Genomic DNA, 72,089 nt, shown 5'->3' with positions numbered 1-72,089 from the left:
AGCTCCAGGACATGGCTTAAGGATATATTTATATTGCCGTTCTTCTAACCTTTTCAGGTACTTTCATGATAATAAAGAATATGTATAATGATTAAGTTTGACAAGTGTTGCTTTTTCAAATGCATGTTATAAACGACTCAAACTAAAAGTGATTTTAGATCGATCAAAAGCCGTAGTACATGAAATAGCTGTGAATAATATCGGCTGTGCGATTCAGAATAGTTATCGACCACGTATTATTAGCAGTGGCGGTTCCAAGGGAGGCCCATGCCTCTGTAGACATGTCCCTGGCCACCCTGTGCCACCCGCGAACGAGCGCCAAAAGCGAACTAATGCGACACAACGTTCTACACGGGCAAATTAGAGCGGCGCACCCAATCACTGTAGCTGCTTGCGGGAGCTGCTCGGCGAGTGTCTCAATTCGTTCCCAAGCTCCCGAGGTTGTGAATGTGTGAAGGTTCGGGCACTGATAAGGAATCTAGCTCACTTCACATTGGAGGTGTTTCTCAATGTCTAGGATACTTCCTTGGCAGGACTGGTCCTTTCAAGACACTTCCTTCAGAGGCTAGGCGAGGCTTACGTCAGTGAAAAGGTGTGCTTTCGGTGCTGCGCGCATAGGATTGTGGGTGATTTGAGAGCGTGAAACCTACACAAAGGCCCTGTCCCAAATAGTCCCATCTGTCATTTTTACGCTTCGAAGTGTGCTCATCAGCGCCCCCATTGAACCCTTGATGCGGTCTTTGGCGAAGCCCGCGCTGCTGCAGGCTTCACGCACTCTACCAACCCAGAAGTCCTTGCGAAAGAGAAATCAGAGAAATCTGACCAATCAGACGACGGAAGGGAGGAGTTCAGACTGATGGGCAACTTCTCTTCCTGTTTCCGGCATGACCCTCCAGTCTGTCCCAAAATACAACTTCGGTGCACCCTCTTGGACTCGCGTCAAGGGTCCCTAGGGTCTGCACTACATGATGTCATCAAAGTGTAGACTCTGAGAAGGTCCACAAGTCCGGAGTGTGCCATTTGGGACAGGGCCAATGACTTCCTGATCAAACGCCGTAGTACATAAAATAGGTGTAAATAATATCGGCTGTGTGATTCAGAATAGTTATCGGCCACATATTATTAGTGTATATCTGCATTTAATGGTGCACCCCTAATTTTAGCAAGCCTATAAAGGTACAATTGTCCTTTCTCGCAAGCAGTTTTGTGTTGTAAATACCCTCAATGATGTGCATGTAAATTTGTATAAATCTAACAGTCTTGCTCTTTTCCCCTGAGCATCACAGCTGGAAACCTTTTGGCTCTCTCTCTGGAGAGTCGAGTGTGCACTTGTTTAAAAAAAGCTTGTGTTTTTCTAAAGTGAAGACAAGCATTAGTGCTCATGTTCTGTCTCTCAGACGCTGTTTGCTTTCTGTTTGGATGTGGCTGGGCGGAGAGCAGTGGGCGTTGGGGACCGGGTGAGCTAATTGGCCCCGAGCATAGTGCTTAATCCCCATCTAACTCATTAGATGGAGAAACAAACAGGGCAGCTCGGAGAGAACCTATAATTAAGAGAGAAATCCTGCGTGGCATGCATCTGATCCAAACACGTCCGTCAAAACGATCCGCCTCTTATTGTTTGTTTAGCCTATTCTCCCTTTCACGTCCCTTATGTCTCTTCGGCTCACCCCACTCTAAGTTCTCTCTATTCCACAGCAGATGAGTGACATATTGACTAATGAATCCCCAAAGCACTTTCGCTAATGCCATCTCGAACGTGTAATTTAATGATCGCGCACGAACACTCGCACACTCTGTCACTCCTCTCCTCCGCCATCATAATCCCCTTTTCTTTCACAAATTCTCTTTCTTTCCTCAATTTCAATCGGGCGTGATAAGGCCTGACATTAATCCTGACTGTCGCTGAGTCACGGAGAGCCACGGGCACTCCCAGTCGACCCTCGGTGATGCAATGTGCAATATTTACACACGACAATCAGCGTGCACAGCCTCTGTTCTCCGCAGGGCTACAGATTGTATCATTACACTGCAAAATCCCACATCCATCAGTTTCTGATGCCAAATTACTGTTTGCAAACATCCGCCATGCCCTCTGGTCAAATCTGTACTCCAACAGTTACTGCTCGGGAAAGGGATTACGTACACACGCAGTGATAACAAACACGGGCACACATACAGTAGAGATGATCTGAACTGTTTGTGTTTTGCCTTTTTTGGCATTTTATATAAAATGTTTTATTATATAGTAAGCATAACAATTTGACTGAAACCTGTTTGTTTTTCGAAAATCCATAAACTATAATTATTTAAAGATGCATTTGCCTCTCTATCGCCATCTATCACCTCATCTTAGATTGTAAAATGGTGTGAAACAAAAGATGAGAGTTATAAAGCACACAGACAGTAGGTGGCGGTATTTGGTCTTGACACTGTATGCAAATAAAAATACTTCTGCTCAGGCATTTTAATATGAACCGGACAGTAACATAAATGATTCATTTCTCGTCGTGAATGTTGTATTGCATGTAAATCCCTCATTTTAAAAAGTTGAACCAACTTCATGTTGAAATGACACGCGCGTGTGCGCGTCATTGTTTATGCGTCTCATTTATCATTTCCTGATAACTGCTTCAATCTAGTTTGCGACATCTCTCGTTGTGAATGTTGATATACATGTAAATCTCTCGTTTTAAAGAGCTGAACCATAACTTTTGTTGTGATGATGCTCGCGTCCTCACTACGACACACCCATACGGCATTGTTTCAGCTTCTTGTTCACACAGAGGGTTTTCCGTGTATCTGACTAGGTCCTCTTTCCGGCAACAATCTCAGAAGATTTACGGGACGTGTTTGTGTTCACACAGAAGCTTGTCTGGCCATTTTACGGGGATTTTCTGGGACCAAAGGTCTGTGTGAATGGGGTTTTAGTCAACATGTTTATTTGGGTGGTTTTCACATGAAGACAGGGGGCTCAGATTGTTAGAAATGTCATTGGGAGTGCATGGAAAAGACTGTGAACGCTCTCTATAAGTTCTTTTAATGTCTGTTTATGCACAAATTTCTGTGACCTGTGCACTTTAGGGATGTCACAATTCTCCAATTCCTCTATTCAATTACATTTTCGATTCTAAGGTCACGATTCGATTTTTACTTTCCTTTTTTTTTTGAAAGCATATAAGGGGGAAACTAAAAAAAGACACAAATATCATCGCTCAGATGCACAGATTCTTTTATTTAGTCATATACATTATGAATGTGTGCACAACCAGCAAATCTTGTTCAGAGACAGTGCTGGCCTCAAGAAATGGTCAGATGGCATGAATTAACAGTGCATCTTTAGTCAGAGACTCTATTGCTGCCACAGGGCTGCAGTCCAGCACTCTCTGCATCTACTCTTGTATTATCCAGCAGAGCAGGGGTGGATGACACAGAGATCAAGGCTGAAGCACAATTATTAATTCAAAAGTACTGTAACCGCCCTGAGAAATGCACTCGACTTACTCTTGGTAAGGTTCAGACCGATATAGCACAATGTTTGTGTGCTTATAGTGCTTGTTCCAAATGCATTTGGGTCAATGACATTTTTGGCTGGATCAAGTTATTCAAAAGTACATTAAATGCAATTCACACATGAATTAACATGTACACCACACCACATAACACCACAGCAAAGACATTTCAGACTTTTATAAATAAATATGAAGCCAGATTTTATTTTATTTTATTATATATGATGCGTTGATGCAGATTAAATTATCCAACACTATATCAAATTTAATAACAACCACAAATATACAAACGTAAAATGCAGCATGCATACTATTGCAGGAATAAAATTAATTCACATCATTAAAACGTCATTTATAATACTAAAACAGTGACAAGGACATTAAATTGGCTAAATATATACTTTATTTAAGAATGTTTCTTTTAAAAGATCCAGACGTCACAGGCGTGCATTGAATCTTGGGATAGCGAAGGCTCTGATCCATCTATGGATGGTTGGTTTTAGGGAAGGCTGGCTGCATGTAAAGGAGCCTTGGAATTGGGACAACCTTCATCACTGACGTCATTGGCCTTCAAAGGATGCAGCCCCGGAATTGGGATGCACCCTACCCAGTCTCATGTAGATGCGTATAAAAAGCACAAAGTGTGAAAATCGTGCAATACATACGCCAAATTCCACTTTGGCGTGCATATGATACGCCAGTTTTTTAAACCATGTTTGCTTGGGTTTAGGGATAGATTTCATATAGGACATTATTTAATATAAAGGTTTTTGTCTATATTTAAGCCATGGTCGCTTGGAGTTGGGTTTAGAATTGGGGTTTGGGTTGGGATGTCATTTTTATTTAACAAAAAGTTGTTCTAACCCTAAACCCAAGCGAAAATGGTAAAAAAAGCAAAACAAATTGAGAAACCATTAAATAAAAAAACAAAAACTGAATGGGATGGACTGGAGTATTATATGCACGCCAAATTGGAATTTGGCATATGTATTGCACGATTTTCACACTTCATGCTATTTATACGCAACTCCGTGAGACTGGGTTCGATGCACCCTAAGGCCTAGTCCACACAGACACGGGTATTTTTATAACCTGAGTTTTTCCTCCCGTACACACATGCTCATTTTAAAAGAAATCTCCGTTCTCATGAAAAAGCAAAAACACGCTGTCAAGAGCATGCCATACCAGCAGGCAGCAATATAACCCAAATCGTAAAGCCACTTTGGCTAATGAGAAGCCTTACAAAAGTGATGTCGCAAGGCAAAAACCCTCGTTTTACTGTCTACACGACAACACTGAAACCGTCGTTTCTTAAAATCCTCACCCTGGCAGGGTTTTCAAAAATGATCGGTTTCAGTGCCCTGAAACTGCGTTTTCGTGCATGAAAGTAGGGATGCCCCGATACCGATACTGGTATCGGGTATCGGCCTCGATACCACATTTTCTAAAGTACTCGTACTCGTTAAAAGTCCCCTGATACCTGGAATCGATATCACGGTCTGAGAAATGTCTATGTTTGAGCGGCGTGTAAGGGGTTAATGCCTCTTGTGTTGTCCAAAGAGGCAGAGTTTACAACAAACTGGAAAACTAGTCCCTTGTTTTTTTTTTGTTAAATTATATGACTAAAGCTGTTACCTGTAAATTTAAATCATGTTTTTTTATTAAGTACTCGGTATCGGCAAGTACTGAATCCAAGTACTCGTACTCGTATTCCAAAAAAGTGGTATCGGTGCATCCCTATAAAAAAGTCATGGTTATAAAAATACCCGTGTCTGTGTGGACTAGGCCTAAGTTGTCTCAGGAGTTGGGGCGGACTGAGCCGTTGGTTGCAATTTGCTACCTCACCACTAGATGCCACTAAAATGTACACAGGACACCTGTGCATAAACATAGATGGTAAGATAATTATAATTCTTACCAACTAGCAAATAAATAGAGCTAATTTGTCTTTCCAGATTTAAATGAGATCAGTCAAAATTTTTATGTAACTGACTTAAAATTGTTATGATCAGTTATAAAGAAAATTTATGGTAAGACTGGTCTAAACAGTTTATGCAATCGGCCAATGTATTCACTTATATTTCTTTTTGGTGGTTTTGCTGACATTTTTATCCAAAACAACATAAAATGAGATTATAAAATATAAAACAGATTAGGCCTACATTAAAGCCAAGAATACTCATAAAAAGCAAAAAATTAAGATGTAAAATAGTAAATGAAATACTAAATGGAGTACAGAAAGATCTCAGCAGATGTATAAGTAAAGTATGACACTACTTGAAATTTTATGTCTTTCGATTGAGTTTGTTTAAAGTGTTTTAAATGTTTTCAAAAATGAAACACTTGTGATTGCAAAGATATTAAGAGCTTTGTACATCTTTTCCTCTCATTGACCCATTTGCAAATTATGTAAAGCACTTATATCAAATTTAAAAATGTCACCAATATCTTAATCCCAGAACAAGTCGCAGAATCTGAAGTCTTAGAGTGTCTAACAGGTAAGCGCTTTGGCACGGTTATAACCTTAATCAGCCTTAGGAATGAATAAATTACCAAACCACTTGCCTCCATTAGCCTATGCAGATGAGCCTGAGAGAAAAATAACACCTGACCTGCTCTGGGGAAGCAGCTGCCATTGATGGAGGACAATCCAGCCTCATTTAGCTTCAAATTACCCTGAGAACTATAACATCCACGGCCATCTTCAATATGGTCGATTCCACTCCCGCATTTGGCCAATCGCAAAAGACCTTATATTTCTGATATCATTTCTCTCTGGTTATTCTCTCAATTTTATGGTCAGTTGACTGGTAGTAATGGTATCTTATAAGACTGATTAAGTTCATTAGATTCAGCGCTTAGGAGACACAGTGCAGCGTGGAAAATTTCCGTCCAACCCTCTCAATCCTTTCTTCGGTACATTGCTCATGTCCTCTGCCCCGACCAGCATCTGCCAGCAATCACTGCGATATTGATAAAAATGAGACTTGCACTTTCAGGCTCTTTTAAATGGATCGTAAGTGAAGCCACTAAATTGAATGTTTTGTAGCAGTTCGTCTTACAGTTACAGAGAAAAATGGAGCAAACATTTTTAATTAGGGAAGAGCGGGGAATGCGTCACTGAGGAAGCGGTGCCACCTCTTTAATCTAGTAAACTGAACTCCATGTAGCCATATACAGTACTATATTAAGAAAGGGTCTTTTATATTAATCTCCTGTCTTTGAGATATAGAAATATTTATTATGCCTAACAGAAATTAATATAGTTATGTAATTTATTTGGTAAAAGATCAGATGTGCTTTAACTTAATGTAAACCAAAATAAAAGCTTTGGGATAAACTGTCAGAAAAAATGGTCAATAAATGATCCCTAGCTATCACTTGGAGGTAACCTTTCAAAAAGTACACCTTTCCACCTACAGAGTTCATAGTACCTAGGAGGAACACCATACTAATGCTGTGTTTGACCCCCTTTCGCCTGCCTTAATTCTATGTGGCATTGATTCAACAAGGTGCTGAAAGCATTCTTTAGAAATATTGGCACATATTGATAGGATAGCATCTTGCAGTTGGAGATTTGTGGGATGCACATCCAGGGCACGAAGCTCCCGTTCCACCACATCCCAAAGATGCTCTATTGGGTTAAGATCTGGTGACTGTGGGGGCCATTTTAGTACAGTGAACTCATTGTCATGTTCAAGAAACCAATCTGAAATGATTCGAGCTTTGTGGTGCATTATCCTGCTGGAAGTAGCCATCAGAGGATGGGTACATGGTGGTCATAAAGGGATGGACATGGTCAGAAACAATGCTCAGGTAGGCCGTGGCATTTAAACGATGCCCAGTTGGCACTAAGGGGCCTAAAGTGTGCCAAGAAAACATCCATTACACCACCACCACCAGCCCGCACAATGGTAACAAGGCATGATGAATCCATGTTTTCATTCTTGTTTTCTGTTTCATTCTGTCTCAACAGAAATCGAGACTCATCAGACCAGGCAACATTTTTCCAGTCTTCAACTGTCCAATTTTGGTGATATTGTGCAAATTGTAGCCTCTTTTTCCTATGTGTAGTGGAGATGAGTGGTACCCGGTGGGGTCTTCTGCTGTTGTAGCCTATCCGCCTCAAGGTTGTGCGTGTTGTGGCTTCACAAATGCTTTTGCTGCATACCTCGGTTGTAACGAGTGGTTATTTTTTAGTCAAAGTTGCTCTTTTATCAGACAAAAATATTGGCACCCTTGATAAATATGAGTAAAAAAGCTGTGAAAATAAATTCAAAATGTTTCTCCTTTTAAGTTTTAACTCTTTCCCTGCCATTGACGAGTTATCTCCCATCTTATGTGTTTCTGAAGAATTGTAATATTCATCTGCAATACCGCGATTATCACTTACCCAATTTATGAAACAACTGAAGCCAAAAGGTTATTTACTAATTTTAAATTCTATGTATGTTTTGATAATTGGTTGGATGAATCTGATTTCTAACAAAATTTCTTCACAAAATTCTTCACAGCTTTTTGCTGAAAATTTCAATTTTTACCGAAAAATACCCATATTTATGAGTTCATAAGCAGAGAAAATATATATATATAGGATGAAACGGTTTTGTTTGTTTGTTTGAAAGCAGAGAGTTTGTTCTTTCATTTGATATATTTGTATGTTTATATATTTTAGAAGAAAATTTTCCTGGAAGGCATTTTGTGAAACATTTGTCAAAATCACAAAAAAATGCTGGCAGGCAACTTAAAAAAAAGGCTGGTGGGCAATGAGTTAATTAAAAATTATTTTAAAAATAATACAATTGAAATTGAAGGGAAATTACACGATACATACTGGACACAAGTATGCATTTTTATGAGTAAAAAATCTCTGAAGTTTGTTTCCATTGTATTTTTGTCAACAACTGTATATTTTAAAGAATGTATCGAAAAAATTAAGCTTTTTTCTATTTCAGATATATTAGACAATACAAGCAAAAATATCAAAGGCTTTTGTAAATGTTCTTCTATAAAATCAAGGTCAGCTAAACCATATTGTATTGCAGACCTGAAGTATTGAAATAAAAACCTTTAAAACTGAGTTACAAGGCTCTTTAAATTTCCCATGCCACATTGCACAATATCAGTCATTTTATTCTGAATGTTTAAATGAATGGAGACACTTTCACCCTTCCTTTCATTTCCTTTATACACATGAGCAGTTTCATAGTCTTATCAAAAGACAGTAAAATCACTTTTCCCCTCTCTCTGCCCCCTCCCTCAAACCTTCTTTCTCAGACTAAGCTGTCTTTCAAGGTAACCTTTTCAGTAAAAATCCTCTGCCTCAAAGACTTATTGTACGAATCCACAGAAGTATTAAACCACATATTTGCTCATTTCAGCCCATTCTCATATCCCTCCGCATGCATTTTCATGAGCAGCCTGCATGCTTTCAGGAAGCCATTGCGTCTCAATTAAAAAATGGTTTCCAAGAAGACCTCAGGTAGCACAAAATCAGTATGGAAAAATGAGGTTTCCAATATTTTGTGGATGGGAAATCAGTAAGAATGACAATCAAGAAGCAAACTGATAAATGGGCTGTTGAAAAAATTTGCAATGAGGCAATAGACCATTGTTCAGCACGTGCTTAACTGTAATGGCAAGATCGGAGCCATTAGAAAGGGTGTAAAGTGCCTCCTAATCCATCCAAGCTGTAATTGCGTATTAACAAATTGGCCCTAAAATCTTAATGTGCGGTTGGCTAGCAGCTGTGGTTGTGTTGATTAACATGTTGTGCTTAATCTTCCAGGTCGCTGCGTTATGTTTCTGAGGTCTGGATTAGTTCCAGTTTGTCTTTTCTGGTCAGAGGTGGTCTTTAAAGTATACTTTCATCTCGTACCACATTAAAATAACTTTCATTGTTCATTTGATTATCATTGGGATGCATTCAGATTTTCTTAAGGATGAACTTGACCTTCAGCCTCCATATCCTGGTCCGATGACTCTTCAAGTACCAACAATGTTCCGGTAGGATCAAAACTCTTACTTTGGTCTGACTCGATTTTGGAATAAGATGACTGCTTTTCAATGTCCAGTAATTCTCAGTGGTCCTGTGCTATATTTAAACGATATGTTGTGAATTTGGGCTCCTTTTTCCTTTTTTTTTTTGCTTCTTATTGGTGGTCTGTGTCTTTTTATAAAAACCTTCTTTTTCAACGATAACCATTTTTGTTAATGGAAAACTGTGGCTTTTATTTTCTAAGCGAGTGTGGATGTAACACATCCGTGATCTGAATGGCAAGCAAATGTATCTGTGATGAGTAACACCTTTGATAATCCCCGAGTCGCCCTGTAAATCTTCAAATCACACAAATCTTTATCAAGTGGTGCTACCAGCACAGTAAACACATTTATTAGGCCATAATCTCCAACTGAATGCATGTGGGCTCCAATTTGTGCCTAATAACAATGTTGGCCATTCATTTTACCTGTACAGAAAAATCTACTATTGAATGGCTAAAAATATCAAATTTTTACACTTTATTTGTGGCTCCATTACAGGACTGCGAGAGCGTAAAACGAGAGGCCATCCAATTGAACTGTGCATCGCTTTTCATATCTCAAAGTCACTGAATAATGCAAAACTGGTTGAAGAGATTTTTGCTACTAAATAGGGATCAGATTCAGGCAAACTAATCCGGACCAGCAAACTTTTTGGATGCTATTCTGAGTTGCCATGGTAACCACAAGTATTTCCCATAGTATCACTTAACATTGCATCTGCTGACGCTATGGGGAACTCCTCCAATAGCACCAGCAGAAGCAATGTCTCATTCCTGTCTCTCAGGGAAGCGAGGTTACGATAGTAACCGCGACGTTATCCTACCTTGGGTCTGTGAACTGTCAAAAATAATGTTCAAAAAATTGTCCCAAGCTGTCACTAACGCAGTACTCTTTAAAACGGTCCTAATATGTTCTACAAAGATGCTACACTATGTACCTTTAAGATACTAATTTGACTCTTTAGGTGCAAAGGTGCACATGTTTGAAAGATTACTGCCCCAATGACAGCTAGGGACCATTTTCTGAAAGTGTGCGTCTTATCACATCTTGGGGTAAAAGGGATAGTAATAAAGGGATAGTTCAACCAAAAATTAAAATTTCCTCATGATTTACTCACTCTCAAGCCATCCTCGATTTATATGATTTGCTTTTTCAGACAAACACAATCAGAGTTGTACAGGGTTCCCACGCCTTAGTTAACTTCAAATTCAAAGACCTTTCAAGGTTTTTCCAGGTCCAATACCCTCAAATTCAAAGACTAAATATGGGGACACATTTCAAGTGAGAGCAAGGTTACATCGTGTTACCTTTTAAGATACATTGTTACAGTTCCCTTTCGATGGAACTCGCGCTGCGTCACTGCGGTGACACTTTGGGGACGCCTCCAGGGGTAAGTGAGTATGAATGTGTATATCAAATTCAACCAATTATGAGGCTTAACGACAAAGACAGGGTGACGCGGGAGCCAGAAAGTATATCGCTATCTAAAATATTGCCAAAGACGGCGTTACAGGGACGCAGGAAGTATGGCAAGGGAGATGCAGCGTCTCGTTCCCTTCTCAGGGAACAACAGTTACATACGTAACCAAAGACATTTTCATGTGTCAAACACAATTATGCAAAAAAGCATTTTGGTATGAATCAACATTCACATACATAAGATATAAGCATTTAAAGTGAACAGTTTAGCAGTATAATATTTTTATGATTACACTTACTACACAGGGAATAATATGGATTTTTCCAGAAAACGTCTTATATAAAATAGATTCAAGCACTTTCAGTGACCTGTATCTATGTGTATATTTTCAAAAACTTCCCAGGGCCTTGATTTTTTTTGCCCAGATTCACAATCTTTCAAGGATTTCAAGGACCTGTGGGAACCCTGGAAGATAAGCATGGCTGTAACAAGCTTTATAATGGTAGTAAATGGTGCTTTGAAGCCCAGAAAAAGTCTATCCATCCTTCACAGAAGTAATCCACACAGCTCCAGTGGGTCTTCTGAGAGCAATCGGTGCGATTTCGTAAGAAAAATATAATATACAACTTTATAAACTAAAATAACTACCTTCAAGTAACGACCAACATGCTTTCACAAGACTTTCACATGCGTTTTCAGATTATGACGTAGTGTCTCATCTCTCTCGTCTCATTTCTGCTATGTCTATGTTCTTCATCAAAAGCTGGAAACGCACTGTCTCGTAAATGCGCATTGCTAAAGGAACAATGGACTTTTTTGCACTTAAAATCAGAAGCACCATTTACCACCATTATAAAGCTTGAAACAGCAAGGACATTTTCTAATATAACTCCGATTGTGTTCATCTGAAAAAAGATAATCATATTACATCAAGGGTGAGTAATTTATGGGCTCATCTTCTTTTTTGGCTGGACTATCCCTTTAAGACATCCTTAAGCATTTTATGCATTGTTCTGTTTCCACTTCACACTCATCTTAAATTTACCATCAATTTATTTTAACTTTATTTTTTTACTACATTAATTTCTAGGATGGGGTACAAAGGGGAGTGGTGTGGAAGATGTGTGTCTCCCGTGAGACTATAAATGCAATTTCACAGTCAACTTACAACAGCTATGAAGAAAAAACGGAGGCTGAACACGATGGTCTGTTATCAGACACTAAAGAGGGCAGTCGTAGAGGAATAAAGTGATTGTTGAAGAGTGCTAAATCTTTTTAAACACTCCCAGTAAAGCCGCCTTGGAACGGATCTGGCCAAATGGGATAGGATCTGGCCCAATACGATAGCATACTGTCCTATGTTTAACTCTGTGTGTCCGTATATTCTTTTTAAAGGTTGTTTGAACATTCTCAATCACCCAAAATGAATCGAACCGCACTGTGCAGAGATAGAGATCGTAGCATGCTGAGATACCACACATCATGTTTACAACAAAAACAGAGCGAAAGAATCAGTTTGGGATAGTAAGCAGAATTTTATTCTCAACTTCACCCCAAAGAATAAATAAAATATCCGGCACAGGAACACATGAACATACAGACAGCCATTTCACAGTGAATCAGATAGGACTAATGCAGAAATCAAAACATCATTTATTACAGTGGCTTCATCTCACTCGCTCTCGCACGCTTTCTTAACGTGAAGACATGACAGGGTGTGCTAGACTTTCCATGCTTCATTACCTCCAGTCTTTCAAAGTGTAACACAAGTCCCCATCAAAATCAGCTACCAGCTAATCAAACGGAGACGTATCCAAGCGACAGAAGAAAAGGACTCGTTCAGACAATTATCCTTTCATAAAGAATATTTGGCACACGTTAGGTGAAAAACTCTTTATGACGTCACCGAATTGGTAGAAATTAGTCAGACTAACGTCAGGCTTTGTCTTTCAGAAAGTCACAATAAAGCTCTCCATCTCTGAACCAACCTAAAATTGTACTGAAATGATGACCTCAGGCTAATTCTGTGCTTAAACGCTCATCACAGCAGATCAACACATCTGTCCATTTGCGCAGCACAGTATAATCTCAGAGTTTGCTGTTCTTCTGGAACTGCGACACCAAGCCCAACACTTGCTCGGAAGCCTTAACGGCTTTATTTTGCAGGTAGGCGACGCTGTTTGTGCCAGTCTCGTGCAGGAAGTACCGGTAATTAACCATTATGCCGCAGGAGTTGGCAATTCCCCGAGGGCTGGTGTCCGCTTGCCAGTTTAGCCTCCACATGGTGGCGCCATTTTGAAGGTGAAAGTTAGCTACGGGGTTTAAGGCGTAACCCCGCCTTTTCTCTCCGTACAGGTACCAAGCACAAAGCCGCATCAGGACGGGTTCGAGAGTACGGACCAGGCGATCGGAACGAATCCACTCGCTGGTGCTGATGAGCCTGCGCAGCGCCTCCAAGGCCGGGGCTCCGGGTGCGGCTCCCGTCACATCCTGCACCTGTTTCCACTCCTGCTCGGAGAGGAGCTCCGTGGCACGTCCCTCTTTCTTGTGCTGGCCCAGAGCTCCATAAAGCCATGAGGAAAAGCCCGGTATGGGAGATAGACTGGAGAACTGGGCCATGTGGGGAAACTCGCTCTGCAGAGAAAAGTAAATAAAGACATTAGCTCTCTCATATAGTATACATATTTATCTATAGCTATATTGCACTGTTACGTTATAGGGTGTAAGAGGTATTCGTAACATTTTTATTTAAAAAAAATTATTTAATGTGTAAGGCAGGGTTCACACCAGACACTGTAGAGGTGGCAAGCGCAAGTGATTTACATGTTAAGTCAATGCAAAGATGCGATTAGGCATCCTGCGGCAGAACTTTGCCGGATTTCTGAGTCGCGTTAATCAATCAGGACCTTGCTGTAGTAGTGAAGTGATTACAGGAAGCGAGCGAAGTCTCAGCAGAGTAGCAGAAGCCCCTCCCATGACGCAATTTCTGCGCGAATATCTCGAATGACTAGAATTTCACACACGGCTTTCACGCACGAATGAAGCGAGAAAACTCAATTGTTCAAGAGTCGTTTTTGCCACCTGTTCCGCGGCTGGTGTGAATGCACCATTAGGCAATAAAACAGACAGTGGTGCAATGCAAAAATACAGTGCAAGGTTTTTTGATTACAGAGTGATGGTAATATATTTATATATTAAAAATGTTTAATTTTATATATATTTACAAATATTTACAATATGAAAAGTAACAAACAAACAAGCAAATTGAAATAGCGAATAGAAAATCCGCCCAATGCAAAACGGCAATGTCACATAATACATAGCAAAAACGTTTTTACGCTTGGTTGAGGTGGATTTCAGGCAATTAAAAAAAAGAATATGGTAATCGCAAAACTGCAATGAAATTTTTTTATGCATTTACATGTGTAAAAATAATTTTTTTTAAAGAACTGAGCCATGTGGGGAAACTCGCTCTGTAGAGTAAGGTAAAAAGACAGTTAGCGCTCTCATATAGTATACATATTTATCTATAGCTATATTGCAATGTTACGTTATAAGGTGTAAGGGGTATTCGTAACATTATTTATAAAAAAAATAATTTAATGTGCCATGCAGGGTTCACACCATATGCGGTAGAGATGGCAGGCGCAAGTGATTTACATGTTAAGTCAATGCAAAGACATTGTCAATGCATAGGCATCCTGCGGCGCATTCTGCGCGAATTAAGCGGTGCCGGGGGAAACGCGTGAATTGAAAAATCTGAACTTTGGCAGATTTCTGCGCTGCGTTAACCAATCAGGACCTTGCTGTAGTAGTGAAGTGATTACAGGAAGCGAGCGAAGTCTTAGCGGAGTCGCAGAAGCCCCTCCCATGATCTCGAATGACTAGAATTTTACACACGGCTTTCACTAACGAAGGAAGCGAGTAAACTCAATTGTTCAAGAGTCCAACTATGCGCGAATAGCACGTTTTTGCCGCCTGTACCGCGGCTGGTGTGAATGCACCATTAGGCAATAAAACAGACAGTGGTGCAATGCAAAAATCAGTGCAATGTGTTATTTACAGTGCAATGTGTTTGTTTTACAGAGTGATGGTAATATATTAAAAATATTTAATTTTTAATATATTTACAAATATTTACAATATGAAAAGTAACAAACAAACAAGCAAATTGAAATAGCGAATAGAAAATCGCAAAAACTTTTTATGCTTGGTTGATGTGGATTTCAGGCAATTAAAAAAAAAGAATATGGTAAATCGCAAAACTGCAATGGAATTTTTTTATGCATTTATGTGTGTAAAAATAAATAATTTTTTAATAATGCCGCTGTATGTTTGGTTGGAGGAAACAGAAGAAGAAAGAAGTGCTTTCGACTTCATGCGTTGTCACAAGAATCAACAAGCACATGACATCAAAATAGCACGAGAGCGATTCGGGAATCGACTGCCGTCATTTTACAAGTTTTTGTTGACATTTAAAAATTAAAGCTAAAGTTTTGCACAAATCTTTAATGGAAATGCAGGTTAAATCTTCATTTTTTTTTTATCTGTATATTTGTACACCACACAAATATACCCTCTGTTTCTCCTCATTCTTTCTTTCCTTCCCCTTATATTTCCAGTTGCACACAGTCCATTTGTACCAATTTAAAAGCCTTGTTGAACAAGTCCACCGTGTCTCTTTCTCTTCACCCACAAGGGCAAAGACACACTCATTTTGTCTCTCTTCTGTCCACATTCAACGAGGAAGAAGCACTGAGCAAACCAAACGTGTCAGACTGGCCCCAGAGGACAAGAGATTTTAAGTCTTTCACATCTCCAGTCCTCACGCCTTCCTCTCTCTCTCTCTCTCTTTCTCATTCTTTGCCATGCATCATTCCTTCAGATAGGCAGAAGTGAAGGAAGATAAGCATGTCCAAGGGTCACTTTTCATTCATCAAGTCAATTTACTGTAAAACATCGGTCAGCAACTTTGAAGTTGCGGAGAGGGAGAGAATAGAAAGTGCGGATGAGGACGGAGTGTGCGTAAGATAAAAAGCGAGTGCAGAAAAGGTCCCTCGAGTACTCGCTCAAAGACAACCTAACACTCCTTCTGTTCTCCTAAATCACAGTGTGACCTTTCTCCACCTCTTTTCCCCTCATCTATCATCCATCCATCACACCGAACGTTCCCCTGTGGCACGGCGAGTCACCTTCGTTCTTTCTTCAGCAGCAGGATAAGCTGGACTCTCACAGGTACTTAATACTTTCTTCCAATGTAACTTTGACACAAAATATCCACAAAACACTCCTAACCCTTTGCAAAGATGTATAACGTGAACCGCAGTTACGGATACTGTTACTAAAAAACATAAAAGGGTACACAATGGTTCTTCTATGGCCTGTATTGGTAACTATAGTGATGGTAAATTGACACAGATAGATTTGCAGACCAAACAAAAATCTCTGCACAATTTGCATGCAATAATATCTCTCAGCCCTCCATTTCCACCTCATACCCACATGCACTCATTCTCTCTCATCTGTGTGAAGCAGCGCACAGAGAGTCGCAGCCCTCGACTTAGAGCTCTTTACCGGGGTTAACCTCTATTACACAAGCAGCCATCCAGCACTTTGTTTCAGCAAAATTCCCACTGAAGCAAAACTCATCTGAATCTATAAACCTGAGAGCCTCTTGGGTTTTTTCTCGGTTTAATTCAGGCTTCATTTAGTAAAGAGGCGAGAGCACTGTGACACGCCATGTGTTCCTCTCACGTCATGTTATTGAGGGTGACAGTGGAAATTTTATTAGTTTGCCTGCTTTATTCCACCTTTAAGCTAGAAAGATTTGCAGAAGGACTATATTTGGCTGTAGGTGGCACTGTTGTGCAAAAGGATTATAAAGTAATAACAAGGATACCGGTACTTCACCCAAAAAATGAAAAATCTGTTGTTTTTTATTCTTCATTATGTTGTTCCTAACACATGTGACTTTCTGTCTCAATGTTATGCAGAATGTTATGTACAGTCAGTTTCATTGTATGGAGCAATGTGTGATGAAAGTGAAATGGAATTAATACTTTTTTCAACCGCAGAAGAAATTTGTGACCCTGGACCACAAAAACAGTCATAAGGGGCAATTTTTTAAACTTGAGATTTGAACATTATCTGAAAGCTGAATAAATAACATCCCATTGATGTATGGTTTGTTATGACAGGACAATATTTGGCTGAGATACAACTATTTGAAAATCTGGATTCTGAGGGTGCAAAAAAAAAAAACGAAATATTGAGAAATTTGCCTTTAAAGTTGTCCACTAATGAAAAATAATTTTGTGATATATTTACAGTAGGAAATTTACTAATTATCTTCATGGAACATGATCTTTACTTAAAGGAAAACCCACCGTTTTTCAATATTTTACTATGTTCTTACCTCAACTTAAATTAATACATACCTATCTTTAATCTTTGTACAGCGCCTTGTGAATGTGTTAGCATTTAGCCTAGCCCCATTAATTCCTTAGGATCCAAACAGGGATGAATTTAGAAGCCACCAAACACTTCCATGTTTTCCCTATTTAAAGACTGTTACATGAGTAGTAACACAAGTAAGTATGGTGGCACAAAATAAAACTTTTGTTTGGAGCCATAGGAATGAATGGGGCTAGGCTAAATGCTAAAACATTAAAGAAGCGCTGTACAAAGATTAAGTGCATGAATTGAAAAAAGATAGGTATGTATTAATTCATCTAAGTTGAGGTAAGAACATAGTAAAATATTGGAAAACTGTGGTGTTTTCCTTTAATATCCTAATGATTTTTGACCCATAAAACATATGGTTGGCTATTGCTACAAATAAACCCGTGCTACTTATGACTGGTTTTGTGGTCCAGGGTCACATTTGTATAAATGAATCCCATGATGTTTTTTTTTTTTAACTATGATAGAAAGTTGGTCTAATGTAAAAATCCCCCCATTTAACCCCACTTTTTTTAATTAAATATAAACGGTCAGATTAGCTTTGCAAAGTTTTCTGCATAATAAAATCTGCAATCATTTTTGCAGCTTTATTCAGCATAAACATATTGTGCAAACCAACAAAGAAGTAATTATTAAACTGCTCTTCATCTTAATCTAAGTGGGCGTTCCTACCTGCAGCTCACGGACCACCCTCTTGATGAGGTAATTTCCAAGCTCCACCCCCTGCAGCCCTGCTTGAGTGGATGAGATGGAATAGAAGATGGCCGTGTTGATTTTGTTCACATCCTCATCCGCATCTTGAGTGGCAAACTCTCTCACAATGCCCTGGGAAAATAAGAAGCACACAGTGAATAAATAAACTGACAGTGGAGAAGCCAAATAGACAATACTAACAAACTGCAGAAGTGCAGAACCATACGTCATGTGCGTCACATTTACATTGTTGTCACTAAAATAACAGAGATTGTGTTGTTTTAACACAACCATTTTTAAAATGTGTAACACCGCCACACTTTACAATTGATCTTGTTGTTCTTGCACCTGAATTTGCACAGTCTGAGTTTCAAGTCAAATGTTCAAGTCATCATCCATTCTTCTTAAAGGGACACTTCACCCATTTGCATGAAGCTTTGTATCGTTAAAACCCCAGTCATGTTTTTGAATGGTAATGCATCATTTTCTCAGTTGCCGCTGAGACAGGAGAAATACAGATTTCAGTGTTGCACTTCCTTCTTTCAATGATGTAAAAATCATAATTTTGCATCACTGAAAGAAGGAAGTCCAATATCTTTGTTGAGCGAGTGAGACTACAAACACCCCTTTTCTCGGTCAAATAGGCACCAAAATCTAAATATATTTTACATTTCGACTACAAATATGACACACTGTCAATAAAGATTAATGTTTCTACGGGTGAAATGCTCCTTTAATGAATATCATATGCAGTTTAAATTAGCGTTTTACCTGGATGTTATTTGCTATCTCCTCGGTGAGGGCGACATGCAGCACCACCAGAGGTTCGCCAGGCATGGATGCGTGAGTGAAGGCATAGCATCTCCTGTACGGCCCGACTCTACGTTTTAAATCAGTCCAGTTCCGCACAGGGTGGACCGCTTCATACCTGCAGGAACAGGTCGTGAAAAGCCGCCAAACACAGATGGTGAACAACACAGCATGTCAATGCAAAAAGAGAGCCCTTACTGGCTGATCTTCTGAAGGATTTCACACGGGGACTGCCACGTGATCCTTTCCAGACGGAGCAACCCAACTGAGAACCATTCGGACAGAAGACTCTTCAGGGTGCTGTTTAGATCCTATAACAAACAAAAAGAATGATGAACACAAAAATCACATCTACAGCATGACAAACTGAAGTTTTTAAAGCTGCAATTCATAACTTTTGCCTTTTCATAGGAAATACCCATTTATATAAAACTGCAGTTTATTGACATTATCCTCGAAATCCAACCGAATAGCTCAAATTATAAATAAATCTATTGGGGTAAAATAAGAAGACAGTTTTGAGCACTAATTGTTAACAGTAGTGAATATTTGCTTTTAATGCACCCTCAGGTTAGATTAAACCGTCAAAATATGAGGTATATGGTACAAAATGGACGAAACACTAAACTTTAAATTATTTATTAGACAAAATAATTTGGCAAAAAAAAAACAGTGTTTAAGTATTCTGGAATTTATTTCATTTCAAAAATGCATATTGGAAAAACCAAAAGCTCACAGGTAATAAAGGATTCTGTACATTGACTAAAATTTTATCTGCTATTAATTGTTGTTGATAATTCATAGTCACTGTCCAAGTTATGCCTTATTGTCTTTATAAACTTTGCACATTTTTGCACAAAAACACCAATGGAACATGCATACTGCTGATAGATAATAATATCGTCTATTGACAATAGTCAGACATATGGCTGATAGCGGGCCTTTATGACGATAGTTTTCATGCTTGCCAGTTATATTAAATTATTTTTCAATTAAAGTTTCACACTTTTTGCATGCGAGAGAGCTTGTTATCCGCGTGGCACATACTCCTCCTCGCACCTGAACTCATGCGGCATGGATTCATGAACACACGCGCCACGGATTCATTCTCACACCTGAACACATCCGGCACGGATTCATTCTCACACCTGAACACATCCGGCACGGGTTCATTCCCTCACCTGAACATATCCTGCACAGATTCATTCTCGCACCTGAACACATCCGGCATGGATTCATTCTCGCACCTGAACACATGCGGCACGGATTCATTCTCGCACCTGAACACACGTGGCACGGATTCATTCTCGCACCTGAACACACGTGGCACGGATTCATTCTCGCACCTGAACACATGCGTCACGGATTCATTCTCGCATCTAAACATGCCCGGCATGGATTCATTCCCGCACCTGAACATACGCAGCAAGGATTCGTTCTCGCACCTGAACACACGCAACACGGATTTATTCTCGCACCTGAACACATCCGGCACGGATTCATTCTCGCACCTGAACACATGCGGCACGGATTCATTCTCGCACCTGAACACATGCGGCACGGATTCATTCTCGCACCTGAACACACGTGGCACGGATTCATTCTCGCACCTGAACACATCCGGCACGGATTCATTCTCGCACCTGAACACACGTGGCACGGATTCATTCTCGCACCTGAACACATCCGGCACGGATTCATTCCCTCACCTGAACATATCCGGCACGGATTCATTCTCGCACCTGAACACATCCGGCATGGATTCATTCCCTCACCTGAACATATCCGGCACGGATTCATTCTCGCACCTGAACACATCCGGCACGGATTCATTCTCGCATCTAAACACGCCCGGCACGGATTCATTCTCGCACCTGAACACGTGGTAAAGATTCATTCTCGCACCTGAACTTGTAATACGCATGACTCTAACTTTTTCTCGCACCGGAGCTTGTAATAAGTGCAGCTCTGACATTTCTGTGCGCTAGAAAGGTTGTAAGGCACACAGGGGTTTAAAACCAGTAAATTGTTCCCACTCACTGACATGGAGGAAATTTTAGAGCATCTGGGCATCAATAACACGCTCTGATTAATGGCATAGGTTTAAGAAGGTAACAGTCATGAGTCATGACAGTGTTACCAGCTACCCTTAGACTAAATCAGCTTCTTTTTGTCCACCGATCAAGTGGCTTGTAATGAGTAAAAAATTAACAAATAAATAAACGAGTAAACTATTGCCCCCCCCATCGCGATCTCTCTGACTGCCAATAGGACGATCTCACTATGGGGCATATCACACAACACAATGTTTATGCCTCTTTGTTTAAAAAATATTAATAAAGAGTGAATATATCTGGGAACTGAATGGGACAGATAAGTCTTTCAGAAATTAGCAGATATTGACTGCACAGAGGCTAGCAATTTGCACATCCGTCCTAAAGGTACAATAGAAAAGGAGCCTGCAGTAATTCTAAAGGTCAGAAATTGGGTTTAAAAGGTCATGTTAACTAAATAATTATGTTATTTGGCACAAAAAATTTTAGACTAATTTTATAAGTGGCCTTCAGAGAAGAAACAAGAAATGCTAGAAGCGTGAAAATGCCTCCTTTGGTTTAATTTTTGTGCAAAACAACAATTTCCAAGAATACAGCTGGGATAATAATGCCGCCTTATTACGAAGTGTGCGACTATTGTCAATTTAATTAATACTGCGCCGGCACTTTCACAGAATCTGTAAACCAACACCACTATACTAACTACCAATTCATGCATTCAACTCATTTCCCTCTGCAGATCGTGTTTATGTACTCTCATTAGAGTTAGGGATCAGTATTAGCATCCATACGAGGATGTTGAAAGATGTTGGTGTAGTTCCAAGAACCGTTCCTTTCACATGAGATATGGTACTGGTCACCAGAGGGTCAGTTTTGTTTATAATAGTGATGAGCAACACAACATGCACTAGCAGCTTAAAAAAATCTACCCCTGTCCACTTTGCAGAAGCTTCTCTTAAATTAACTGCATGTGCAAATCTTCGCAAAAGCATCCGTGTATTTAGTCCATCTATAGGTTATGCATGTTAAGTCTAACCTCATAGCTTGGCTTTAGGCAAAAAGTTTATCTCGTATAAGCATTTCACGGGACCTTCGCCCTAAAATCCCATTCAGATCAGCAAACATAAATGCTTAAATATTGCCTGCCAAGTGATGTATGTAGAAAATAACCAATTTCATTGCGAGTCAGAGGTCTCGGCAGCCCAGGTCCGACAAAAAGGCGAAAAAGTTGCAAATGTAGTGTTTATTGTGAACAGGATAGTTGCGGAGAAAAGCGGTCCAGCCGGGACTGAAGTAAAGATGTAGTCTATAGCATTTTGGTTTTCTGTCTATCTCAGCTATACCAAGTGCAATTCACCGCCCGAGGCCGCCCAGAAGTCACAGTTCCACTTAACTTTAAACTCATCAAATCCTCTCTGGTCTGGAAAAATACTTTTTAAGCGTTTATCCGATGTTCTACTTTCAATTTCAGTGCAGCCAATAGCATTTATAAGTCTTTGCCCAGTAGAGTTATGTATTTGCTTACACGGCTAAATTTACTCTGAAGCAAAGCAAACTAAGTGGAATCTAACTTTGATATGTGCATTGCTGCTCCAGGCCATAACTTAACTCAAAGTGCTACACTTTGCTCTTTAATATTTTCTTGTGTGTACAAGAGAGGGGGAAATATCTAACTTGGACCAACATGAGCATCAAAGCAGATGGAGAGATCACAGATGATTTTTCCACAAAACCTGTACCGGCATGCTGAAACCTTTATAAAGGCCAGTGAATGGGCTCTCTGTGGCAGGAGTGCAAAATTTAATCGGATGAAGTAGCAAACATGTCAATGACCGCACCTGGACAGAGCCTAAAATTGGCTGACATTCACAGATTTTACTGATGTGACTGAAAATAAATGGGAGGGGCAAATGGAATAAATCTGACATTATTACGAAATAATATTAATAATAAAATGAGTACTTAGTAATGAAAGTCACTGTATAAAAGTCCACTTTGCTATGTACTGTACTTTAAAATAAACATATAATACATAAATGTCATGTGTCCAGGGTATACTTCAGCCAAAAATTAAAAACAAATTGGGTTTTGGATAAACAAATAATACCAATTATCTAAACATTATCTTTATTACAAATATGCACATTCACCCTCCCCTCATGCTCATTAATGTAATGCATCCAGATGTTTAACTTTGCAAAAGATTGTAAAAAAAAAAACGTTTCATTATTGTAAAACTGCATTGCCATGTATCCTCTCTCCAGACAATTATTTTTTCATTAAGAATCAAGAAACAATCAATACTTCCACAGTACACATTTTACCATTATATTTTCACATTACAGTAATGAGAATCGGATTACTGTGAAATATGACCCACGGCAGGTTTTATCAGATTAATCCACATAAAAAAAGAACTTAGGTCTATTAAAGCACCCGACAGTAACTTTAAATCTCTTTACTATTGCATTTACTGATGCATCAGTGCAGTTCTACTACATCGCTTTGCTGAAACCATTGAAAGGAGCTTGCTGACTGTCCAATACAATACAGACTTTGAGAAGTTATGCTGGACACCTGTTTAAGCCCAGACAGACTATGTCTGCTTATCGATTATATATCTAGAGATTCACCTGGCCAGGGATTCGAACTGACGTTTCTTTAGGGTCCTGATAAATCTTCTCAGGAGAACTCAGGACATGTGATTTAATTTTACTGCAGTGCTCTGCGTCTCAGTTGTTCTCTGTCTTGACCCATTATTGTCACTTTAATGCATTTTGCTTTGGCTGGTGGAAGGTGAGATAAACCATAGTTGGATAATAGATATAATATATTAGATATACACTAATGCAATTTATTATCTTGGTTAATTTTTAAATATACTATTGTTCTATGTAAATTCATGAAAGCATACTTTATATTTATTCGTAATACATTATAAGGTTATGTTGTACAATGCAAAATATGAAAATTGTGGAAAGTTTTATTACCAAAATTAAAGGGGCCATGTCACAAGACTTTAAAGATGTCAAATAAATCTTTGGTGTCCCCAGAGCACATATGTGAAGTTTTAGCTCAAAATACCATATCAATAATTTATTATAGCACGTTAAAATTGCCACTTTATAGGTATGTGCTGTTTTGGGTGTGCCCTTTAAAATGCAAATGAGCGGATGAAGTGCAAAACTGATCACAACCATGGTGGTTTGTTGTAATTGAAACTCAATTGTGCTGTGAATTTTTCTCTCTCTGCGCTAAATGGCAGTGCTGTGGTTGGATAGTGCAGATTAAGGGGTGGTATTATTATAATAAGAGCTCCTTATGACATCATAAGGAGAGCCAAATTTCAATTACCTATTTTTTCACATGCTTGCAGAGAATGGTTTACCAAAACTAAGTTACTGGGTTGATCTTTTTCACATTTTCTAGGTTGATAGAAGCACTGGGGACCCAATTATAACACCAAAACATGGAAAAAGTCAGATTTTCATGCCATGGTGCCTTTAAAGGGATACTCCAGCCAAATATCAAAATCACCCCATTATTTACTCACCCTCAAGCAATCCAAGATACATATGTCCATCATCTTTCAGACAAACACATTTGGAGTTATTTTAGTAAATTTCCTTGATTTTCCAAGCTTTATAAAAGTAGAAAACAGGGATTAGGTAACAACTTCTGACTTAACCTAAAAAAATGTGCATCCTGCACAGAGGTAACCACACGGCTCCAAGGAGTTAATAAAGGTTTTTGCAGCAAATCGATGCAATATTGTATGAAAAATATTCATATTTTAAACCTTATAAACTAAGCATGGGGTAAATTTGATATTTGGCTGGAGTTTCACTTTAATAAATGCTATAAAAAGATGTTTCATTGTTATGTCATTGCATTATGTCATGTTAACCAACTGAAACGTATTATAATGTATGTATAAATAAAGTTAAAGTTTGGCTTGTTGATCAATAGCTTGACAGTTCAGTGAATAACTAGAGTTATGTAATGCTAATAAAGGCATGGCTTCCACTTGTAAATAAGAGCTATATCCAGAAAGAATGAATGTTGAAACTGGTAACCAAAACCCCCACCATTTTGCACACCATCTAATTTTTAACACACAATGTCCTTTAGAGAGGAACTGAGATAAATATTTAACTCATGCTGAGCAAGCACTTCCTAATTATTAGACAGATTTTGGGAAACATCCTTACCAGAAATCTGGCTGTTTGACCTACTGTCAATAACTAGTAAGACATAAAGCACATAATGATTATGTTGATGAGGTCCTGTGTGCTGGAGATGTGCCAATGCGATCTTTTTAAAGCGTTCTTTAGGGACATATATAATATAATATAATATAATATATTATAGAGCGAGAGAAACATAAAAGCCACACAGGAAGCTGTTCAAACAATCACTATTAGGTAAAGAATCTTGCTTTGTTCGCCTACAGTTTTTTTTTTCAATTTATCTATTAAACTGCATCATTGTGTGTTATCAGTTACTTTGTGAAGTCTCTTAACTAAAACATCACATTAGCTCTGCTGCCATGAAGACCAAGAAACAGGCTTTAAAACTTAAAAGCTGGAGAAAGCTATATAGAAAGCTATATAAAAGGACTGGCAAGACTTTGAGGAGCACTTGGAAGTCATCTGTAACAAAACAGAAAAAACATTCCATCATCCAGGCATTGAGTCTGAAGTGCCTGCCGAATAAACATAAGGACAAGAGGTGGTGTGCAAGTGACCCATAGGTCAGCCACAACACAAAAAAGTTGCACATCTCTTTGGTTGATATGGAAAACAGTCCGGACTTAAATAATCTAGTTGCACTTCACAGATGGCATGTTTCTTGAAGTGTTAGAGATGCTAAAAATTTGAAAGCTCACTTTTGAGAAAGGTGTCACACCTGGAGTTTGCTAGGCAACACGTGATAAAATCTCAAATCAAGGCTAAAATAGAACAAGTGTTGCCATTAAGGGCAACACATATAAGGCCAAATACAGGACAGTCCCTGAGGAAAAACATGCAGTAAAACTGTGAAGGAATGGTATGGGGGCACTTAAAACTGTGATAACTGTTCTCTGAATAATAGCAATCTACTGTACACTATTACAATACTTATTTAAAAAAAAAGTTTTTAAAAAGTGTTTTATTAAAGTAGTTTCACTTGACTGTATTTGTGCATGTTGTGATAAAATAGAAGTCACAGGACCAAAATATGAGGCACAGTTGGCTTATAACATTTCAATATATCACATGTATCCATGACGTCATGATTTAAATCAAAATAACATCTCATAAATTCAAAAAGATTTATATTTGGCAGCAGTGCATCATGATTTGCGTCAGAGAACTAAAAACTGAAATGGGACAAAGGTCATTTGGATCCATGTACTAATAACTGATATGGGACAAAGGTCATTTGGCCCCATAAACTATAGACAAGTGAAGCCAGACATCCAAAGTAGAGGAAAGGTCAGATCACATGCTCACCACCTCATAACAAAAACCCATGGTAGGAATGCAGTATACACAGTGACACCATCCAAAAGCCAATTTAAGCTAATAACTGTGACACTCATAGATCATGGAGCAATGAAATTACGAGTATTTACCCTCATGTGTGGGCTGTCACTCATTTTTGAGGATGCAAACTCGATGAGATCTGCCCGGAGGTCCACCAGAAACTTCACACCGCCCTGAACCCTACTGATGTGCGTAAGCAAATGTCGGTACCGGGGTGTTAAACTGTACCGAAGCCTGTCCTCCGCCTGCAGGATGGTGGCGAGATCTCGCCCCTGAGTGTCCAGCAACTTCCCAGCCAGATCCGAGACCCATTTGTGGTCCACACCAAAATCACGAGACAGCTTCTCTAGAAACTCTAGTCTCTGCTCTTTGTCTAGACATTTGTAAAAGTGCATGAACTCCAGACTGTTGGATTCGGATGGAGGTGGAGATTTTTCTCTCATTTCATAGGTGGGCAACTGGATTACTGCCTTTCTTAAGATCTCTTCCATGTTAGTGCGCATTGCGATGGTGGTGCAAGGAAAAATGTTTCCTAACTTGAAAACCCTGAGACCCACAATCGTTTTTGAAACAGCCCCGTGTCGATAAGACTTTAGTAAAACACGCAGGGGTGTATATAAGTGGAATAGCGTCATTGCAAGCAAGCACGGGACAAACGCGTACCAAAATAAACCTTGTATACAATGTTACAATGCATGCACATCCACTTCCGGTATTTCTTAAAGGAACCGCGCAACCGTCATAACTCGTGAGGCGTGTTTTTAGACTCTTACAACACCACAGGATATAATTCCTCAGGCTTACTAAATGTAAATAAGAAAGATTAAAACGGGTAGCTGTCAAATAAAACGGATGGTTTTTATAATACAAAATAAATTTTAATGTACAATTTGTGTACATTAAAATTTAAGTAGTTTTTTTTCCTTACAATAAACAATACTGGTGTGCATCTTGAAACAAAACAATGGCACAGATATATGTTAAGATGTGTCAATACAAGGTATTTTATGCATTTTAGTCTATGACAACGGCAGCTCAAGGATACGCCCTGTCCAGGAAAGGGAATTGCTGGGGATAAATGTTTTATAGCCGTATATTTTTTAAGATACAAATATATGTTAGTTGTGATGCGATAACAATTAAAACATATCCAACAAAAAGTTGATTACAGCAGTTAACAAAATAGAAAGTATACAAACCAACGGCGATAAAATAAGTCAAAGCAGATATTATATATGGGGTATCATTATGGGGAATTATAATAATTCGAGCAATGATTATGAGGCATTCAATACCCCATACAGTTATATATCTAAAAATGTTTCCTGAGAAATAATAGCCTACATCTGTGCATTGTCCCTGGGCGCACGTCATTCAAACTTTTATAATATTCCAGTATCACTTTGTTTGTAATGATTGTTCCTATATTTTTTACTATTTTGATCTAACATTGAGCCACAAAGAAAATTGTGTTAGGTAGCGAGGGTCTTTACGTGATGACGTGAAGAACGAATGATTTAATGCGTGTTCGACCTCATGCAGCACTGCGCAGATCATTTGATGTATGACGTCATAGTACCGCGAGAACGACTGAAGCACTGTGGTTTTAAATCTCTCTCGCGATATTTTGATGCCAATTGGTCGGTGCATCGCCGCATGAAGTCGAACTCACCACCTTTGTTTGTTAATTCGGTTTGGTTGGATCGCGTTGATGCAAAAGGAATCGCAGCAGCATATTATAGCGTTCACATACATTTTAAATACTTGTTTTAAATTATTCTTTCAGTAAAATGTCCGCGGACCTCTAAAATATACACAATATTTAAAGATACCAAAACCTGAATGCACGGTTGATCGACTTCGTTTGAACTTCATTTGGAGGGCAACGTTAATCGCTCGTAAGACACGTTATCTGGTGTTCAATAAAGTGAGTAATAAACACACACAACCCTACAACTTAGCTTTTTAAATCGTTTTATTCTCATAAAAATGATTGGTTTATCGAAAAAGACCTCCTTTCCAGCAAGTTCACAGTGCCACGAGTAAACTTATCAATTGCGTGGTTAAGTACCGCGTGCTTAGAGAGTGCCGCTTGATGATCTGTTAAATATTTTTAGTATTAAATATATTTTAAGAGCAAATATCATGTTTTTTGTATATTTAACGCAACTTTATGCTTTTTGTTGGGTTAATTTGCCAACTTGTCTAGTTATATAACTAATCTACCTTCTGTTCCAGGACTGTTGTGACTGACAGTGTGAAACTGCATTGCCCAGATACTTCTGCATTGCTTGGCATTAAGTTTCAGTGATGGCAGATGACTTTTCAAAAGCTATGGAAAAAGAGCTGAGAGATGATCCCCGCTCAAGTGGAGATGCACTTGTGTGAGTACAGCTGTTATTTCCATTGCATACACCCCTAGGCCCTTAGAGAGGAGCATTAAACATCATACACAAATGTTGCATCTCCAACCCCATCACATCTTCAAACACTTGTCCAAATAGCTTAGAGGAGCTCGATCTTGACTTACAGCCGCCCTGTATTTGTACTCATGCTGGCACACATTGCATTCAAATGTGCATATTATCACCATCCTCCCAGTTTTGTATGCAAGTGCACTGGTGAACCAAATACTATTTGTTAGTCATCTGAGAACAAGCACCATTTAATAACAACACAAACAACAGCTGCACATTATTATACACTGGGCTGCACTTTGCGTCAGGAACGCCTTTCGTGTTGCCACGAAAGATGGAGACAAATTGAGCCAACAAATGATGTGCACCAGAAATCGTAAATCTAATGAAGTGTAAAGTGAGCAAGAGAGCATGCATTTATTATTCAGAGAGTTGTACTCCATCTTCTTTATGAATAAATGATTTTACTTTGATATTTAATGCGGTTAGTCGACGCCGCAATGCCGGGAACATTCATCCGTTTCTGGCTCTTATAATTAATCTAATGAAAAACACCTGTAACTGATGCTGACAGCAGCCTGTTGTGAAGAGACCTGTCACACAGTCCAGTGAAGGGAGACGTTTGTTTGGGAAGAGATAATGCGGACTCAGAACTCTCGAGAACTGATGGCCTTTTCTATTTCCACACCTCCATTCTTTTCCATTGAACGACCTGCTTTTGTCTCCTGCTCTTCACGTCATCTCTGTGTTCCTCTGCAGCCTAAAGCCCAAGAAAAAGAAAGCAAAGGCCAAAGCGAAGGAGAAGTCCCCGCAGGATGGAAAGAAGAAAACGCACAGAAAGGTAGTTTCTCAATGTCACCATTAATTTTCCTTTCGTCATGCCCCTGGGATTCTCACTTCAGGTCCGGCTTAATTAAGAGCCGCTGTTAGCTTTAGTGCAAAGGGATATTTATGCAGACGTATCATTCAGAGCTTTCAGCTTTTTGCAATAGGCTACGGAGACAACGATATAACAAGAAAAGACTGGTAAACAGCATAATTAGTCTGTGAGCATTGCTTGCCAGGTTTCGTCACTTTTAGGCATCATGAAATCTTGCAAATTTCTGTTGTCTGTGTTTAAGTTTAGGTGTAACCTTGATGCATTGAAACCCTCTAAACTGTCTAAACAACTGTTCATTAGTAGCACATTACACAACCATTGGGGTGTTGATGTTTCTCTAATGTGTTCCTCTTAACTACAGTGCCTATGGCTTGTCTTCGCCATTTACTTTGAAGGCAAGGCCTTGATCAGGATGTCGAATGTGGCTTTAAAAAGCTAAACCTTCCCAATTCAGGACAGGCATCCTCAGAAGTGCTCATTATGTGTGAACTTTAGTCGTACTATTTTGCCATTATGTAAGCTTCAGTGCAACACACTTATGCCATGCAGATATTTTTAAAGTGGAATATGATTCTCCTTGACACCTCCGGGCTGTGGTTTGCAGGGTACCCGCGGAGTCTTAAAAGTCTTGAAAAAGCATTGAATTTCATTTTCCCATATTAAGGCCTTAAAAGGTATTGAATTTCACCTCAAAGTCTTGAATTTTTCACGGAGGTCTTAATTTTTCAAATGATCAATATATTTATATGCTGTTAATTCAGACACAAAACTCGCGTGCACAAAAACCATGCGCGAGCGACAGATACGAGCGCAGAACACTATCCATGTTTGGAAAAGCATCTTAGCGAGCGCGCAGAACACTATTCACGCGCGGCAAAGCATTCTCGCGTGTTCACAGTGACAGAACACTATTTGCGCGCTGAAAAACGTCCTCCCGAGAGCGCACCTCTGTTCAAAGCACACAAATGCAGTCACGCGAGCAAAGTAAAAAGTTAAGTAAAAAGGCTGGGATGAGCGCTCGTTCGACTCTCTCTATGCGCTCGCAGCTGCACAAGAGCACTTGCTCGATCAAGTTGACTTTGGGACTGTGGGGGCGGGCCAATGACGGGTGTCCTCGCACCTGTGATTGGTTGTTTGATTTAATCATTGACACACACAATCTTCTGTTCCACAATTCGTCTCTAGTAAAGAGAAGACACGTTTTAATATGATCATTGTGTCGGAGAAGGTCATTTATACAGTATGTTAAACAATAGTCTTGTGTGATCCATGCAATAAGAAGCTGCAACAATAACGCAAATTTGAAAGCTATTATATATTTTGTTTACTGTTAAATTAGATAATATCAACTTGCAATACATATATACATTGTCACACTAAGTTAGCATTAGAAAACTTTAGTATGGTCCTGTATAAAGATTAACAGAAAAGATTGACAGAAAAATATCTATATATGAGCTTGTGTCCAGTTTTTTGTTTAGTGCAGTGAACAGATCTCTTGTCTTTTTAGGGTCACAATAGCATTACATTTTAATTTGTTGTTGTGTTTGAGGGGTTTTTGTTTCATTTGCCATAATATGGTTAATTTTGTTTGTCAGTATTATTCTGGTTCAGAGCATTACTGATGAGTGTTATTAGATGCTGTTATTATCTTAAATATATTTAACAGCAAAAAATGAATACCTTAAAATTGGTGTTATTGTTTGGTTTGCAGCTTATTTCATGGATCAAACAAGGCTATTGTTTTAACATAAATTACCTTCTCTGACATAATGGTCATATAAAAACGTGGCGGGCTGCACAAGATAAAGAGGAGGGCCACATGTGGCCCCTGGCCCTCCAGTTGCCCATCCCTGATTTAGGGATTTTCAAATTTACAATAAATGTACATTTAAATCTATTAAATCTATTTGATTGTTGGTTTTGATTGTTGGGTAAAGATAAGGGTTAGGCCATTTGGGCCTTGGACTCAGCCTTTCAGAGGCATGTTGTCATGAATGTTCAAACACTTGTAAATAGTAATTATTTGAGCTATATTACGTTATTTAAAATGATTTATTCTACTCGAATGGGTGCGATGTAGGTATTAAATTTCATTTGAAGTGGTATTAAAAAGGTCTTAAAAAGCCTTGAATTTAGGTTTGACAATCCTGGGGGTACCCTGGGTTTGGCTTCATGTGACCTTGACAGCTTTTCCCTAAAGCAGGTTGTGAGCCATGAAGTGCATTTGCATTCACAGAATAAGCAGATAACTATCAAAAATCTGCTGAATGAAACCTGTTTTATGGGTTACATGCAAATCAATAAAACGGTTGTGCAGAAAACTGCATTTACATGGGATTTGTCACAACCTATAGTACATTTAGGCCAAATTGTCCATAATGGCACTTCATGTGGACTTTCGGTGTGGTCTTTGGCAAAGCCCGACCACCTGCAGGCTCCGCACACTTTACCAACCCAGAAGTCCATGCAAAAAATCAATTAGATGACAGATGGGAGGAGTTCACACTGATGGGCAACTTCTCTTCCTTTTTCTGGTGTGACACTCGAGTCTGTCCCAAAATAGGACTCAATTTTCAAGGGTCCCTAAGGTCTGGACTACCTGATGTCATCAAACTGTGGACTCTGAGGAAGTCCCCAACTCCGGAGTGTGCCATTTGGGACAGGGCCATAGTCATTCAAAAAACCATTGGGAAATCTGTGCACACCAAAGCATTTAAACGTGGCTGAAAATGCCAGTCTCCCCAGCGCGCAGTGCATTTTTTTTTTTTACGTTGCACTTCCAACGCTTTGATGTATCTTAGAGGGATAGTTCGGCCAAAAATGATATTAAACCGAGATGCATATGTCCATCGTTTTTCAGACAAACACATTTTCAGATATTTTATAAAATGTTTTAGATCTTTCAGTTAATTAAATGTGAAGTTACGGGGTCCCATCCTTCAAGTCCAAAAAATGTGCATCCATCCTTCACAAAATAAATCCAAACGGCTGCAGGATGATAAACAAAGGTCTTCTCGGACAGCCTGGGGGTGAGTAAATCATGGGTTTAATATCATTTTTGGCCGAACTATCCCTTTTAAGCTATACTGTTGTATCTCTTTTCATGTCTGCAGAATCTGTAAATGTTACATGAGCTTTAATTTTAGCAGTTTCTCTGCCAATTGCATGAGTCAAGCACAATATCAGCAAATGTAATAAAAAATTATATTTAAAATAATGACTACCCATGTGATCAAGGACGACAATTCAAAAGCATTTCCTGGTGTGTTTATCTTTCAGAGGAAATCTAGTGAAAAGGAGAGCATGGACTTTGAAGAAAGTGGTGACAGAAGGTACACTGGAACTCTGATGATATTTTTAGTAGCGTCTCCTGCACATCAAATATCCAAATCCAGGCTTTGATTTAGAGAAATGACCCCAGCAGCCAGCAGCTGCACTTGGAAATGAGTTTTAATCCACTTACGATTCAAATATGCAATCACACATTTTTTTTCTCGCGTTTGGAGTTGATGAAAATTAATTCTGATGATTTGGACGTGCCCAATTCTGGACAATATCCATTCCGATTTTCTCGCTGCATTGGCTGTCTTTCAGAAAATTAATTTATTTATTGGAAAGAAAGCTGTGGCGTGTCAGTAAAGTAATAAGTGAAAAGCTCTCATAACTGTCTAGATGGGCGAAGATTCTGGGCCGGGGAGGGGCTTGCATAGATTGAAGCCTGATGCTTTGGTTATTAATCTGCAAAAGCAAACATTTAATGTAAAAGATTATGGATGTGCGCTCTTCAGATATTCCATCTGTCTCTCCCAAACTGCTTTGCAAAAGTTGAACCATCTTTGGTTGAGTATGTCCGTGTCTGGCTGACGGCACGTCTCTAATCAGGCACGGTGACAATCAGACGCTTTGTAAATCAAATCCTGTCGGTGATTGCTGGAAGGAGACTGATTTACGTGACTGAGGTCACGCTTGAAACCTCTAAAGGTGCCCGAGTGCTGTTCTTAACACTTAATCTATCCCAGAAAGTTTTCCACTGGATTGAATAATTTGTTGCGGTAATTCTAATTAATTGATTTGGTCTGCTCACCTCCCACCATATCTGAATCATGCTTTATGGAAATTGAAGCTCGCGTCTCTCCGCAATTATCCTTGTGCATTATTACAGTAATTATATAATTATCATCAATGGCCATTAGGCAACATTGCGTAATCACAGTAATTTTGTCATTTTCATTGGTCAATAAATGTTTTCCTTTTGGGTTTTTTTAGGCTTTCAAATGTGTTTTTTGGCATTGTGTCTCGGTTAGGCTCCAGCTGGATGTGAAGCAAGAACTACAGGATGATCCAGATTTCGTCGCCGAGGGGAAAGGGAAGAAAAGGAAAAGAAAGAGGGAACACGCGGATGGAACTTCATCTAATTCAGAAGCTCCTTTGTAAGTGTTTTGTGGTTCTTGGTATAGAATGAATGAGTGATGATTAAACAAGCCTTATGCATATTCATACTAATAGGGATTCCCTTCATAGATGTTTATATATGTATATATATTTTTTGTGATTTATAATGTAAAGAACGTATATATAAACTTTGATATCTCATAATTAGATTATGATTATTTGTCCTGGATTTTACAGACATGATCTTGTGTATGTAGTTCTTTGTTTTTTTTTTGTTTGTTTTTTTGAGTGTAGTAGAGATGCAATATGTAGAGGCACAGAAACTGATTTAGACTGAATTTGTGCGTTATTATTGGAAATGGGAGGTAAAAATGGACACTTGCTTTTGTTTTTAAAAGGCCAAAAAAGAAGAAGAAAGTTGTTAAGGAGGAGGGGCAGGTAAACTCAACAAAGAAGGTAAAGAAGGAAGCAAAAGACAAGGTTGGTTTTACCCAGAATACAATAACAGCATTTTAACAGATTATATAGAGAAATGTGTGACAAAGGACTGAAATATTACATTTCTGAAACGCATCCGAAAATGTAGCACTTAAGGTGATTATGCGCCATGCAGGTTTGGTTTTATTTGAACATCTTCAGCATGTTATTTTGTTTCGTTAAAGTCTTTATTGTTACTTAAAATGTGATTTTCCGGGAATAAATGTGTTTTAGCACTTTGTGTTTGCACTTTACTGTATGAATAACACAAATGTCATTCATTCGTCTTTTACTATTTAACTAAACTGGCATCTGCAGGTCAGCATCAACTTTGTCTTTACAATTACCCTTCAATCTGATGGATTTAGGAGACCGTGTCTAGAAAGTGATTGCCTGGAAAGCCATTATTTTCTTTAACAATTGTTGCTCTGCTCCCTTGATAATCATTTTAGAGCTGCAGAGAGCAGTTTTGGGGAACATTTTCTCATGCGGGGCTCAAAAATCGTATTCTCAGGAGACCATTTACTGGTTTTGTTTTGAGCTTACTGTGAAAAGAATGAGGTCTAAAATGCAGACTGGATGTGTGCAGACTTAATTTAGCTTGACTATTGTGTGCATCAAGTTTTTCAAGTAATTCTAAAAGTAAATGTCTAATCATGACAGACCCTCAACATTCATACTAGAACAGTTGGTTTTGAAAGCGGTCTTTTGTCCCTTTTTCATCATTTTAACAGGAATGTTTTGATTCACCTCAAATTGGCATACAAATTCTCAATGGCAAGGTTCACACATCCTGTTTTGATTGTTTTACAAATTGTTAACTGTTCACCTGAGAGTGTTAATCACCTGTCACATAGATCACTTTGGGGTGTTAAATGTTTTTCTTTAAGTTGCTATGTAGGTGATGCGTTCAATTAATGTTGTACCTGCAATTTTTTAAGTCGTAACAATTTTTTTCATCTGCTCATGGAGTTATAGGCGCGATTTTCCCAGACAGGGCTAGACTAAAATGCATGTTTGAGGTGCCTTCATTAAAAAAGACCATGTACTGACATATCTTAACATATATCAGTGCCATTGTTTTGTCTCAAAATGCAAACCAGTATTGTTTATTGCAAGGTTTGTTTGTAAAAACTACTTAAATTTCGTAATATAATGAAGGTCTATTTCTGGAGTATCAAGTTTAAAGTCCCAATGAAATCAAAACTGATTTTATTCTTTTGAAAATTATACTACTGTGTTTAATATAAACAATTTATCTGTGCAAATCATTATTTTAGAAAAATTAATGTGCCGTCTGCGGATGTACTTCCACTCCTAGTGGCAATCATTTTCAAATGACGTTATTTAGATGGCCTGGGCAGGAGCATCCGTTAAAGGATTAGTACATTTTCTTTAAAAAATCCAGATAATTTACTCAACACCATGTCATCCAAAATGTTGGTATCTTTCTTTGTTCATTTGAGAAGAAATTATGTTTTTTGAGGAAAACATTCCAGGATTTTTCTCATTTTAATGGACTTTAATAGACCCCAACACTTAACAGTTTTAAAGTTTAGGACTCTAAACGATCCCAAACGAGGCATAAGGGTCTTAAAAATAAATTAAAAGACAAATTAAGACAAATTAAAAATATGCACTTTTAAACCACAACTTCTCTTCTTCTTATGGCTGTGTGACGAGCCAGCTCAACCTCACGTAATTGCGTAATGACAATGAAACACACATTTGCGGACCATTTTAAACAATAAACTGACACAAAGACATTAATTAGTATCATTCGACATACAACAACGTCGGAACGGTGTCCTTTCTCCACACTTGTAAACACTGGGGCGGAGTTTCGCATACGTCATTCGTGACCTCTTGACGTGATGACGTATTATGTGAGGTCGCGCTGGCGCATCACAGGACCCTTATGCCTCATTTGATATCGTTTAGAGTCTTTTAAAACTGCAATTTTAAACTGCATTAAAACTGTTAAGAAATTGGGGTCCATGGACTGTTTTCCTAAAAAAAAACATAATTTCTTCTCGACTGAACAAAGAAAGACATCAACATTTTCGATGACGTGGCAGTGAGTAAATTCTGGATTTTTTAAGAAAATGGACTAATGCTTTAACTACGCCACCTCCAATTGTAAGTCTGCTGCCAGTTCGATTTCTGAATAAACGCCTACTTTTCTATATCCAATCCAAGCACAGTGTAAAACACAAGCCACACCCACTATCTTTCACGTGCAATATTCAGTTTCACTCGAAAACTACGTCACAACACGGAAGTAAAGTCTGTTGTGACTTCCGGTTCACGGGGACTTTAAAGGACAAGTTCGGTATTTTAGACTTAAAGCCCTGTTTTCAGATTGTTTATGGTCAAATAGAATGGTTTTGACTGAAATTTCGACATTTTCGGCTGCCCTGAGAATTTTCGCGTGTTTGTGTTTCAGCTCAGACCTCTACAATGGGTTTAATGGTGCACTGGAACAATCCTTCCTAAAATGCATTAAACTTTCGTTTACAAAGACGAGAAACTCACCGAGTGGTCAGGGGTGTTCACTGATATGCTCACACAAAAATCGCTGCAAAAGATGCTTTCCAACAGCTGTTTTAGCATTCGTTGTTAACTTGTGGACCTTTTTCCCCAAACGCCTCACACCCGTACATTCTTCCGCTTAGAGCTTGAATAATAAACACTCCAGCCCAGGTGGTGGCGCTAATCCGCCTTTGCCAATTGCAAGAATAGAAACAAAGTTCCCGGCGCGGAGTAATACCGTATCTCACAGGACGTCTAATACAGTCAATGGAGTTGGTAAAAACTACGATAAAACCTGTTGGAATGCGTCTTTTGGAGCGATTTTTGTGTGAGCATACCAGTGAACACCCCTGACCACTCGGTGAGTTTCACATCTTTGTAAATGAAAGTTTAATGCATTTTAGGAAGGATTGTTCCAGTGCACCATTAAACCCATTGTAGAGGTCTGAGCTGAAACACAAACAAGCAAAAATTCTCAGGGCAGCCGAAAATGTCGACATTTCAGTCAAAACCATTCTATTTGACCATAAACATTCTGAAAACAGGGCTTTAAGTCTAAAATACCGAACTTGTCCTTTAAAGTAATGGACTTAATTTCTTACAAAGGTGAAAAAAGAAGAGGGAGATCATCCTGTCTCTGTAAAGAAGAAGAAAACGAAGGAGGAGATCGAAGCAGCCAGGGCCCTGAAGATAAAGAAGAAAGAGGAAGAGGAGAAGCTGAGATGGAGATGGTGGGTCCTCTGCATGACTTTTCATATGAGTTTGGAAGCAGGATCTTTTTTTATTTATCTTCATTTTTTGACACTTCTAAAGGTGGGAAGAAGAGAAGTATGAGGATGGAATTAAATGGAAGTTTCTAGAACACAAAGGACCATATTTTCCACCCGAGTATCAACCTCTTCCAGATGATGTCAAGTTTTATTATAATGGTAAGTATTCAGAGCTAGTTGATTTGTAAGGTTAAATCCTTAAGTTTAGATTTTTTTATAAATATTTTCTTATTTCTTGAATTTTTATAGCATAGTGTGCTATAGCTGATATGTACTGTAGTTTCTGTAGAAACGTTTGCCAGACATCCCCACTTATCCTTTGTGGTATTGTATCAGTACAATGTAAATATTAAAGTGGTAATCATTTAGCATTATATTATTGTACTAAATGGTAGTACAACTGAATTGGCATTGGGTATCATCTATGTACCGTGGTACTGCCAAGACTTAAAGTTAAAGTACACCCACAGAATAATTTTTACAAAAAAAAATTGTGATTTACAAACCCGACCAGTTTGTAATGAGCTCAAAAAGAGATTTTGGTCGGAGAAGAGGGTCACTTACCCAAGATCAAGAGTCAACATGGTTCAACTCGAATTTGCCAGTCTTGGCACATAGCCCAGCTCAAGGTCAGCTTTAGACTAGAGAGCAGAGGAAGTGTCTTTAAACTCTTTACTTTAACGTTAAGGTCAGATTCCTCCATTAATATACATTCAGCCATGTAGAGTGGAGAGATGTTTCCTAAATACTAAACAGGTTTTCGAAGGCCCAGACCATTAATCTTTTTACAATAACCCAGGAGGGGAATTAGTTTTGAGACCCTCTGAACATTAAGCTGAAAAACATTTGCCGTTTTGTGGTAGTTCAGTACAAACAGGATGATATTTAGTTTGACACTTTGGTACCTCACTGTCCCAGATTACCTTGACAAATAGTACTATAAAGTGGAAAATAATTGAACCAGTGTGTATATATTTGCAGAGAACTGCAGTTGTTAGTTGTGCATAAAAAAGAATCACTATTTCTGTTGTTCATATTTACAGTTAGAGATTTTAAAAAATTGGCAAACAAAGAAATGGACACAAGAAACCTTTCACCTTGGTATTGAATGATAGTGCTGGGCCAAATATGTCGGTCAAATAACATCGTATAGTTTTTGTATTTTGCTAAATGAAAATTGAAAGTAGGGATGCTTCAATCAGGATTTTTGCAATTGATACCGAGTACAGACTTTTGTCATCATGATCGCCCAATACCAATGCTTCTTCAAGCTAATATGTAAGCTCTTTGATGACTGTAACTACAATTTTTTTCTAAATAAAGAAATAGCCCAGATGTCGCCTTTGTTATATTATTTAATCAGGTATAGTATTATTTTATTAGAGAATCAAATAAATAAGCACAACAAATAAAGAGCTTGGTTCCAAAACGCGATAACAGCATTTAAAAAAAGTTACAGCCAATATTAGGATTGTATCAGCCAGGTCAGTATTAAAAATTTAATTTGTCATTTTACGCAAAATCCGATATCCGCCGTGTTATTCTGTCATCTTTTCTCCCTTTCTTTCCAAAACATGACAAATGTCACTCCTCCTCCTCTGCAGAATGCAATAAATCCGCTCAACAAATCACAGCGCACCATTCCACGCCTTGTAAACAAAAATGTCGGCACTTTGTACTTCGTGATCAACAAACAAACAAAAACAAAATCGTAATTTTGATGGCATTGATAAACCTGTGTTGGTCTTATGTGGCGGAGAAGAAACGTAAGTCATCAAAATTGAATAATTACGTGAAAAGCACTCGGGAGATGGAAAAATGCTGGCTGTTGCTTGTTCTCACACGACAGCATCAAGCTTCTCTTATGCTAACATATTGATCCCAGGGGATCTTACGGAAAACTTTCCATTATTTTACTCGAAGTCAACTAAAATCGAGCAGGACCAAAACATTTTACAGCTGATCGCTGTCGAAAAAGTTCAGCGACGACGTTCCAAGGATGACAGCAGCAGTGACAGTGTTATTAATATGACAAAGTAAGCGTTTTGATTAATGCCATTAATGTTTATTTTTTTAATCAGTGTATACCACTAGTCAACTAAATAAATATAACATGGAAAAGATGAATGCACATTTATATATTGATTTAATACATTTATAGCATTTTGAGAAAAAAAATTGTCATGGATTTATTGCATTTTGTGGAAAAAATAATCAGTTTTTATAATAAATTTTTGAAAATCAAATTATTTATATATATGCATTTGAATTTTTTATGTTATTATAACCTGAAGATGCTATGCGGAAGTTTGTAACAGAAAAAAGTGGTTTTCATCTTGTCACTTTCTTGGTATAGAAAACACATTTTTATCAAAATTTGTCAAACTGGATTTATTACGTTTTGCAGAGGTGTAAAGAGTCTCTGAAAGCTATACTGTAGTAAAAGTACAAATTCCTTACTGTAAAAATTACTCCACTACAAGTTACAAGTCACCAATTTAAATACGACTTGAGTAAAAGTATTAAAGTAACCCAATTTAAAAGTACTCAAGTATTTTTACTCGTACTGAATGTTGGCTCGAAGATGCACTAGTCCTCAACACAAAGAGACATTGTAGGTCTGGGCAGTTTATTTAGTTGTAGTCATATTTTGTCATCTGAATTGATTTAGTTTTAGTCTAATTGTATTCAACTAAATCCCATTTAATTTTAGTCTAGTGTCATTGTGTACTTGAATGTGCCATGCTGAAAAAAATATAGCCTAACTTTGTGATATAAATATATGGTAACACTTTACAATAAGGTTCATTAGTTAACATTAGTTAGCTACATTAGTTAACATGAACTAATAATGAACTGCACTTATACAGCATTTATTCATCTTTGTTAATGTTAATTTCAACAATTACTAATACTTTATTAAAATATTGTTAACATTAGTTAATGCACTCTGAACTAACATGAACAAACAATTAAAGCTTAATTTTTTATTAACTAACATTAACAAAGATGAATAAATAATGTAACAAATGTATTGCTCATGGTTTGTTCAAGTTGGTTTATACATTAACTACTGTTAACTAATGAACCTTATTGTAAAGTGTTACCAAATATTCTTATATAGGCCTATCCTAAAAAAGAGATAATTTTAATATTTAAAAAATTCCAGTAAACTAAAATTTACACTAACAGAAATATGATAATGCATATTAAAAACGTGAAGTTGTTCATTTGAAAGATTAATTGTAAACACATGTAGTACGTAACACTACTATCTCACATTAAGTGCACTACATTTCTTCCGTCATGCATCCCTCTTTACAGTAAATACATTACAGCATACTTAATTAAATGTGAGGACAGTGAAATTGTACACTTATTATCAATCTTATAATGTACTTAAGTTACTCGGGCAATCAGTACAGGACCTCGCTGGTTTATTTTGGCTTATATAGTAAGTTATATCAAGTTATGTACCAGCTGAGGTTAGCTGCAAGTAGCATCATAGTATTTAAACATTTGTGCTTGCCTTTGAGTTGTGGGATGACCCTCCTGCAATCGCGCATCACTTTTGTTTTGATTAACAAAGGGTCCCTTGACTGAAGCAAATGTGATATGCATCCATATGTTTGCTCTTTATCTCTTCTCTCAGACCAGACGCGAACTTTCCTCTACAGTTTATGACATACGCAGCACGCAGATGTCCCGCTACGGTGGCTCAACACAAGCCATTCAGCGTTTGACATCAAAGTACCGCGAGACCAGACTTCTCCATATGCATTTCATTCGCTCTCGCAGTACTTTGATTTCATACGATTGCTCTGCGCAGCGCCAAATGAAGTCCCTCAGTTGTGTGTGTGCGTGTAACCTCGCGACCACAGATTCTATCCATCATCACCCTCTGACACTTTCGTCTCGTTTTTATTTGACGAATAAACAATGTAGCGAGTAACGTTAAGTGTCATTTCGAATGTAGTGGAGTAAAGAGTACAAATACCCAATCAAAAATGTAATTGAGTAGAGAGTAAAAGTTGCCTATATTTTTGATACTAAGTACAAAGTAGCCCAAAAAATACTTAAGTACAGTAACGAAGTACATTTACTCAAGTACTTTACACCTCTGACGTTTTGTAACCAAACTCTTCAAATATTCATTCTACAAAGGGGAATTTAATATGCCTTTAAAAGGGCTTATGTCTGTTAAAAAGTGAATATAAATGTTGTTGCAGGAAAAGCAGTGAAGCTTAACCCGCCAGCTGAGGAAGCGGCTCTTTTCTTTGCTCAAATGCTGGATCACGAATACACCACAAAAGAGGTCTTTCGCAATAACTTCTTCAGAGACTGGAGGAAGGTAAACAACTCGTACACTTTTACACCTACATCCCTACTTGTGTACTATACATGAAGAAAAACTTGGCCTACTTTGCTTTTGAGCTTCTGTATATTACCTTTGTGAAGGCCATGACAGTTTAAGAGTTGCCTGGGATTCCATCTTCTGTCTCCTGTTCCTCACAGCAAACACTGAATTTTTTGCTTTGACTAGCAAACTCCTTTCACATAACATGTTGATCCCTGAAATTTCACATGAAATTGCCATAAAAGTGTGCCTTCTGTGTGAATGCAAACACATCCTGTAAGTAAAAGAAGGGGACCTGGTAACATTTCCGGAATACGTATTTTCCGAATTTAAATACAACTTAAAGCAACATCTCATTTTGCTGTAAGCTTAATACGCATTTAATATCTTTCACATCTGACACATATTTAGACAAAAGTTTTTAGACCCCACGTTAACGGTCCCTCTAGGAGGGATGGGTGTCAGATTATAAGTATGAAACAGTTATGAAGGGAGGGCTTTGCATCCCAGCAGGCCTCAGGGCATATCATGCAGAATTAATTTCGTGCTGCTTAGTGCTCAATGCTCTTGAAAATACGATTTGTGTAAAGGCATTGATATGCTAATCCAGACAACTCGCTTCCCGCATATGAACAAATCCAATTTAACTGTTTTATTATAACACGGAAGCCCCTGCTCGCTTGACTGAACACAGTCTCCGCCCCGTGCCCAGCTGTCAATCACAAGAACGAGCGCGAGAGAGAGAGAGAGAGAGAGACTCGAGCAATGAGACACAAGCTCTATAATTATAGGGCTTACGGAAGTGTTTATGTTTCGGCATGTTTGCTCTGTGTTTTTTGTCGGTCATCTGAAGTGCAGCGTTTGAGGCAAACAAGAGTATGTGACCCGTTTAATACTTATTAATGGAGACTAATCTTCTGAATGCAGCAGGTTTCATGGATAATGAATTCCACCTGTTTCAATATGGGTGTTGCGGTTGTGGCCACATTCGTTGACTGTGTAGTGCAACAATTAGGAAACAAGGTCAAGGGAATGTTTTCACTGTGGTGAGGGAGAAGATGCGTGTTTATGTACTACTTGGTGTTAATTATGGCACATTAGAGGCCAGCCACAACTGGCCGCTGCTTACTAATAGGACATTTTTAGAGAGTAGATTAACTTGCTGTTCTTAGTAAAAATGTAGGAGAAATAATCTTTCATCATCTCTTAGTTATACTTAAGCTATAATATCATTAGTGGGGCTTTCCAAAGCAAGTGTACTACTGTACTTAAGAATCTCTAACCTTAAAGCAATTCCAGTGAAAAATTAAAACTACCCATGATTTACTGACCCTCAAGCCACAGGAGATACATATGACCATTTTCTTTTAGACGAACAAAATCAAAGTTATATTAAAAAATGTCCTGGCTCTTTCAAGCTTTATAGCGGTAAACAGGGACCAGGGAACAACTTATGACTTTGAAGCACAGAAAATTGCATACACCTTCACAGAAGTAATCTACACGGGGTTAATAAAGGACTTCTGAGGGTAATCTGTGTGATTTTGTAAAAAAATCCATATTTAAAACGTTATAAACTCTAATAAATGGCTTACCTATAAAAAATTAGATGGGTGATTCTCACGAAATCCAGCATCAGATTTTTAAAAAAGCCTTGAAGCCTTTTTTTTGCACATATAAGATTAAAGTCTGAATTTACTATAACCATTATTTTTAGAGGATTTAAAAAACATTTCCTATAAAATTATTTTAATTTTTTTTAGATTATCATTATCAAAAATTATCATTACTGCAACATTGTATTACATTAAATATATGCATTTACAAACTCATGTTTCGGTAATGAGTACTAAAAAGTTACAAAATTCCATCTGGAGAGAAAAAATAAGAAATGCTTACCTGGTAGCCATCTTGAGTGTCACAGTCAATTATGTCCCTTCCAACAAATTTTTTATTATTTTTTTTTAATTTTCTTTGAGGGCTTAAACAATGATTGAAAATTGCTGCGGAGGATGAGAAAATTGGTCTTGGACACATTTATTTCCTTATTATTGTCTATATATTTACCAATGATCACCAAATACCACATGTTTCTTTACTGTAAATGTTTATTGTATAACATGCACTGAAGCTTTTTATTTTTTACATTTTTTAATTATAAATATTTCCATGTCAATTAACCCAAATCCAGTTATGGACACGTTGCGGTAATGAAAATGTTCCCCTTAAATGTGGAAAAAACAACAAAATTGGTTTGTATGATGTCATTTGAAATCATGTGCAAAATAGTACATAAAGAAGATGTTTGTAACTGTATGTTTCTTATATTGATAGCATTTACTTTTATTCAAAATGTTTCATGACACCTCATAAGTCTAATTTTCACAAGAATCACCCATATTTATTATTTATTTATTGGTGCTTGTGTCAGTTCTGCTGTCATTTTGCTCTTGTTCACTCTTCTGCACTGGGATCTTCTTCCTGGCTAATGACCCAAGGGTGCCATTTATGTGTGTATGTATGTGACAGAATGGGGAAAATTAAGTTGGGGGTAGGTCAGGCCAAATTGCTTGTGCGAGGTCCCATGATGCTGGTCCTGTTCACCAGCCCCAGGAGGAGAGATTAGAGGGAATTGGTGTCGGTGTGACATTTAGCACTGCAAAAAGTCACAAACCGAGAAATGGCGCATGGCAACGTCCGCTCCATCCGAAATGTACTTTACTTTTGGTCTTTTTCTTATCTTTGTCCTGTACCCTGAGGAAAGCAGTTATTGTTACAGGTGAAGAGTTCTCTGTTTCTAGGGTCATTTGTATTATCTTGAGTGTTTTGTTTTTGAAGTGAGCTGCAGTGTCAATGATAGCCGATAGCAATATCAATGCAAAGGGCTGTCATGCTTTTTAGTAAGGATGAATGGGGGTGAATAAGCAAACTGAAACAAAACAATAGAGTTAAAGTCTTAAGTCACAGCTGCAAGGTTGAATCATGTTGTAAGTGGTTTACATTTAGATTTAGTCATTTAGCAGATGCTTTTATCCAAAGTGACTTACAAATGAGGAAAACAATGGAAGCAATAATAATGTTTCTGATAATAATGTTAAAAACGCATTTTCAAAGCAACACTTTCACATCATTTGGCAGATGGTTTCATTCAAAGCAACTAAGTTTATTTAATCTATACATTTTATCAGTATATGAAAACCACTTGCATTTAAAGAGTAATTAAACCCTAAACCAACTTTTTTTAGTTAATGATCTGTAAGAATTGGGCTTTGGTAGTGCTGTTGATTGATTTGAGTAACTTTTTTGACATTTGGGTATAACGTGTTTCAATGCTACGATATATGGTGTAAAAACCGGGTGTGCCTCATAAAGGGTTTGTAATAGCCGTGCGTAGGTCCTACGGCTAAGCCGCGACGGCGTAGGTTCCGCGTCGGTTTTTATTTATACTTTTGCGTCATCCTCCGCGTCGACCTGCAAACACACCCGCAAACCGCTGGTAGGCAGTTTTTCCTCGTGTAACCACAGTAGCAGCGGGACCGTCAGAGAAGAAGCAGCTTGGCAAGTTAACCCACAAACGAAGAAGAAATAGCAACTTGTTGTGTATAATTTGAGAAGACCAGCAATGATGGAAGTAAATAAACAGCGACTTTTGTTGCAGTTTGAGTTAAATCACTCCTCAACTTGGCTCATTTTTGTTTTCACCGTCACAGACGGAAACACCTATGACACAGTTTTTTTTACCTGACGGGAGGGGTTCTGGTGGACCAATCACAGCGCTTGCGGTCTGCGTAGACGTGCTGTTAAATTTTTTGTGAGGTGCGCGTCAGGCTACGCAGAGCTACGCACGACTACAAATCGCCCTCAAGTCTTGAAAAGTGAAGCCGCTGGCTCTTTGATCGCCCCCTGGTGGCTGGCTGCAGTACAAGTCATAAACCCCACCCTCTCCATTCAAACGAATGGGACTCTGCTCTAAATAAAAAAATTATTTACACTTCCAATAAAAGTTTCCGAAAGATTGTCTTGGTCCTTTAAGGTAGTTGTTATCACGCTGATATATGTTCAATTGTTCTTTTTTGTGATACGTTTTATTTTAGCTAGTAATTTAATGCTATAGAAATGGGGCGTGTCGTTATGATTGCCGTGGATGGACTTAGCGTTTGGGCGGAAGTTTGATACCGCGGCTCCGCCACTGGCTCTTTGGACTATTCCTTCTGCGCTTGCCTTGGCTCCAAACTGACGTTTTTACGTAACAGGGCGGCGACCATGGTCAGACATTTTTGGCTTCAATTCATTACAAAAGAGGGAGGCAACATCACGTTGCGTCGTCCACCTTTTTTGCAGTCTATGGTAAAAACGTCTGAGTGCTGCCCTCTTCAGGTTGAACGGTGGCTACTGCAGTTGAATTTTCCTACTGGATGTTGTGGTACCGTGTGATGTAAGCGGTATGACCCTACTTAAGCAGATTCAAGCTCACCACGCCCTTGTTACGATCTCAGTTCATCCCCTCTATCTCCGTTGGGGTCCGCCCACTTTTCTTGCATTTTTCAAATATTGACAGTGGGTGATGTCAGGCTCTGAACAGGGGTTTACGCTTTAAGGCCACCTCATACAATGCATTTAAGCCCAACTCGCATTAAATACTTAAAACCTGGACCAAGTGCTAAATGTTATTGGCTTGAAAAAATATTCTGAGCCTTTTTCTAACTATTTTTTTGGTGAAATCCTCATTCTTTGACTATTAAACATAATAAATCCATAACGGTATGAGCTGTCACTATGTGTAAAGACTGCCTTATGTTCACATCTGTGTACCCTATGTGTGTTCTTTGTCTGCAGGAGATGACTCTGGAGGAGAAGCAGCTGATCACAGATCTGAACAAGTGTGATTTTAGGGAACTTCATGCCATGCACATACAGCGGGTGGAAGCCAGAAAGAATATGAGCAAAGAGGAGAAGCAGGTGGGTGTCTTTCATAACATATCAGTGCTTGGAGCTTTTTGGATGAAAGAAATATTCTCAGTTGAATATCATGCTGTCGCTTACCAAAGAAAATAATTGTGTCCCGTGAATCAGTGCATGAAAACATACAAATAAAAAAAGTGTTCAAATTTGCTTGGCCCCAGTGGATTCCCCTTAGACTTCCATTTAGTATTTATAAACTGTCTGCCTTATTTTTGTCATTCATAACACCCATGGACCATCATTGTTTACTTTAAATTGTTGAATGTTTTCAGGTTATTAAAGAAGCAAATCAAAAGATTGTTGAAGAATATGGGTTCTGTGTGTTGGACCATCATCGTGAGCGCATTGGGAACTTTAAGATAGAACCTCCTGCGCTATTTCGAGGCAGAGGAGATCACCCTAAACAGGGAATGCTGAAGAAGAGGATTCGGCCTGAAGATGTGATCATCAACTGCAGCAAGTGAGACTTCAGTCTATAGTCAACACAGCTATTATAAGTTGTCTTCTATATACAGTTTATTTGTGGCATAAATCCAAGGTTTTCAAATTGTATTTTCTCACATAGCTGCCTAAAAATAAACTTATTTATGCAATGTCAGTTAGTCTCGTCAAAAGACTGCAAAACAGTCATTGCAGCAATTTTCAAAGGTTTACTGTGTGTAAGGTAGAAATTTTCCCCGCAGGGAATCTCGTATGCCAGAACCCCCAGCTGGCCACCGTTGGAAGGAAGTTCGCCATGACAACACCGTAACATGGCTAGCTAGCTGGACAGAGAATGTACAAGGCTCCTGTAAATATGTGATGCTCAATGCCAACTCCAAACTTAAGGTAGGGTCAAACTTTTATGCATCTTCCAGCTACAACTAGTGTTCCTGTAGCTCAACTTTTAGAGCAATGGGTTATCAGTGCTAAAGGTCATGGGTTCATTTCCCAAGGAACATACATGCTGATCCAATGTATAGATTGTCTATGACTGAGACTAATATTTAAAGGAAAACAACACCGTTTTTCAATATTTTACTATGTTCTTACCTCAACTTATACTAATATATACATACCTATCTTTTTTCAATGCGTGCACTTAATCTTTGTACAGCACGTTGTGAATGTGTTAGCATTTAGCCTAGCCCATTCATTCCTTAGGATCCAAACAGGGATGAATTTAGAAGCCACCAAACACTTCCCATGTTTTCCCTATTTAACTTCTTCCACCCTGAAGCTATTTTGGGGATTTTCGCCTGGATTTGGCCTACCCAATTTCAAAAGCTTCCCATACCCACATGCAGAGGTTTACATGCAAAAGTTTGGTATCAGTTTACAGGAAACCCTTTGAAATTACATAAAACACTGTTGAAAGTGCTAAACATGGTTGTATGTGATGTCAGGCCTCTAATAAACACAAAAATAAATAGGCGCTTTTTGGTGTTTTTTTTCTAAAGTACTTATTTGAAAGTATATAACTCTGGTCCTGGGTATCTCAGGTCCCTGCAGACAGTTTTGTTTGATTCCAGCAATTGCCAGCTTTCAGAAGAAAAGGATTTTTTTCTCTATCATAATGTATGCAAAAGTTATTTTACTCCAACTGAAGGGAGGAATAATACCCTTTTTGTATACAATTTCTGCCTAAAAACATTTGAAGTGTCCCCATAACCACATACAGTGGAATAAATGCAATTTCTTTATATAATTTTAAAGAAACCCTTTGAAGTTACATAAAAAGCTGCTGTTTGTGACAAATATTGTTATTGTTTTTCATATGATGAAACACCAAATTTTCTTTTTTATGTTGTAAACACTGTCTTTGATAGTGTATAACTCTGGTTCTGGGTGCTCTAGCAGACTGCAGACAGTTCTGGTTGTTAGCAGCAGCAGACAGTAAACACCCAAAAAAAGAATGAACTCTTTAGCGTGTCGCATTCAAAAGTTATTCTCATTTTACTGAAGGGTGTGAAAATACATTTTTCATATAAATATTAATTTTTTGTTTTGCACATATAATAAATAGCAAGGGATTATTAATGAACACAACCAAATAAAATACTGTGAATGGACTCATTGTTTAGAGTAGGACCTAAGATAAAAGATGGTGTATCATTTGTGGCTATGTGTGCTATCTGAGGCAGCTCACGCTCAAGTTTCACATACATTTACAAAAGACAATTTTTTACCTCATTATTCATTCAACGATTGTTGGATATGTGTTGATAATAGATCAAAAATAACGCTGTAGCCTTATTCCTGGGAATGAGAGCTTTCATTTGATATAAGACTTGCCCATGTTTGTCATATTTGAAAAATATGAAATATGTGAATATTAAATGATATTAAAAAATATGGGGGGGTTGATAGTGTAAATTAAGTGTAAATAACTTTCTTACAGTAAAAGATATGTCAAAGTGATGCATATCTGCAGAAAGTAGAGACTCTAAGCTTTCAAACAGTATCTCATATGTGTTACTGGTGTCCATGACGGACCATTAAAGATTAAAAGAACATTTTATATTAAGTCAAAATAAAAAAATTTGGACCTGGGACAGGGTCCTCAGGGTTGAAGAGGTAAAAGACTGTTACATGAGTAGTTACACGAGTAAGTATGGTGGCACAAAATAAAATGTGATTTTTAAAGCGGATAAAAAAAATTTGAACTATTTTGTAAAAATTTGAACTTATTTTATTTGGTGGCTTCTTAATTCATTCCTGTTTGGATCCTAATGAATGAATGGAGCGAAGTGCATGCATCGAAAAAATATAGTTATGCATTAATTCGTCTATGTTGAGGTAAGAACATAGTAAAATATTTAAATGTTTCCCTTTAAGTGACTATCTTAACATTTTCTGCCCCCCCCAATCTCCTCTATGTTTCTCTTTATTTCCAAACTATGTTCTCATCCTTACCGCCTCACGACCGTCCGTCTATGTCACCTTGTTAATAATGTGATTTGATGTCTCGCTTTAATGTTTGGTCCGGGCCTGTCAAACAGAGCCGGCTCGTAGTCTCACAGTAGCTTAGTTTCATCTCAGCACCTCATCTTCGCCTCGTTCCACTCACTTTCTATCACTAATTTAATTAGGAAGCAAAGCAATCCTTTTCATCATTACAGAGTGATGGACACATCTCAAGAAGGCCAAATTATACTTGAAGGTGAGCAGATTTAGTGCCTGAATCTCCCAGGTTCCTCAGGCCAAGATTTTCTTTAGCTTTTAATGGTCGTGCTATAGTCATCCGTCAGCTTCCCGTCAGCACTTCTCTTTCTTGTATGTGCTTTATTAGTGAAGGTTAAATTATTCTGCACTGTGTTTGTCACTATGCTGTTGCTGTGGCTTGTTTTTTGGACCAATTAAAGTGATGGTGGCTTGAATCTGACAAAGCTGACCTCCTAGGTATATTGTGCCCAGATTGGTGATATTGGTTTTCTTTGTGTTACATGCATGTAATAAAGTACGTATTGATATTAGGTTGTTTTTCCTCATGCATTGCATTTTCTTTCCTCTTCATTTACTATGAAATTGAAATTTTGTCCCTGTCTGTAAGCTGCTTTGAGGTCATCTAACATTTACATTTAGGTAGATGCTTTTCTCCAAATCGACTTAAATTGCAAAAATTAAAGGTACATCTTAGCAGTTTGTGTGCTTCCTGGAAATCAAACCCATGATTTTTGTGGTGCTAACACAATGCTGTACCAACAGAGCTATGGGAAAACTGCATTATATACATTCTGGTATAAAATTGGCTTTCCAAATAATAATGACTTATGTCGTGTGTATGCAGAACCGTTATATTCTGACAAATAAAATAAGTTATTGTAATGGTACATTTTATGTGATCTTTGTTCTTTGTTATATGCATAGATATATGGGCAGCATTAAATACACATTTAACTCTTTCCCCGCCATTGACGAGATATCCCGTCAATCTGCAATACCACTATTATCCACCAGGTGGCGCTCTTCCGCAACTTATAAAAATCGGAAGTATTGCCCTAGGGCAAACAGCTGTATGTCCGTGTATGTTTTAAAGATCGCTCTGCATCTGATCTCTATCAAAAGTCCTTCACAAAAATTGAATTATCTCCGCTTTTTGCTCAAAATTTGGTGTTTTTGATGAAACCTACACATATTTGAGAGGTAATAAAAACAGAACACATGAAGGTAGGATGAAACTGATTTTTTTGTTTTAAAGCAGAGGGTCTGTTCTTTTATTTAATATATTTAAATATAATTTAATATGTTTATATATTTAAAAAGGAGCATTTTCTGGAGGGCATTAAACTTTTGTGAAAATCATGAAAAATGCTGGTGGTGAAAGAGTTAAAGGATTAGTCCATTTAAAAAAAAAAATCCAGATCATTTAACTCACTACCATGTCATCCAAAATGTTGATGTCTTTCTTTGTTCAGTCAAGAAGAAATTATGTTTTTTGCGGAAAACATTCCAGGATTTTTCTCATTTTAGTGGACTTTAATGGACCCCAAAACTTAACACTTTTAATGCAGTTTAAAATTGCAGTTTTTAAGGGACTCTAAACGATCCCAAACGAGGCATAAGGGTCTTATCTAGAGAGAAACGATTGTAATTTTTGGCAAGAAAAATAAAAAATGCACTTTTAAACCACAACTTTTCTTCTTCCTCCGGCTGTGTGACTGGCCAGCCCGACCTCACGTAATTGCGTAATGACGTGAATAGGTCACGTGTTACATATATGAAACGCACATTTGCGGAGCATTTTAAACATTAAACTGATACAAAGACATTAATTAGTATCATATACTACATACAACAACGTCTGAACGATGTCTTTTCTCCACACTTGTAAACACTGGGGCGTAGTTTCGCATACGTCATTCGTGACCTCTTGACGTGATGATTTATTATGTGAAGTCGCGCTGGTTCGTCACATGACCGGAGGAAAACAAGAAGTTGTGGTTGAAAAGTGCATTTTTTTTTCTTGCCAAAAATGACAATCGTTTCGCTAGATAAGACCTTTATGCCTCGTTTGGGATCGTTTAGAGTCCTTTGATACTGCAATTTTAAACTGCATTAAAAGTGTTAAGTGTTGGGGTCCATTAAAGTCCATTAAAATGAGAAAAATCCTGAAATGTTTTCCTCAAAAAACATAATTTCTTCTCGACTGAACAAAGAAAGTCATCAGCATTTTGGATGACATGGTGGTGAGTAATTATCTGGGTTTTCTTTTTAAGAAAATGGACTAATCCTTTAAAGAACTCAAACCATAAGCTTATAGTGCGCTAGGTTAAGATGCCACGTGTCGAGAAATTTAGTTTGATGCTGTGTGGTGTTACGTTGTTTTTCTCATTTAGGGTGAGAAAGATTGGGAGAAGTATGAGGTGGCACGGAGACTGAAGTCGTGTGTGGATGCCATCCGAACCCAGTACCATGAAGACCTCAAGTCCAAACAGATGGGCTCACGCCAGAGAGCCGTAGCCCTCTACTTTATCGACAAGGTCAGACTACACACGCTGCACAGACATCATTTCTGTACTTGCACTATATTAGGCTTTCAAACATCCTGTCGTCTTTATTTTGGGAAATAACATGGAGTTGAAGTGTACCACCAATCAATTCATGTCAATTTAGCTGCCTGTTAAGGACGGATAGTGCAGAATAAGATTTCAAAGAACTGCACAATGCATTTCCTAGAGGTCTTGGTATCTTTTTTGGAGAAATGTTGTCTTCATTTTGCTCCCCTTTTCTTGTAATTTTGTGTTCCCGGTACAAATGCATAACAGTAGGTAAATATATGTGCCTAATCTGGGGTGGTTGATAGGATGTTAAAATCATGTTGATACAGCCCTGCATCTTTCACATACACGCATTCAGCTTTTGGTCCTGTCACTCTGTGTGTGGTGATACTAGATCAATGGTCAAATCCAGTATCAAAGGTTTTGTGGCTTATGCTGAGGCTCATGACCTTCTGGTGTCTGAGACAACATCAAAGTTCACAGTCATGTTCAAATGTGTTCCAAGACGGCCATGCAGTGATGTACGTGTATGACATAGGTGTGTTTGTGTGACCCTACAGCTGGCTCTGAGAGCAGGTAATGAAAAGGAAGAGGGCGAGACGGCAGACACTGTGGGTTGTTGCTCTCTGCGTGTGGAGCACATCACCTTACACGACACACTGGATGGCCAGAAGTGTGTGGTGGAGTTCGACTTCCTGGGTAAAGATTGCATCCGATACTACAACAAGGTCCCTGTGATAAAAAAGGTAAGACCATTTAGAAAAAAAGATTGTGCTGTGTTCAGTTTAGTCTTAAAGGGGAAGTGTGGAATATCCACCATTATTCAAGACAAAAGGTGGTATTGTCCCAAACTAAACCCATTGGTTGGGCCAGTTTTGATATTTGCAGCATAGCCGGGCCACTCGAACAGATCAGAATTACATTTGTTTGTGCAGAAATTGCATTGTAATCTTGCCCTGGGAGATCTGTGTTGATATTCCCTTTTTTTCGTTGTTCTTCTTTTTAACAGTGACATGGTCATACTTGTGGGGTGAATTGTGATTAGTGCTGTGACGGATCGCAGTTGATCGGATCATGACCCACTGTTCAGCTCACATGCGTTTTGCGGAAATAATACGCAAATTTAAATGGGAAAAGTTTCATGTTTGCACGTGTTTCAAAGCCTTGCAAATGTTAACATTCAAGTGATTTTAAAGAATTTAACCGCAAAAAGGCACTAAAGTGAGCAGCTTTCTGTACGCACAGACGCACATGCAGATAAAAATGTATGGTCCAGCTCCAGTCAGATGTGATCATCACTATGCCCTTCAAAGATCAGGACTCTTAGGGGCTGTTTACACTTGGTATTAAGATGTGTTTTCATCGATCGGATCACAAGTGGACGAGAGAGACACATTATGTTTACACCTGGTATTTAAATCTGTCCACTTTCGATCGCTTCTGTCCTGAATACTGTGAGGGGACGGTCCGTGAGACGGTGGGCGAGTCTCTCTGCTGTCATTCAAACGCGAGCAGGAGTAATTATGAGTTTATATGGACGCAAACTAATATTATGTCGTAGTCCACTGCTTGTTTAGCAAGTTAACATGCTGCACAGAGTTTTGTACGTGTGTATGTAAGAGCTTTCTCTGAATTTTCAGCGCAATTGATGAAATAGGATCGCGCAACTTTCACGCTTTCAAAACGAAACTACGGAGAACACCCGCAGTAGTTTTATCAATGAAAGGCTAAAAAATAGCGATGTTCACGCCAGAAGTAAAAAAAGACGTAAAATTTGTGTTTAATACCTCAGATTAGATAAATGGGCGGAGAGAAGGCGGTCGCGTGTGGCTGTTTGAACACATTCAACCTGTGGAGCGACTGTTTGCTGCGCCCTTTGGAATTCGCCTTAGATCTGTGTGCGCACGCTCGTTTAAGTGCACTCAGTAGTGCGTACACGGAGAGACGCGTTTCAAAAAGCAAGTGAACATAAAACCTTTTTGTTCTTGACAGGATACATACAAACAAAATAATCTTTACAGTATTCTTTTTCTAATAAAAACATTTGTTTATGTCTTACGTTTATATGTTAAGAAGTATTGTTATATTCTCCATGCCGTTAAATGTAAGGCCAAGTGCATGGAGGTGGGAGGGTGAAATGTCTGCGTCTGTGTGCTTGCAGATCTTGTTTGCTCGCACTCGTTTTTATAATGTAAATGAGACGATTTGAAAGAAGCCCATCAAGTGAAAATTAATTAGTTTCTGAATATCTAGCAAGTTTATTTGGCGACCAGCAGTCTTTGCGAAAATGTCAGATATAATTGCAGGTATCGTCAGACGCCACACATCCCTTTCCAAACACACATTTGCTCCTAGCACACTTCCCTTAGCCATAATGAATAACAACAAAGTCCCTTAAGGGAAGTCACGCCACTTGGTGGCCATGATTGCAATGCCTCCAGACAGTTATTTCAGTCATGCAAGACCTGTTTGCTAAATCACAATTAAACAACATATTTCTGTAACATAACTTTTATTTCTTTATGCTTAAACCTGCTAAAAACGCCTTTTTCAAGGTCGTTTTAGCTAAGTGCCATATGAGATTCTGTATAGGGCACTTCCCTTAGAGAATCATCATTCTTTATCAGTTGATGATTGGTTCTTTTAACTGGAAGGCGGGACTTTGCCACCAGAGTGACCATAGTGAGTGTTGCATTGTCCTCTATATAGCAATATCAGTGCTCAATCTTGTTAAATTCAGTGTCTGTGATAACAGTTGAGACTTTAGAGCTTCAGGTCACATGATCTGGGATCGTCTAACCGAATATGATTTTAGCTTTGTTATTTAATCTTCTGGTAATATCTCTTTACTTAGATATAATACAATATACAGATATAATATTACAACTACGTTGTACAGAAGTTCAGATATCTTTGCTCCATTGAAACACAAGATGCTTTAGGGATCATTTGCAAAATCATCCATGGATTGTGCGTATGTGAAGTCCTGTCTGCTCAATATTATGTTGTCATTAAAGCAAATACAAAGGCAAAGAAATCGTAATTTATAAAAATGCAAAATGCATTAATGGAATTTAAAGATCGTTCCAGATCAGTCTGAGAGAATTACACTCAGGTCAGTGTCGAAATCAATCATTACTTTCATATGACCGTGTTCAATTGGGGGAAATATAAAATATGAAGTCTGTCATTGCTTGGCGAGCGTTCTGTTTACTTTTTGTTCATGCATTTGGCTCAAGGATAAATTGTTATTCAAATGAGTCTGATTTAAAAGCATCACATCTGCTACCATTAATTAGTTCCATGCATATTTTAGCTGGTTTATTTAGTAGGACTGAAGCGAAACAGGACTTCTGCAAAATGTCAAATATAATTGAGTGTCTGTCTTTCTTCTCTCTCGTCTGGCTTTTCTCTCAGCCTCTGTTCTGTGCATATGATAAACAAGCTAACATGTGTTTTCTCTTTTAGGTTTTCAAAAACCTCAAGCTTTTCATGGAAAATAAGCAAGGAGGAGACGACCTCTTTGATCGGTTGAATGTGAGTGTAATGTTCTGAAACTGAAGCAGACAGTCATAGATTTTTCATTCTGAGCTAGACGGTCCTCAGGAGAGTTGCATCATAAAAGCTTACCGTAAAGGATGCTTATTTTTTCACCTTTATAAAAAATTCCTGAAAAAGTCTTAATTTTGCAGCGAAAGTAGAAATTTGACTGAAAGAAGAGAGAGATAGGATGCCTGTGCAGGAGGGTGGGAGGGACATGTGCCCCTCTCTATGAGGTCAGGTTGGTAATGATGAAGTGCTGTGGAGCAAAAATGCTAATCTGCACTCTGAGCGTTTTCGAATGACATGGCAAAAGGCCGAGTGAAGGGTTAAGTGAGGAAGGATGCAGTATAAAGAGGCCTTTTTTTCACAAAGTACTGCAAATCTTATTATAAACCACTGTGCTTTAAAGCTTAAGCATGTTTGTGTGCTAGTGTGCATATGCGGTTTGGAAAAATAAATGTGTTGAACTTTGCTAAACCCCCCCATGATAACAGAATATGTTTGTGTATTTAGGTAGGAAGAACAAAGATGCCTGACTGCTACTGTTACTATGAATACAAAGTCTGACATAGAAAATTTATTAATGACACTTTTTTTTCTACCACATCTTTTCCTTCCCTTCGCCTCTTTATTAATTTGCTTGGACACAGAGCTCTGTAAACAGCCAGACACTTTTGTAATAACCTTTTGTGTCTAACTTTTTACATAGATAACCCCTATACCTGAAACACAACCTTAGAATAGAATTTAGGAACATGTATTATTTCTTTTATGTAAAAAATATTTGAGCAGGTGTCATATTTATGTCTCCAAAAGTATAACCATGTTGGAAACGCATCAATTCCCACTTGATTTCTCCGAAGTCCCTGAGTGTTATAACCCAAATGTCACTATGTTCCCCAGTGACCCCCAGCGTGATCAGACCAACATGTTCAGCATGTGCCATCAGACAACAGTGTGAATGCTCAACATTACATGATGACCCGCTAGTACACAGCTGCTGTCATTAACATTTAGCATCTTTAACAATGTCACATGAAGTTAGTCATCCATACAGTTCTTTTCCTGGTGCACATAAAGCTAAAGATCACGGTTAAAGGGATAGTTCACCAAAAAATGAAAATTGATCATTTACTTACCTTCACGTTGTTCCTTACCTGTATAACCTTCTTTGATTTGCTAAACACAAATGAAGATATTTTGAAAAACATTAATAACCAAACAGATCTGGGGCACCATTTACTTCTATAGTATTATTTTTCCTATTATGGAAGTCCTGTTATCTTCCTTTGTATTCAGCTGAACAAAGAAATTAAACAAGTTTGGAACAAATTAAGGGTGAGTAAATGATGACAGAATTGTAATTTTTCAGGAAAGTATTTGTCAAGTTAGGATGAATATCGAAAGTTTGAAGGTTTTTGAAGGAGTCTGATGTGGGTGCACATGTTTACATGGCTCGCCTGAAAGCCTTTTTTTAAGGCACTCATTTTCTCTTGTAGATGTAGCTTTAGATTAGATGTGGATTTAATGGAAATGTTTTCTTTATGTCTGGAACATACAACCCACACTCCGCCACTCACAAATCCATTAAAGTTGAAACGAACATCTGATGTCTTTGGGGGGGGGGGGCTTGTCCTATTGAGATTTCTCATAGATGTCTGTTTCTATTTTCACTGCTTTATTTTAGACAGTCAAGGCAACAGCTCCATCTAGTGGCTTGCAATGATGTTGAAAATAGGTTCTTGTGAAAATAATGGTTTGTTTTTCTCTTTCCAGACCCAAGTGCTGAACAAACATCTGAGCTCTCTCATGCCGGGCCTGACTGCTAAGGTTTTTAGGACATACAACGCCTCCATAACCCTGCAGCAGCAACTTAAAGAACTCGGCAACAGTGAGCATTTATTTGTCTTTGTTTAAGTCTGATCTTTCAATGTTTCTCCCTCTATCGCTCCGTCAGTCAAGCTTCAAGTAAACATTGAACATCATGACTACTAGCCCAACTTCCAGATGTTCAGTCATGGCGTCAGTCTGGATACGCATTGCAACACTTGGATAAAACCCTTGAAATTGATGCCAGTATGATTTGCTGTCAGATTTTGGGATTTTGTTACATTTTGACAACTGCAATATGGATATTGTTAGCATGATGGTGTGTCTACGCTGTCAACGAATGACACTGGACTCACTGAAGCTGTCTGCATTGCAACACTTGACGGGCCTGGCACGAAGGGCCAGCTGCAGTTTCACACCAGTGGTTTAACATGAGTTATACGCATAGGTGGTTTTGGGAAGCTTTCATCAACAAGCTGGCTGTTAGCTCACTTGTGATTTGCAAAGTTTGTTGTCGTGTTATCCCAACCAGAAACTTTTGCTTGTCGATATGCTGAGATTCAGATTGACTTCGTGTATTTTACTGCCTTTATACAGCAATAATTGATATCTGATGTCAATGTAGATACACTATCCCCATCTGTATAGATTTTGTATGCTTTAAAGGTCCCGTTCTTTCTGTGTTTTTAAAGCTTTGATTGTGTTTACAGTGCGCAATATAACATGCGTTCATGTTTCATGTGTAAAGAAAAGCGCAGCATTTTTCACACAATTTACTTATCTGTATACCGCGGTATTCACTGTCCTCAAAACAGTCTGATGTCTTCTTTGTTCTATGAAGTCCCTCCTTCAGAAATACATATCGTGTTCTGATTGTGTAGCTTGTTTAGTGTGTTGTGATTAGATAGCAGCTTAGCTTGCCGTTAGCTTAGCTGGCAACTGACGTATTCCTGTGGGCGGAGTTTAGTCAAAAAACTGTTCTACTGACGTCATTAAAGCAGGAATTAGAGGGCTGTAGTCCAAACCGGCCGTTTGCTGTAGGCTTTGAAAGGCGAATTCTGTTAAAGAAAATATATCGCCTGGAAGTGAACTTTGGCATTTTGCAAGTGTTTTTTTATGCTATTATAGCAACATTGCACACTAACTAGGGTTTAAAAATGGCATAAGGAGGTTTCTGACCTTTAATATTTGCCTTCTACTACTAAAATCCATTGATTGAAACCACATTAAATATTTGAATCCCAACATGTAATACTCATTTAAACCTATGGGGGCCGCCATTGTTTTGTGCAGTTTTTTTATTATTGCAATATTTTGAACAGTGAACATTGAAGGGCAACAAAGTATACATTACATCGCAATTAAATATAACAGTTTACTATAGTAACTGTAGTAATATTTCATGACAACCATAACACACACGCCGGTTTCACACCGCATGCGTGAGCAGCGCGTAAGCAGCGCGTGTTTTTTTCGGCGCCCATGTTAACAAGTTAAAGCATGTACACCGCACGCGTGAGCAGCGCGTGCCTGCGTGGCAGGAGCGTTGCTGAAGCAGCAGTGCTGCTATCGTTTCGGCGTCGGCTCTATTTTTGCTGCGCTGCTCACGCTCAATTAAAGTGACAGGGCATTGTTTATAGTTTAAATGGTCGTGGATTGACGCGAAAAAGGGTAATTTTACAATAAAATCACGAATGTGAAGCTAAGTGTGTTTGAAACAGTCATGACTTTGAGCAATTTAAAAGAAAGCAATGAAATATTAACACACTGTTGCCAGAAGACTGTGTTCATTCACTTTCTGCCCAGCAAATGAGTCCTCATCTATCTTAATAATCTTCAGAGAAATAGATTAATCTATAAATTTAAATCTTATGCTTAAACTGTTGAAGGGAAACACGATCGACTGCTATATGCTGTCAATCACTGAGTGAATTCTTTATTTTATCATAAAACTTCAGGGAAACAGATTTTATAATGTGCCATGGGCTTTTTATGTCTATAATTGTGTTTTGTATCTATATCTGTCATTACATGGACCAGAACAGCATGAAAACAATGTGGATTAAACAAATCACACTTATATAAATTACACTGACCTTCAAAAAGCGTCTTAAAGAGGTTTTGCTCATAAATGCATGTAAAATAAAGTAATGTGAACTTGAGATTTTTATACTGTTATTTAAACTGCACAGTATGCGCTGCAAACGCAGCCGGTGTGAAAGCACAATGGCCACACGCAGCAAACGCTCTCCTCACGCGCTGCTCACGCTACGCATACGCGTTGCTCACGCATGCGGTGTGAAACAGGCGACATATGGTAATACACCCAGAATGCACTATGCACAGAACAAGCAAAAAGGACTTTAAAGTACTTGAGAGATTGTAATTCATTGTACTTGTTTTAATGGGAATGATTTTATTCCTAATCTTGCCTTTTTATTTAATTTAAGCCTTAGCCTTGATTTCACACACAGGGTCTCACATATGGGTGATACTCAAGAAATCCAGACTTGCGTCCAGCATCAGATTTTTTAAGAAGCCCTTGATTTTTTTGCACATGTAAGATTAAGGTCTGAACTTACTATAAACATTATTTTTAGAGGATTTAAAAAATATTTCTTATAGATTATTTACATTTTTTAGATTATCATTATCAAAAATTATTATTACCACAACATGATATTACATTAAATATATGCATTTACAAACTCATGTTTCGGTAATGAGAACTAAAAAGTTGTCAAGGTACTATGACAAACAAAATTTTAACTTTTATCTGGAAAGAAAAAATAAGAACTGCTTACCTGGTAGCCGTCTTGAGTGTCACAGTCAATTATGTCCCTTCCAACAATTTTTTTTTTTTTTTTTTTCGAAAATGTTAGTTCCTTGAGGGCTTAAACAATGATTGAAATTTGTTGCGGAGGATGAGAAAATTGGTCTTGAACACATTTATATTCCTTATTATTATCTCTACATTTACCAATGATCACCAAATACCACATGTTTCTTTACTGTAAATGTTTATAGTATAACATGCACTGAAGCTTTTTATTTTTTAGATTTTTTTATTATAAATATTTCCATGTCAAAGAACCCAAATCCAGTCATGGACACGTTGCGGTAATAAAATTTCCCCTTTAATGTGGAAAAAACAACAAAATTGGTTTGTATGTTGTAATTTGAAATCATGTGCAAAATAGTACATGAAGAGATGTTTGTAACCGTATGCTTCTTATTTTTGATACTCTTACTTTGCATTTACTTTTTTTATCCAAATGTTTCATGATACCTCATAAGTCTAATTTCGCAAGAATCACCCATATTGGTCATTTCATATAAAATAAAAATTTAAATTTAAATAAAATTGTTGCATAAAGAAAATAGTTAGAACCATTCAGATTTTAAAATTAAGTCAGAACAATTAAGCAAATTCTTATTACTGTGATGCATGTTGTATAGTAGTAATATATTGTACTGTCTAATATCATATGTCAAGATAGGATGCCTTTGATAACTAAAATTACAGTAATAATTGCAAATGTCGTCTTTGTTTGCTTAATTTTTCCTATAGTGACTGATAATGTGGCGGAGAAATTGCTCTCATACAACAGGGCAAATCGTGCGGTTGCAATTCTATGTAACCATCAGCGGGCGCCGCCAAAGACCTTCGAACAGTCCATGGCAAATCTGCAGTCAAAGGTACGATAATAAGAGGCATAGTGTAAATAAAATGTAAAATGAAAGAATTGGTTAAATATTATTGCTTCCTTAACAGGTTTGCGGCTTATAACATTTTATAATTCATCTCTTGCTCTACTAGATTGACAGCAGGAAGGAGCAGCTGTCCCTGGCTAAGAAAGAGCTAAAACAGGCCAAGAAAGATGCCAAAGGGAGCTCAGACAACAAGCTGCTCGCGTCAGTATCTCATTCCAGGCGTCTGTATTTGTTCTCACAGCCATTACAATCTTCTGATATGTGAACACGATTGTGTGTGTTTTCAGTTTGGTGGAGAAGAAGAAGAAAGCTGTGCAGAGGTGTGAGGAACAGCTACTGAGGATGGAGGTTCAGGCTACGGACAGAGAGGAGAACAAACAGATCGCCCTGGGCACCTCCAAGCTTAACTACTTGGATCCACGTATCAGCGTGGCCTGGTAATTGTCACTTTTTAGACTAGTTGCTTGCTATACCTTTAGATTTTATATTAAATTAATTTCCAATGGATAACTTTGTTGTCTTTTCTTGTAGGTGTAAGAACATGGAGGTGCCACTGGATAAAATATACAACAAGACCTTACGAGATAAGTTTGCTTGGGCAATCGACATGACTGAAGTTGACTTTGTGTTCTAGTTTTGGTTTGGTTGTCTTTCAGTTGACCATTTTATTAACAATTTTTATCCAAACCTACATCAAGTGGTTGATTCGGTTTTGTAGCCGTATTGTTGGCACTTTTATATTGTTCGGTTTTTATGTTTAATCAAATTCAGATATTCTGAATCATTTTAGGAAAGTTCAATAAATGTTCATTGTTTGTAGGGAGACCTCTTCAATGTTTTTTTCATGTAAAGGACCGGTTGAGCTGCTTCAATATCTGGGTAATTTTTACCCCAAAATCATAAAAAAAACAAAAAACATGTCTTAAATAAGAGGTAACATATGTGACCATGGACCACAAAACCATAAGTAGCACGGCTATATTTGTAGCAATGGTGAAAATTATAGATTATTTTATATGCCACAAAATCATTATTTGGATATCAAGTAAATATAATGTTCTATTAATATATTTAGTAAATGTCCTACCTTAAAAATATCAATAATGTATTTATTATTGACAGTATGTGTTTCAAACAACCGACCCTTATGACCAGGGTCACACATGACTTGTTCTTAGCAGATTTTACAGTATAACTTGCTAATGGTAAACAAAATACATTGTCATCTTTTCCTATTGCAAAAGACATGCGATTTCATCAATTTTAAGATCAAATGTGGTGCATCTTGCAACAGACCTTTCACAGTGACTCTTATGATAGTGGGAATTAATCCTCGCCCAATTAAACATAATCTAGAATAACTTTATACACGGTAATTTTCATTTTTTGTAATACTTGGATTTTTTGGTTTAAGGTAGGATTTCAGTAAAGAGAGCCAAGGAGACATATTTTATGAAACAAGTTTAATTTAACAACATATTCAACTGTATTGGAATGGTGTTAGATTGGCACTTGGGGTAGTGCTGTTATTACAGTAAAGCAAAGTTCAGTTCTAGTTCATTGTTATTGTAAAAAGTTTTCAGCAGTCCATTACAGGAAAAGGAGTACAGTCACGATATTGGAACTGACTTTACTAAGTTTAAAAAAAGCATCAAATCAACAAGTTAGTCACCATAGAGAAAATCTTGCTGCTTCTGAAGAGTGTCTATAGTTTCAGCATAGTTTCATCCTGTGAAGGACAACATTAGATCAGGGCAGTGCGTTTTGCTACAATTTTAAGGAGTGAAATGCTAGAAGTATTTTAATAAATAAAAAACAAGTAAAGGTACCTCTACTAGGAGGCATCTCCTTCTTTGACCTTATTCTCTCCTTCAACCTCTTCCACCCCTGCCTGAGTCATCAGGTCTGCTATATTCTTCTCCAGATCGTCAATACGCGTGCTCATTTCATCGAGTGACCCTTGTTAAGGAATATAGTACTGGTACAACAATACAAATCCACATTTAACAGACTGAGAAAATAGAAGATGTGTTTTTCCTATGAGTGCTTATGAGAGTAGTGCATGCAATACAGCATGTGAGTCTGACCACGGTGGTGGAAGGATGTTAATAACCTTTGTGATAAGGCTGGTCACACAAATGGTACAGTTTTTATGTAAAAATATGAAGGAATGGTATAAAACATTTCACGTGGGTCTGTTTTGGGTAGTTGCATATGAACGTGATTTCGCCATGTAGGATGTGATCCTGGATCAACACCATTGTTGTACCACCTCGAAAATCATTAATAATAATCATTTCTGCTTAATTGGTACTAAATTATAGTACGGTGGAAGGATATTTCTCCCGATGATCTGGTCTGACATGGTCTGAAACTTATCCTGCATCTGCTGCAGCAATGTCTGCACCTGTAAAAGAGAACATGCAGTTCTGAATGAGTTTGCATTCATATACATGCAGAGAAGTAGACATGGACGATTTAAACACAATCTTAAAAACATGCTGACAGACAATCTAACGTTACTATAAATTACTGATCTGTTAGTATCCGATGCGCCCCAACAATATTGTTGAATTTGATGTTAATCCAATATTTGCGGAAATAAACGTAAAATTAAAACTCAAATAACATCCCGTCATCTTATTAAAATAGATAACGAAAACGAATCTGGTATTTCCATCAAAACAATTCCGAATGAAAACATAAACAGACCTAGCATTAGCCTAGCTTAGCTAAACATGCATCATTTCTTCGCAACCTACCACTGCTGTGAGATCCTGCACCGATTTGGGATCTGTCTCTGCCATAGTGTTTTTAAAAATAATAGATGTATACAATTACAATGAATTTTAATATCCTAAAATGCGATGTCTCCCCAGCTCTAAGCTTTACAATAATCAGCTGTTGGCGAAGTCACGAACTTATCGCGAGACTACGTGATATCGCGAGATGAGGTTCCTTCTGCTGCAGATATGCAAAGCTGCCTCTCGCGTGAGCCGGTGCGCGCTGCAGGTAATAATGGGTGTTGACTGTTATCAATGACTTACTGTTATTCAAAAGCATGCAAATAATCAGCTGTCTTATTTTGGCAGGAAAAGTTGAGTAATTATTGTAAACTTTTTTTTTTTTAAAGCATATCTCTGTAGCCAGTAGTGAGCAAAAGTAACGCCATTTGGAAAGTCGTCGATCTTCATCACTTTTTAACAAATTCAAATGTAGGCTATTAAACATTTTGTGTTGTGTAAAGGTCAGCATATATTAATGCATCTAATGGGGCTTGCTAAAAATAGCACGTACGCAAAGTGCATAAATGCATAATTATTTCCTTTTTGTTTCTTTATGGATTGTTTTGTATGTTATTCCCTGATACTATGTATAATTTCCCTTTTTGCCAAATGATTTAGTCAAATACACCTCAACCTTTAGTTGATCCATTTTGTATGGTTTAGTCTAACCTGTAAAAGCAAATAACACGCATGCCCTCCGGACATCACTTTGGTCATTATTGTTTGTGTAGCGTTGTCAGTAATGTATTTATTTAAAAACGATCGATTGATCGTCATATGCCAATGAATTATTTATAATAGCCTGTTCTTTTTCTGTATTTAAAAGTTAATATTTGTTCATCTAAGGTCGCATCATAATTTGGTTTTATACGATCTCGTGGTTTTCCTTCTTCCCTGTGTAACATTAGACGCGGTGAAAGCGGTCAAGCCCACATCTCCAAACTGCATCTGCCTGATTTAGACTAGATGAGAACACGAGACTGCATAGGCTACTGTATGCTCACGAGAGCGCGTACTTCTGCTATTATAGTTGTCAAACGAGTCCTCGCACGAAACAAGGTATGCTTAAAACTTACTGAACTTATGCTTTAATGTTAGTTGTTGTCTGCTGTATTACTTGCCATTCTGTTTATTAAAACAGTAAACGTTCGTTGATTGTTTTGCGCTTAATGCCAAAATCACGTTCTCGTGTTTTTTTCCCACGAGTGCATTTTTCATAATTCCCGATCCGTGATACTGCATTAATCGCACTCTGGTTTAACGGGTATTCAAGAAGCCAATAAGCAGGAATATAACGTATCCCCGAGTGATGTTTGAATACCCATGTATGTATATGATTAGGCTGTAATAATGCGTTGAAACGGTGTAGTGCACCGGACGCAAACGCTGAAAGATGTGCGTAGCCTATGTAGAGAGAAAAAGCCGCGTCCTGTACACGACCCCAGGAGCCTGAAACGCATTCATGGGATTTTCCACGTGAACTGGATCTGGTTTCTCAAGTTCATAAACGTTGTGCACATTACATGCCCAAAGCGCACCGAGCATGTTTGCGGTCATATTTCCATGTAGAGGTAATAATGGTTTCTTTTGTCCAGGAAAACAAAATGTGCTTACGGGTGTGGATGGTATAGTTAACATATGTTTTGTCGGATATGAAGAGTGGGGTTAAGGCGTGTACGTCGGAAAAGCCCAACCCACCCACGGAATGCAGAAGTTACGCAACACCTATGGTTTACAGTAGCGTTTCTCAAAACGTATAAGTTCAATGTAGGAGACAATTATGCTCATGTTTGACCTTAACACACAACATAAATCCTTCATAAAGATCACAGATCTATCCACTAAAACCCACAAAATCCACTTATAGTATTTCTTGCACAGAAAAAAAAGACTTTTAATATGTATGTATTTTGCAGAAGCTTGTATCCATAGTTATTTTTAGCATTACAAGCTCTTCCCTGGGATCGACCCCAAAACCTTTTGCACTGCTAACCTAATGCTTCACCAATTGAGCTACATGTATTGACATTTGCAGTGGAATGAACCTTTAGCTTTCATCCCAAACTGCCAGCTTCAGATGAGACATGATAACAAATAAATCCTTTCTTCACATTTCTGCATTTTTTTCATATGCACTTGTACTTTATAGCATTGCAGCAGTTTTCTAGTACTTTGTTAAATTTAGTATAGCACTTGTATTGTTTACACATTGAATCAATAACTTGGAGTATTCTCGTTTGTATGCCCTATTGGATGAAATGTTAAATTAATGCATTTACATGCAATCTATGGAGGGTTAAGTGTTTTGCTCAAGATCATAATGGTGATCAATGATCTCAGTATCTCTTTGCTTTAAACCTTTGTTACCAGTATCATGTATTCCTGCGTAATGATCCTTTTTCTGTATCCTTTCAATAGCTCACATACTCTGGAAATGTGCTGAGTGCATGCAAAATGTCCAAGAGTAGTCCTAAAATAATGAAAGGGGGCTTTTATTGGTGCTCATGATTTTTTATAGAATCATGACTCAGCCCACTGTTATGAGGAGACGGCCGTTCGGTCAGAGACAAAGAAACATGAAGCCTTATCATCTGAAGCACAGGCCCGTTTAGCACAAACATCCTGTTTAGCTCAGATAATATTGAGGGGGAACTGTTACAGTGAAAGTCTTCCCTCATTGGTTTCATGCCCAGAAAGGTTCAGATGAATCATGTTAATGTAGCGTTTTTAGGTTATGGAAGGTGGTACTGTTGCTTGAAATGCATTAACATGCTTTTGTGTTTTTTAGCTTGATATTTGCAGATCAAATGTTGAAGTGCTAAACTAAAGGGAAATATTTTGCACGAGGATGAGAGTTTAGAGACGGCGTGTTTGTGAGATCTCAGTGATGGAGCAGGCATCAGAGGAGGACATGGAGAGCTCGTGGACTCTGCTTTCCTGGCTGGCCTCTTGCTTGATGGTGTTTGGTGGTGCCGTGCCTTACATCCCCCAGTACCAGGAGATCCAGAGGACCAATAATGTTGAAGGATTCTCCACAAGAGTCTGTCTGGTGCTGCTCATTGCCAACATACTGCGCATTTTCTTCTGGTAAGTGGAGAAGATTCAGTGCTAAAGGAGCAGTTAAGAGTTGATAGAGTAGGGATCGGTGCACAGCCTAACACTTTTTGACTTTGGCTCTATCATTCAAAAAATATTTAAGTAAGATAAATCATTTTTTTACACAATCAACATACACATATCCGCTACAAATAAACACTTAAAGTTTGTTTGTGGGACCTGCCGTTATCATACAATTACACCGAAAGTGACAGGAGTGCAAATGTTACAACTTACCCCATACAGTAGGTGGGGTTAATTGTAACAAACAGAGGGTTTGTTGTAACACCTGCTAGAAAATTTGGTTAAAAGACAAATAATTCAATACAATTCTGTCTATATACTAAAGGTGGATATTGTTTATATATCTGCCTATAACAGATGAATGTATGGTTATCTGTCCATCCATGATCCTTTATCTAACCATCTTTGTATTATGCATTAATGCATATAAATAGATTTTTTTGAAAGGGATGCACAATTAAGACAAAAGATCATAATTGTGAGTTATTTCCCCTTATTTTGTATTAACAGTAATAATTTTGATGAATCGTATTTACATTGTTTTAATTTCATTATCATTGTATACTGGAGGCTTAGTAGAGATGATCTAATCTGACAGTAAGAGAACAAGACCAAAATCACAGATTGCTCAGCCCTGTATAAATATGTACTGTAAAGTAGTTGCGTTACAATTAACCCTGCATTAGTTTGTGCCCTGCTCACCCCTACTCATGGCCCTGTGTGTAATTTTTTTAGTATGTTTGTTTGTTTATCTTTTTGGGCTGTTTTTTCTGACTGAGTGAATAATTTTGTAATAATTTTAAAAATTAATGCTCTGGTTGTCCTGCAGGGTAGGTAAGCAGTTTGAGATGCCTTTGCTCCTGCAGAGTGTGGTAATGATTTTTACCATGTTGGCAATGCTGCATTTATGCTGTGCCATTCAGTCCAGCAACCGTGTCACTACCAAACTACACCATATCACAGGTAATCACATTAATATATCTATTTGCCATTTTGCACATTTTTTGTCCATGCAGTTGTTTATTGTTATGTGTCACTCGCTATATATTAGGGGGGGTCCTTATTTTTCAACTTCATGCTCTCACCCGACCAATATGTTTAAATAAATAAAAATAACAAAATATTAATTAATATTTAGAGGTTGCTCAAGATTTTTGAAGTTTAACACATTCGCGTATTATGTGATACTATAATTGTTTAATAATATATACTTATGGCAGCAATGGACTTATTTGACCATGCTCCACGCATGTAAAACTTCTGTTTTAGTTGTGATATGTCTTTCAAAGCAAGAAAGCTTCAATGTGAATGAAGCACAATAGACAATATACACTGAGACAATGGCTGGAGCAACACGAAGCAAGTCCGCTGTATGGTTACTCGGATCAGAAGAGACTCAAATAACTGGAGCAAAGTTACCCTCCAAGAAGCAAGTTTTATGTATGTTGTGCGTTTTTAAATGGTACAGTTTTTGCGCAATTATGTGTGATTTTGGAAATTTTAAAGCCTTTGAGCAACCTCTAGATATTGTAGGAACAATTCAAAATTTTGCACAGTGTGTTTTTATTGATATCCTAATATATTTAGAGTTAAACATTTAAAAAAAAAAGGCTCATTATAAGGACCACCCTAATATATATGTATGTATATGTACACCATATATAAACCATGTTCCATGTCTATGAAATGCAGGGTATAATGTCTTATAATGTAATTATGAGATTAGCTTTAAAGTTTGATTTCAGTTATTAATTTAGCTTTAAAGGGGTCTTTTTCCATGTTTAAGTGCTATGATTGGGTCCCTAGTGCTGCTATCAACCTAGAAAATTTGAAAAAGATCAACCCAGTAACTCAGTTTTGGTAAACCATTCTCTACAAGCACATGAAAAAATAGGTCGTTGAAATTTGGCTCTCCTTATGATGTCATAAGGAGCTCTTATTATAATAAAACCACCCCTTAATCCAATCACAGCACTGCCATTTAGTGCAGAGAGAAAATAATTCACAGAACAATTGAGTTTCAATTTCAACAATCCACCATCATTGCGATCAGTGTTTGCAATTCATCCGCTCATGTGCATTTTAAAGGACACACCCAAAACGGCACATTTTTGCACACACCTACAAAGTGGCAATTTTAACATGCTATAACAAATTATTTATATGGTATTTTGAGCTAAAACTTCATATATGTGCTCTGGGGACACCAAAGATTTATTTGACATCTTAAAAAAGTCCTGTGACATGGCCCCTTTAATTTAATCTGTGACATTGCCTTACTCAGTCAGTATTAAACATATAAAGGTTATTTTTCACTTATTACACGGCTCTCTGGAATGCTTGATTCTGATTGGTCAGTTGAGACATTTGCAGGTTCGTTCTTTTCAAATAATAACCAATCCAAAGTAATAACGCATAGCCGGTACTACTTGTACGATTAAAATCGCTCCGCGCCAATAAAGATTACTGTTTGGCGCCATCTTGTGACAAACACTGGACAACCACCATTGAGAATGGAATATTTTGACATTAATTTTAACATGTACGGAAAAAACAAAACATTTAAACAGTGGATAGAAGAACGAACAACGACAAGACACAGAGAGCTTACTGAGACTGAACTTGACAAAATAGAGCATGACAGCTACGAAGCCAACACACAAAAAAATACAGGATGGGCATTAAAACTTCTCAAAGACTGGCTAAAAGAGAAAAAAATGGAGACATACAAGTATGAAGGAGAGGATCTTAATAAGGTATTACGATCATTTAATGCATCTGTGCAAAGTTTCGCGGAAGGATAAAAATTTTATTTTAAAACAAATATGCAAATAAAAAGTTTCAAATTCATATTCATGTCCAGTTTTTTTCTTATGTGGCAAGTAGCCGTGTAATAAGCTTCGCGTCGGGTCCTGATCACACTGTCGGGGCTTATTTCCCGATAACTACCGGCTGCCTCTACATTATCCCTTACTTAATGTTCTTTACATTATATAGATGATTTTATGTACTTTAGCCGGGTATTCACAGGCATTTCTGCTTTCTTTCTGGTGTCTAGAAACATCTAGACAGTCTTTTTCTGCCTAAGTAGGCAAAATAAAGTGTTACACTATTCAAAGTCTTGCACTGAGACACTGCTCGAATTTTATTTACAGTACCTGCATCTAAATTTGTAGCATTCTGGTTTTGCCAACAGGGGGAGCCAATGGGAAAGACATTCTTAAAGACTTTAAGATCACGTTCTTCCCATTTTAAAGAGGCAAGAGAAACCTTAAGGCAATGTTAAAAAGTAAGCACTGTCTTTGGGATGAAAGTAGAGATGTCTTAAAGAGACAGTTACAATGATTGTTACAACACTCTCATGCTGTGTTAATGCCCGAGGCCGTGTGAACGTTATATAAACTTAAGCATGTGAGAATATTTCTAACAGACATCACCTCTGAGCCCCACTGTCATGTAGATGTGATTAAAACAGCATAAATGTCACTCACGGCCTGGGGAGGCATTCATTTATAATGACAATGTTAAGTGTCAAGTGTCTGACAATATCGGCATCACACGGATCGGGGTGAGAATTTCTTTATTACAGTCTACAGTATTGATTTATGATACATTTAGGCACGAGTTGATTGGCTTTTTCTGGGTGTGCAGAAGGAAACTCAATCTAAGTCATGGGTTTTATGAGATCACTTGCCTGGAAGGGAGTCTGAATGATAAAAATTTTCTGTGTTGTAATAATTCAGAAATGAATATAAAATCAGACATAGCGCTAATATACCCGTCACATTGATCGATTCAATCGGATGCTATAAGTTTTTCACTTACTTTATACATTTATCAGGTTACGGCATTAAAATGTGTCAGAATGAGGTATACACACAGTAATACCAGTGTTGATTCACTTAAATACATACTGTACTGTATTTTCCTTTATTAATGTGGACATTGAGCTGGATTGATGAAGAGTTATTTCTCTAGTAGTGTGGATTCTGTTGTTTAAGTTGCTGGTTTTGATGTCTCCGTTTAACAAAACATCAAACATCCCTTTGTTGCTACACTATTTCCTCTGTTATTTGCATCTGACATCACTGCTTGTGGGTGGGGCTTCATCATGTCATGTTTTGCATTTGGTGTCTGCCATTGTATACAGGCCTTATGAATTGTTGGTCCTTATGTATTCTCATGACTCAGTGTTTCTGCTGTAGCTCCTTTGCACACTATGATAATGAATGTCATTACCAAAACATCAGGGGGTTGCCTGAATGACAGTTAAGGTGTCTTGTTACCTTTGGGTTGGATGAGTGGGTG

General features: G+C 38.0%; 4 protein-coding genes across 6 annotated transcripts in view; 2 read left to right on the top strand and 2 right to left on the bottom strand.

The window, feature by feature from the left end:
- Window positions 1-12,486: 12,486 nt before the first annotated feature.
- Window positions 12,487-27,223, bottom strand: mlycd (malonyl-CoA decarboxylase). Its single transcript, XM_065278795.2, has 5 exons — window positions 26,608-27,223; window positions 19,135-19,247; window positions 18,898-19,054; window positions 18,106-18,258; window positions 12,487-13,605 (listed from the first exon to the last, which is right to left on the bottom strand). The coding sequence occupies exons 1-5, from the start codon at window positions 27,151-27,153 to the stop codon at window positions 13,060-13,062; spliced, it is 1,515 nt and encodes a 504-aa protein (XP_065134867.2). The 5' UTR covers window positions 27,154-27,223; the 3' UTR covers window positions 12,487-13,059.
- Window positions 27,224-28,265: 1,042 nt separating this feature from the next.
- LOC135769470 (DNA topoisomerase I, mitochondrial) lies at window positions 28,266-62,698 on the top strand. Its single transcript, XM_065278796.2, has 20 exons — window positions 28,266-28,445; window positions 28,757-28,902; window positions 29,695-29,776; window positions 33,098-33,150; window positions 34,123-34,248; window positions 34,609-34,690; window positions 37,826-37,950; window positions 38,033-38,148; window positions 42,219-42,340; window positions 47,183-47,305; window positions 47,581-47,768; window positions 47,992-48,136; window positions 52,627-52,770; window positions 53,349-53,534; window positions 56,257-56,325; window positions 58,108-58,222; window positions 61,733-61,860; window positions 61,982-62,076; window positions 62,163-62,312; window positions 62,407-62,698. Exons 2-20 carry the CDS (start codon window positions 28,829-28,831, stop codon window positions 62,507-62,509), a joined length of 2,226 nt encoding a protein of 741 aa, XP_065134868.2. The 5' UTR covers window positions 28,266-28,445; window positions 28,757-28,828; the 3' UTR covers window positions 62,510-62,698.
- Window positions 62,699-63,321: 623 nt separating this feature from the next.
- hsbp1b (heat shock factor binding protein 1b) lies at window positions 63,322-64,777 on the bottom strand. The gene is made up of 4 exons (XM_065278800.2): window positions 64,638-64,777; window positions 64,216-64,282; window positions 63,705-63,828; window positions 63,322-63,604 (listed from the first exon to the last, which is right to left on the bottom strand). The coding sequence occupies exons 1-3, from the start codon at window positions 64,680-64,682 to the stop codon at window positions 63,710-63,712; spliced, it is 231 nt and encodes a 76-aa protein (XP_065134872.1). The 5' UTR covers window positions 64,683-64,777; the 3' UTR covers window positions 63,322-63,604; window positions 63,705-63,709.
- Window positions 64,748-72,089, top strand: part of LOC135769471 (solute carrier family 66 member 2) — a 52,201-nt gene continuing 44,859 nt past the window's right edge. The window contains exons 1-4 of one of the 3 annotated variants that reach the window (XM_065278797.2): window positions 64,748-64,887; window positions 65,570-65,720; window positions 67,450-67,748; window positions 68,611-68,744. In XM_065278797.2, the coding sequence (XP_065134869.2) occupies window positions 67,549-67,748; window positions 68,611-68,744 (334 nt within the window). In that variant the 5' untranslated portion in view covers window positions 64,748-64,887; window positions 65,570-65,720; window positions 67,450-67,548. Of the gene's footprint in view, window positions 64,898-65,569; window positions 65,721-67,449; window positions 67,749-68,610; window positions 68,745-72,089 lie in introns of all 3 variants that reach the window. The other 2 variants (XM_073815778.1, XM_065283456.2) reach the window with 2 other exon arrangements.

The sequence above is a fragment of the Paramisgurnus dabryanus genome, chromosome 9 (genome assembly GCF_030506205.2).
Source record: "Paramisgurnus dabryanus chromosome 9, PD_genome_1.1, whole genome shotgun sequence".
Lineage (NCBI taxonomy): Eukaryota > Metazoa > Chordata > Actinopteri > Cypriniformes > Cobitidae > Paramisgurnus > Paramisgurnus dabryanus.
The sequence above is the reverse complement of the archived record's forward strand: the minus strand, read 5'-3'. Positions and strand labels throughout refer to the sequence as shown.

What these genes read in the sequence shown, in the direction of transcription:
- mlycd (XM_065278795.2), bottom strand. Translation starts at nt 27,153, where the DNA reads ATGACGCTATTCCACTTATATACACCCCTGCGTGTTTTACTAAAGTCT. An exon ending in GTGACAGCCCACACATGAGG is followed by an intron (nt 19,248 to 26,607) that starts GTAAATACTCGT and finishes TGTTTGTTATAG; the next exon opens with GATCTAAACAGCACCCTGAA. An exon ending in AGATAGCAAATAACATCCAG is followed by an intron (nt 18,259 to 18,897) that starts GTAAAACGCTAA and finishes TTATTTTCCCAG; the next exon opens with GGCATTGTGAGAGAGTTTGC.
- LOC135769470 (XM_065278796.2), top strand. Translation starts at nt 28,829, where the DNA reads ATGGCAGATGACTTTTCAAAAGCTATGGAAAAAGAGCTGAGAGATGAT. An exon ending in AGGTCCCTGTGATAAAAAAG is followed by an intron (nt 53,535 to 56,256) that starts GTAAGACCATTT and finishes TTTCTCTTTTAG; the next exon opens with GTTTTCAAAAACCTCAAGCT. An exon ending in ACTTAAAGAACTCGGCAACA is followed by an intron (nt 58,223 to 61,732) that starts GTGAGCATTTAT and finishes TTTTTCCTATAG; the next exon opens with TGACTGATAATGTGGCGGAG.
- hsbp1b (XM_065278800.2), bottom strand. Translation starts at nt 64,682, where the DNA reads ATGGCAGAGACAGATCCCAAATCGGTGCAGGATCTCACAGCAGTG. An exon ending in TGCAGGATCTCACAGCAGTG is followed by an intron (nt 64,283 to 64,637) that starts GTAGGTTGCGAA and finishes TCTCTTTTACAG; the next exon opens with GTGCAGACATTGCTGCAGCA. An exon ending in AGACCAGATCATCGGGAGAA is followed by an intron (nt 63,829 to 64,215) that starts ATATCCTTCCAC and finishes AACAAGGGTCAC; the next exon opens with TCGATGAAATGAGCACGCGT.